Below are 64,689 nucleotides of genomic sequence, written 5' to 3'. Positions count from 1 at the left end.
ACATGCGTTTTTCAGGTGTTGTTTTCTTAGAGTTAATAGGTTCCTCCTCTTCCCTCCAGATGACCCTCAGTCCCACATCCATATCTCTACTTTACTAACCACCCTGACCCAGAGGAACCTGGTGGGAGGACAGATAGGAGGATGGGATCATTGTAATGGCTGGATTGGAATTAATGGAACAGATTCAAAAGTGTGGTTTCCATATGTTTGATACCGTTCCATATATTCCATTCCAGCCATTACAATTAGTCCATCCTCCTATGACGCATCCCACCAGCCTCCTCTGCCCTCCTGACCTGCCACACCCTGTTCTTCCCCTTTACGGGCACCAGGTAGCCTTGTGGTTAAGTGAGTTGGGCCAGTAACCAAAAAGTTTCTGGTTTGAATCCTTGCGCTGACTAAATTCAAAACCTGTTGATGTGCCCTTGAGCAAGGCACTTAACCCTAGTCGCTCTGTATAAGAGCGTCTAATAAATGACACATTTTTATTTAAATGTATTTAATTCACAGGAGGGCGTCAGACTCCACCTGAAGAATCACTACAACAGGTGCATAAACCTGGGCCAAACATAAATAAAGCTTATGTGTGATTATGCCAAAGCAGCATGTGCATTCTACATAATAAACTGCTATCTGAAAGAGGCTGGTCAAGCAAATGTTAATTGTCAACAACAACAAAAATACTGTCAGTAAAATATTGGTTGAAATGACTGTCTTTCACACATTAAGGTACTTCGGAATGACACCATCACCACAGCAAGGTGTTATTATGTGTTATTACACTACAGTCCACCTGTTGGATGTTTCATCTACAGAACTTGGCTTCCTCCTCTCTCCATTCCATTTCCACAATAAAAGTTCTAAACCTATTTCAATGTTTGGTCCTTGCTTCGCAAACAGGCACATAAGCATGCCTCTCTTCATGTGAAACCTATTGGAATAGTTACAATATATTAGAAATGACATTAGAAGATGTATTCAATTAAATCTAGTGAATATCGTTATATTTAATGGCATTGCAAGACTGAGGTCATGACTAACATTACCATTTCAGACTAGTGCCATGATTATTAATAGGCGCAAGGTTCTCAGATCAGTCTTGTTTGCTTTTCATTTCACATAGGTTGGAAGAGCTGTCAATGGTTAAAAAAAAATGTGCTGTGAGCTGCACCTCTGTGGCGCATAGTGTCTGTCAATGAGCTGATTGTTTAGGAATTGAATGAGTGTGCATTAACCCATTGAGACATGACATCATATCTAACCATGCAAATGATCAGAGGATTGAATAATAATTGCAGGATTTGAACCCGTTCCTCACATGTAGGAGATACCTGTGTTAGCCTTTGTCCTGTTCTTTCTGATTCTCTAATACCCCTGTTTGTCTTCACCTTTGCTAATAGCCCCTCCTTTCCTCCCCACTATCCCCAAGGGAGCCAGTGCCCCCATCTACCCCTCCCCTATGGGGTATCCCTACCAGTGCACCATCCTGGGCAACCCCAGCCCACTTACCTCATCCTGGATCCAGCAACACCTCCTCCCACTTCACCGTGAAGGAGAGACAGACTGAGTGGGGCTCAAACCCACATTGCAAGGAATAACTCATGAGCCACTCCTGAGATCTGACCAGTGCTCATTCGTGATATTTAACCAGACAAGTCTAGAAAACTTAAATACAAACATCTTGGGAAAAGCTAGCATTCAAACCCATGTCGGAGTTGGCTTGATCTCCAGCACTAACCTGTTGAGCTATTGAGGAACTCAGGGGTTCAGAGATTCAAATGAGTATTCATCACTATGTTCTCTTCACTTGTATTCTCCACCAGATGGCCACCAGCATGATCCTGTGCGTTTTAAATGAGAGGCCACTGAAGGCTCTAGTGTATTAGTAAGTGAAAAAGATCCCGTTCATGGCCAAGTTTCATTTTTTAAATTGATATCACTGTAACATCTGCTTCCAACTCACACCCTCAAACACGTACATCCCCTGAACGTAGCTCACTTTCCAGCCCACATTCCAGCTCACACTCTCAAACACCTAGATCCCCTGAACGCAGCTCACTCTCCAGATCCCAATCACCTGAATTCTGATCACCTGTTCACTCACCTGTATGTCATTATCACACACTCTTTAGTTCAGTTCTTTGCAACCCATCACTGTGAGGTATTGTTTGTTTTGTGACACGTCTTTCAGAGCGCTGGTGGTTTCCACGTGAGTTACGCATCCAGTGTAGGATAGTTTTTGCCTGCCTCACTAACGACGCCTTTTGCCTACTCTCTGCCTGTACCTCAGCCTATTGGATTTCCTGTTATCTACCTATTGCCTGATCTCCCGGACTACGTTACTAGCCTTTTCCCTGTCTGTACTGTTGCCCTTTTGCCCTGTGTATGACCTTCTGCCTCCTCCTGTTGTCCTTTGCAATAAACACCTGCTGAGCCCTGTGCTTGAAACCAGCTCTCTGTCTCCCATTTTGTTCATTACAATCCCAAGATGTTTTCTATTTTTGATCTTGCTGAAGACTTAAGCATATTCTGTTGGTTAGCTTACTGCTTGGGGTCGAGTGTTGGTTTGTGAAGATGGCCCCGTAATGTAGGAAGTAGGTTAGAATGTTCATTCACGGCATCACAACTCAGGCGAAGGACGGTATAGCTAATTAGACTGCTGCTCAGGTTAGAGGTTACAGGAGCAGCCTAGAGAGTCACTGTCCAGCAGGTCTCAGCTCCTGTTTCACCATCCGCTCAATGTCCTTGTACACATCTGGGTCCTCAACGGTAGGAGTGATCTGTGGAGACAAAGGCTTCCACAGCAGCCTTTTTGATATATTAAATCAGCTTAAATTTAATTACATTTTATATTTGATATGATCCTCAAACTTTTATCCAATTTGTTTGTATGAATTCAATTTATCCAACAACCGGCTCACCAGAAAACTGAATTGGCAGCTGTACAGGAATCTTACTGAATAATTCCACCTTTGTTGTCCTGAAACAACCATTATTAATTTCTATGCAACCATTCCTCAAAGGGTGCCTGAATGTCTCACTTTTTTTATATGATTCAATGGGCTTGTTGAATTCATCCTAAATTTAGTTTAGGTGAATGGCTGGTGAAGGGAGTTACAGTATGCCTTCCCGTTGACGAGGTTGGCACGAGGATCTTCCCAGAGCCGGTCTTGGGGAGTCGTCTGACAATCAGCACCTTCCTGAAAGCAGCCACTGGTCCGATGGTCTCTCTGACCAGGCTCACCTTCTCCTTCACCACATCTTTCTGGCTTTTCTGTAAGACAGACAGACCACATGTGGAGAACCACCTCCAACTGGGCACGGACATTCGAGAATGAAGAAAATATCACCAAGAACAGATTAGTTGAAAAATGGGTGCTGGCGCTTTCCATTAGCCAAGCTGTAACGCTGTATGGAGCTTTCACATAACACGTTATAATTCTGTATCTACCTCCTCTACTCTCCTCAGCACCTGGCCTGTATCTGTGGTCACGAAGGGAAATCTGTTCATAGGAAACCATTAAAATAGCAGGGGTCACCACCATTATTTTGCATGTACTCCTAAACATCCCCATTTGAAAGTAAAATGTTATGTAAAAGGCATGCTGGAAATGTTCCCTGCATGCCTGGCTGGAAAGAAATGGAATGGTATCAAATGTGTATTACATTCACTCCATTCCTGCCGTTGTTATGAGTCATCCTCCCCTCAGCAGTCTCCTGTGATGCAGACTATTCACATGGTATCTCTATCAGAAGGTGGAGATGGTGGTCTGTCCATGGAGATCAGTCTTTTCTCTATAAAACCACCAGGTGGCAGAAATGCAACTACAACTCAGGTGTTGCATCTCCTTTTGATATTGTTTATTCTGGGAATTAAAAACCTTTTAATTCATTATATTTGTACTGTAACTTGTAAATTAACTTTTGGGGTGGCTATTAGAATCACAGAATAAGGTCGTGGAATAAGAAATCACGTATCCTATAACAACCCCCATGGCTTGATGATGAAAATATATTATAACACCCTAGTAGCCTAATAATCTGCCGGAACTGTATGCTATATCTCTTGAGGTCTCTCTTGGGGGTGAATAGCGTGTTTGCCTTGGTTTAGCTATATCGGTGTCAGAAGTGGGATGGCCCAAGTGTACCCTATAATATTTTCTACACAGACAAGAAAACAGTAAAGTACAGTACATTGTTTTCTCATGTGATATCAAATGTCACTTACAGTATTAGGCATTTCCAAAGACCACAATATATTAACTCAAAGGTCAGTCTGGTATGTTGACAGAAAAAAATGAATCAGGAAGTATTCGTGTAGCCAGCTGGTGGTAATTGTGGTTGAATGAGCAGAGCGCACTGTGGCAGTGAAAGACAGACGCGCTGAGACAGAGAGCAATTCGCCCTGGAACTGTTTTCATTTGAAACTATTTATGCCACGACGAGAGAAATAGCTTACACTGACTGGAAGCATAGGAATATAGTGGACTGGAGAAGAACACTCCTGGTCCTATAAAACATTTTTTAAATAAAAGTATAAATCCAAGCGAGCTGATAGCTTTCACACAAGGGCGTGTGTGGGTCTCGGGGAGCACTGGCTCGCTTTTTAAACCTTGCATGTTGTTACTGTATATTTTTGCATCACTTGGGTCCGGAGGATTTGCTTGAGGATGGGGTGTACCCTGAGCACGGACGATAAGGCGGCGGTGGAGCGCAGTAAAATGATCGACAGGAATCTGCGGGACGACGGGGAGAAAGCAGCAAGAGAGGTCAAGCTACTGCTCCTCGGTAAGGGACGTGGTTGTCCTTGCTTCGTCCCGCAACGTGATACATTGTGGGACGAAACAATGGTTATCCGTGAACTTCACTAACTAATATTATCTGCGATTGCGACATTGTAACTAAATGTCAAACGCACTATTTAGAGTGATATAGAATTGGTCTGCATACATATAATGGCAACAATTTGAATTGAGAATTCCTGCACGATTTCATACAATTCCGCATAGCATACAAGCTGTCGTCATCACATTTAAAACATTGTCAACTTTTGCATAGACTACCTTGATATCACAAAGCACATTGGCTACAGTGGATTCTCTAATTAACAAAAGTTTAAGAATGATTTCCGATTTAGCCTATAGGCAGAACAAAGGTCGTTGTCCACGCTGGCTCATCAGTTCCAGCCTTCGGTGTGTAACCACCCATGCAGGCAGTTGCAACAAAGTAGCCCCCTTTTGTTACGCTTGTCCAGCAACACAAATGGTTTCTATGGGCCATATTCATTGGCTTAATCCTCCCAGCATTTGACACCTTGTCGCCTGTCTGCAGCATTGTGTTTGAATGCTATGTCCAGCTGAGTGCATATGATGTTTCCAAATTGGTAATTGGCCCAGAAACTGTTTGAATAACGAATTGCAATAACTATACTACTATGTTCAAAACATTTTTGTTTGAGACTTCATCACCTTTTTTGCTACTTCAGGCATAGATGTAGGCTGTTTATGATTCCGCCATTGCTTAGATAAACATAGGTCGAAATTAAACTTGAGGCTCTTTCTTACCGCTACCCTCATTGGTTGGTGCAATAGTGGATGGATTTATCCCTGTAGCCTACTGCACAATATGTTTTACCTAAAATCAATTGAAACCGTGGAAATTCAATTGACAAACAAACGAGCCCATTCCCTGGACAGAAACAAGTGATTTGTTTTTGAAATACTGCTCTACCATCCATTCCATTGGTGAAGAGATCTCTAGAGTTGACACGCATGTCATATATAATATTTTCATGTTGAATATGGGTCACAAGGACTGGATGTGTCTTCTCTATTAATAAGGGTATTCTTCACTGATGCCATGAGCAGGAACGGCTGTCCTGAAATGCCTGTAAAACTGTAGGCCTGTCAGTAGATGGCTATGATTGTCCCTGTTTTGTTTTTCTGCTATTTTCTTCTGGTTTTACATGTTGATATTTACCATTTATAAACTGGGTGGTTAGAGCACTGAATGCTGATTGGCTGACCACGGGTATGACAAAACATTTTTTACTGTTCTAATTACCTTGGAAATCAGTTTATAATAGCAGTAAGGCACTTCTGAGGTTTGTATGGTTATATGGTATAAACCTCTTCCTTGTTGTTGAGAGCCTAGGCTACATTCATCTGTCTTGCTATGAATGATGAAACTGATTCGAAGCAAGTCGGGTCAAGTACTATGCCTGCAGGCTGCAACTTCGGTCTCCAACTATTCCTCTGAGTGAAATTCTAAAGTTTGTGTGAAGTCAATACCAGACCTGTGACGTCCAATATTTTGAACTCTTTTGAAAATGGTCTTTCCCAATATCATATACAGAACAAAAATATAAACGCAACATGTAAAGGGAAATTTTCCTTACGCACAAAAAGCTTTTCTCTAAAATGTTGTACACACATTTGCTTACATCGCTGTCAGTGAGCATTTCTCCTTTACCAAGATAATCCATCCATCTGACAGGTGTGGCATATCAATAAGCTGTATTAAACAACATGATCACTACACAGGTACACCTTGTGCAGGGGACAATAAAAGGACACTCTTAAAATGTACAGTTTTGTCACACAACACAATGTCACAGATGTCTCAACTTTTGAGGGAGTGTGCAATTGGCATGTTTGACTGCAGGAATGTCCACCAGACCTGTTGCCAGATAATTTAATGTTAATTTCTCTACCATAAGCTGCCTCCAACATAGTTTCAGATCATTTGGCAGTACATCCAACCGGCCTCACAACCGCAGGCCATGTGTAACCATGGCAGCCCAGGCCCTCCACATCCAGCTTCTTCACCTGGGGGATCGTCTGAGACCAGCCACCTGGACAGCTGATGAAACTGGGTTTGTACAACACAAGAATTTCTGCCCAAACTGTCAGAAACCATCTCAGGGAAGCTCCTCTGCATGCTTGTCATCCTCACCACTTGACCTGACTGCAGTTTGGCGTCGTAACTGTCTTCAGTGGGCAAATGCTCACCTTTCATGGCCACTGGCATGCTGGAGAAGTGTGCTCTTCATGGATGAATCCCAGTTTCAACTGTTCCGGGCAGATGGCAGACATCGTGTATAGCATTGTGTGGGTGAACTGTTTGCTGATGGCAATGTTGTGAACAGAGGGTCCCATGGTGGGGTTATGGTTTGGGCAGGCATAAGCTTACGGACAACGAATACAACCTTTTATCAACGACAATTTGAATGCACAGAGAAACTGAGATGAGATACTGAGGCCCATTGTCGTGTCATTCATCTGCCACCATCACCTCATGTTTGAACATGATAATACACAGACCCATGTCGCAAGGATCTGTACACAATTCCTGGAAGCTGAAAATGTCCCAGTTTTACCATGGACTGCATACTCACCAGACATATCACCCATTGAGCATGTTTTGGATGCACTAGATCGACGTGTACGGACGACTGCGTGTTCCAGTTCCGACAATATCCAGCAACTTCGCACAGCCATTGAAGAGGTGTGGGACAACATTCCACAGGCTACAATCAACAGCCTGATCAACTCTATGCGAAGGAGATGTGTCACGCTGCATGAGGCAAATGGTGGTCACACCAGCTACTGACTGGTTTTCTGATCCACTCCCTACTTTTCTTTTTAAGGTATCAGTGACCAACAGATGCATATCTGTATTCCCAGTCATGTGAAATTCATAGATTAGGGCCTAATGTATTTATTTCAATTGACTGATTTCCTCATATTAACTGTAACTCAGTAAAATCTTAGAAATTGTTGCATTTCTATTTTTGTTCAATGTATTAATAAGAAAATAAATGCTCTCCCAATATCATACATACCTATACAAATAGGTGGTATGTTACATGCTGTTGCTTCGTTGATGATCATGCTCTCCGAGACCGACGTGCGTAAGGTCTTTAATCAGGTAAACGGACGCAAGGCCGCGGGTCCGGAGAGTATTCCAGGGCTCGTTTTCAGGGAATGTGCAGATCAGCTGGCAGACATAGTCACATATTCAGCTGGCAGGCATCATTTTCAACTTCTCATTGTCCCAGTCTGTAATCCCCACATTTTCAGATGACTTCCATCATTCTATAATCATGAAGTGCTTTGAAAGGCTGGTTATGGCACACATCAACTCCATCATTCCAGACACCCTAGACCCACTCCAATTTGCATACCACTCAAATAGATATGTAGATGACACAATCTCAATTGCACTCCATACTACCCTCACCCACCTAGATAAGAGGAATGCCTATGTAAGAATGCTGTTCATTGACTACAGATCAGCGCTCAACACCATTGTCCCCTCAAAGCTCATCACTAAGCTTAACACCTCCCTCTGTAACTGGATCCTGGACTTCCTGACGGACTGACCCCAGGCTGCCACACTCACTTTCAACACGTGGGCCCCACAGGGGTCTGTGTTTAGTCCCCTCTTGTACTACCTGTTCACCCACAACTGCGTGGCCACGCACAACTCCAACACCAAGTTTGCCGATGACATGACCGTGGTAGGCCTGATCACCGGCGATGAGGAGACAGCCTACAGGTAGGAGGTCAGTGACCTGGCAGTGTGGTGCCAGGACAACAACCTCTCCCTCAACGTCAGGAAGTTAAAGGTTTGGTATAGGCCCTCAAATCCTCAAAGTTCTACAGCTGCACCATGACTGGCTGCGCCACTGCTTGGTATGGCAATAGCACCGCCCTCGATTGCATGGCGCCACAGAGGGTGGTGCGGACAGCCCAGTACATCACAGGGGCCGAGCTCCCTGCCATCCAGAATTTCTATATCAAGCGGTGTGAATGGAATGCTCAGAAAATCATTAGACTCCAGGAAGGAATGTTCTAGATCAGGTCTAAACCCTAACACTCATTATGAATTGAGAAGGTGTACTCATGGCGAGGAACAAGATGTTTGGTTGCTGTTTGTTAACCTATTAGTCTTTTCAGTTACTATACTTCTATCACAAAAGTCTCAAGTCCTCTCATCTGCCTCCTATCCGCCCCACTAAACATACTTTGTTTAATTACATCTTGGTCAAGAGGTCACAAACATATCAGTGACGCTGATGGTGCGTACATCGGCACAGGCAGCACCTCAGAAATGGTGGTGAATATTGACCACTAAATCACTTCAAGGACACCAACCGTCAAACATCCGTGTTTTACATTGGGTGGCGTTGATGGGCTGACCCTGTCCATGTCTGTACTGTGGACTTCATGTGTGCGTGCGTCCTACAGTATGCCACCCCCATAAAACAATTGTTGCATTGTCCAGAGGTCCAGATGCATGTAAGCATTTCATTGGCCAGTGTATACCATGTGTATCCTGTACATACGACTAATAAAACACACACACACACACAGCATAATGAGCAGTCTGTCAGCAGAGTATACCGGCATCCTGCTGTCAGAGGAACAATCATTTGTACGAGGAGTGCTATGAGTGTTTGGGTGTATGCTGTCAAGTCTGTACAAGCAACATCTTGTCTATATTAGGCCGACTAGACGACCCAACCACGTTGGTGTCGAGAGGATTCTGTAGGTGTTCTATGTAACATTTTATGTAAAGCATTATGGGTAGTACTTTATTTTACAGTACTAATGCTTCCACTTGTATTTCCTGGATGTTTGATAGGAAATTGTCTTTCTTGAACTTCAAATAGTTCAACACATGGTAATAACCTGTTACCAAATTTGTAGCAATAACTGTCAAATAACCTAGGAGTTGCTTGTTTGTTTATCACTGTATCTGCTATTTTACCATGTCATTCATCACATCTGGTGATTTTATGTAGGTCTACTGTATCCTGCTTATGAGGAATTCAATAGCTTCCACTTCTCCAGCACTGTCCCGTTACTGGTCTCTTCCAGTAAAGTATCGGCCTGCATGGAGTTTGAGGAAACATTCTATTAACCATTGATCTGGATGTGGGCAGATGAATCCAGCTGATTTAGCTACATGACTCCCTGATTGGTTAATTAATGCAACTGTAACTTCCTGGGTTCCCTTGTGAGTCACTCACAGGCTCAACAGCTCCCGATGGTAACGAGGAAAAGAGATAGGGATGGTGCCAGCTCATTTCGCTAATGTGGCGCCACTAATGTGGTTCCTGGAGAGTGAGCCAGGCCCAGCTGTAAGCCCGTTCAGCTCTGTCCCTCTGTCCCCTGTCCCTCAGCCGTGTCCCTCGCTCTCTCTCAGCCGGGTCCCTCGCTCCCTCTCAGCCGTGTCCCTCGCTCCCTCTCAGCCGGGTCCCTCGCTCCCTCTCAGCCGTGTCCCTCGCTCCCTCTCAGCCGTGTCCCTCGCTCCCTCTCAGCCGTGTCCCTCGCTCCCTGTTTACCAGGACAGCCTGGCCAGAGGACTGTATGCCCTGGCCAGTCTAACTGAAACCCAGGCAGGACAGGCTCTGGTTTCTTCTAGTGACCCAGACGGATAACTCCGTGACAGGCAGAGGGAGCGAGGGGGAGAGAGAGAGTGGGAGGAACTCCAAAAGCTGTTCTCCCCACCCTAGTATTATATAAAAGCTCCAACTAAATTATTTAAGATTAAAATACAACAGAGCTGTCATTTGGAATGAAGACCTGATTGTAGCCAATCCTACCACAGCACTTTGTAAAACGTTCCTCCATTGTTGACATGCATTCCATTCATGTCCTCTTTTTACTCTGTGGAAAACCACCTTGGGGGAAGTTCCAGGAGAGATGGGTTGGGTGGTTGGTGGGCTTTAGAAGTACTGTTCTATAAACGTCCATTTTGTTTGCAGGCCTCAACAATTTTTCTTAAAATACAGTCGTTTCCCAACCGCCAGAAAGCAGCTGCCTCACTGTGGTTTTGGTCTGGCTCTTTGATGGATGAATCGAATTGTGGGTGGGTAACGTGACTCTGTCTATCCCAGCCCATGAGGTCCACTTTTCTGCCTTGCTTTCTCTAATGGCCCATGTGGCTCAAATCAGGGCCAAATCAGGGCCATTAGACTTTACAGTTACTGTGGTGGGGCCACACCCCTATGACATCGCTAGAGTTGAAGGATAGGGCAAGGTCAGTTAGGCAAACAAACGCTTCAGTCTGGACTGACTTAAAGAAATGTCATAAGGGAACAGTACCGTGGCGATATCATCCAATAATTATTCCTGTGACTTGCTAGCATACATTTTGTTGACCCTATGCAGGGTTTTGTGTTCCATATTGAGAAATCAAGTGTGTGTCGGTCAGACAGTAAAACATATCTAGAGGGAGGGTTCAGTGAACACAACGGCCTGTAAACAGGGTATGTTTATTCTAGATTGAGAGGCAGGCAGCCAGCCAGTGTGTTGTAGGGAGTGGAATGCTGTGTTGTCGCTGCCTTGGCACTGAGGCCCTTAGCAGAAGGAGGGAGGTGACTTTACCTGCTGCCAATGCTTTTTGTCTGTGTGCGCGCTCGTGTGTTTTTATGTATGTTAGTGCACGTGTGTCTGCTTTCTCATAGTCCCTCTGGGGTTCTTAGTGTTTGGCTCCGGAGCAATGAGACATGTTAGTCCACTCCTCTCTGGGGCCAGGGCCACAGCAGTGACATGTAATTAAAATAATTAGTCCTCTGGTGAAAGCCATTCCAATTAGGCTGAACAGTAGGAGGTACGTGCCTGGCTTGCACACTGTTAAAACACTCACATTCTCACACACGCACTCTGTATCAGCATGCTCTAAGGCTCTGGAGAAAGGCTTGTCCACAGGAATTCACTTCTACATGTTGGTTTCAGGTTCTCTTCTGCGTTTAGGGAAAGTTCCAGGCCCCTACGTTTCACTTGCCACAACGAGAAGCTCTGACGTAGTGTGTGGTGTGCATGTGCTCATTGTCTTGCTGTAATGCAATACATGCTGGGTCTTGTAAGATGGGAAGATTGGGTGTTACAGAACTAGCTTCCTCCTGGCAACTCAGATGGGTGTTAGTACAGCCTGGACCATTCTGAATAAACAGTAAAGAACTTTAATCACACTAGTAACAACAACATTGTATTAAAATGTAATATACTTCTTTGGTAATTGCATTTTATTGCATAGCAATGGCATTTGTAATTACACAACATGAGTTGGGATTTTCTTATTCCACTACTGAACTTAGTAATACTAATGAGTAAAGTTTAGACTGACATGGCTACAGTTCCCCTTTTCTCTGACTGTGTTTGTGTCCGAGCTGAGCAACCCCTATGGGAAGGGACTTAGCAAGCCCACCAAACACGTGAAAACATCATGAGTTTGTTTACAGGGTCAACCCATATTTCCCAGTGGTCTGACTTTCCCTGAGTGGAAACGTCCACCGGTGGGTTTTATGTCAAGGGGGAGGGGCCTGCCTTAGTCAATCTCCATGACACATCCTCTACTTATGCGTTATGGGGACATGGCATGCATTTTGGGGACATTTGCCTGTCAATAATACATGCCCTGGCTATGGAGATGAGCCATCGCTACACAACTGCCACCAACTCTCCTCAGGTGACCGTGTGGCGAGCGCTTTGGTAACGGACCCGGTTGCCATGGCAGTGTGACGTAGGCACGGAGCCCCTAGCAGCAGCCAGGCCCAAGCAACGCTTATTCTGTGTTTCCTGCCTCTCTCATAGGAGTATTGCCATGTCAATCACTTTTCCGCCTCACACTCATTGGCTGCTAGCTTAGTGTCCACCCTCCCGGCTCTTGTCCTCGTGTGAGTGGTTTACACAGCCTGTCAGTAATGTGTAATTCAATATAGAAGGCTTGTACCATCTTGAAGTAACACTGTGCTCGCAGGCCCTTTAAGGCAGGCCCTTTAAGGCAGGTCCTTTAACCTCTTACATCTAGACGTTCTGCTAGCGGAACACCTGCTCCAATATCCAATGATAGGCGTGGCGCGAATTACAAATTCCTCAAAAATACAAAAACTTCAATTTTTCAAACATATGACTATTTCACAGCATTTTAAAGACAAGACTCTCCTTTATCTAACCACACTGTCCGATTTCAAAAAGGCTTTACAGCGAAAGCAAAACATTAGATTATGTCAGCAGAATACCAAGCCAGAAATAATCAGACACCCATTTTTCAAGCCAGCATATAATGTCACCAAAACCCAGAAGACAGCTAAATGCAGCACTCACCTTTGATGATCTTCATCAGATGACAACCCTAGGACATTATGTTATACAATACATGCATGTTTTGTTCAATCAAGTTCATATTTATATCAAAAACCAGCTTTTTACATTAGCATGTGACGTTCAGAACTAGCATACCTCCCGCAAACATCCGGTGAATTTACTAAATTACTCACGATAAACGTTCACAAAAAACATAACAATTATTTTAAGAATTATAGATACAGAACTCCTCTATGCACTCGATATGTCCGATTTTAAAATAGCTTTTCGATGAAAGCACATTTTGCAATATTCTCAGTAGATAGCCCAGCCATCACGGCTAGCCATTTAGACACCGACCAAGTTTAGCCCTGATCAAACTCCGATTTACTATTACAAAAGTTTCATTACCTTTGTTGTCTTCGTCAGAATGCACTCCCAGGACTGCTACTTCATTAACAAATGTTGGTTTGGTCCAAAATAATCCATCGTTATATCCGAATAGCGGCGTTTTGTTCGTGCGTTCCAGACACTATCCGAAATGGTAAAGAAGGGTCGTGCGCATGGCGCAATTCGTGACAAAAAAATTCTAAATATTCCATTACCGTACTTCGAAGCATGTCAACCGCTGTTTAAAATCAATTTTTATGCAATTTTTCTCGTAGAAAAGCGATAATATTCCGACCGGGAATCTCCTTTTCGGCAAACAGAGGAAAAAATCACAAAGACGGGGGCGGCCAGGTCACGCGCCTAAGCCCAGAGTCCCTTGATCGGCCACTTGAGAAAGGCGATAATGTGTTTCAGCCTGGGGCTGGGATGACGACATTCAGGTTTTTCCCGGGCTCTGAGCGCCTATGGACGACGTAGGAAGTGTCACGTTAGAGCAGAGATCCTTAGTAAAAGATAGAGATGGCAAAGAAGTTCCAGAAATGGTCAGACAGGCCACTTCCTGTAAAGGAATCTCTCAGGTTTTGACCTGCCATTTGAGTTCTGTTATACTCACAGACACCATTCAAACAGTTTTAGAAAATTTAGGGTGTTTTCTATCCATATATAATAAGTATATGCATATTCTAGTTACTGGGTAGGATTAGTAACCAGATGAAATCGGGTACGTTTTTTATCCAGCCGTGAAAATACTGCCCCCTAGCCATAAGAGGTTAAGGCAGGCCCTAGTTACAACTGGTGATCGTTGTCTTTCTGGTGGTAGATCAGAGCTCACAACTAACTCATTTAATGTACAAAGACCCAATGACCCGATATGAACTGGGGGATAGCAGCCTTGTGTTGATGGTGTGTTAGTGGTTGCTGGGAACTACTGCAGGCTGCATGCTTCACTGCTGGTAATGTAGATGAGGACTGTACTGCCTGTGATTTGGCCTTTGCAATAATACTGAGGAGACTGTATTCACCTCTGTCCCTTCAGTGTACTCCCATCCCAACGCACTCACACACACACACACACACACACACACACACACACACACACACACAAACACTCTGAATGTTACGGTGTTTTGCTATGGTGCTGTTCATTCAGTGAGTCTTGCGATGCTGCCTGAGATGGGTCGTTGGTTCCTGCTGCAGTAGGTAGTTCCATAATGCTGTGTTAGTGCTGCTGTCGAAATGTGCTCATAAAGGGAGCGGTGGGGAGGGTCTGTATCAACAGGACGGCTGCAGAGCGACGCTGTGGGTCAGAGACATCAATACAGAAACACAGGAAGGGAAATGATCAGTGTGTTTGACCACCTCGGGGTTCTCCACTACGCTCCAATTAAAATGGGGTTGTATAATGGCCTGTAATGAGTAGGTCTATACAATTAGATGTTTCTTTCTCAGTATGTTAGTCAGTGTAATCCCATACCAGGCAATCAACATTATGGTCAGTGTTGGATTATTGCATAATTGCAATTAGCTAAATATAGGCTTTGACTGGTTTGATAAATGTGTTCTCTCTCGCTCTCTCAGGTGCTGGTGAGTCGGGGAAGAGCACAATAGTCAAGCAGATGAAGTGAGTATGTTTCTTCCAAATGCCGTATCTGCCACACAATCAAAACAAAGCATTGTTTTTGCCCTTCTGTGGGGACAGTTCTCAGAAATGAGCCATTGTTATTGTCCTAGTGCCCCATTCAATTCAGATGCTGTAAACATTGTTACCTGGATAGTGTTATCAGTGTTCGCTTTTCCCCTGTCATTTTATGATGGAAAGGTTGCCATGGGGTTGGGGGTTATAACATGTTCTCAGAAACAGAAAGTGTTGTTCCATGTTCCTCATGGTGACTGACTGTGTCGTGTTGCTCCTTGTTCCTCATGGTGACTGACTGTGTCGTGTTGCTCCATGTTTCTCATGGTGACTGACTGTGTCGTGTTGCTCCTTGTTCCTCATGGTGACTGACTGTGTCGTGTTGCTCCTTGTTCCTCATGGTGACTGACTGTGTCGTGTTGCTCCATGTTTCTCATGGTGACTGACTGTGTCGTGTTGCTCCATGTTCCTCATGGTGACTGACTGACTGTCGTGTTGCTCCATGTTCCTCATGGTGACTGACTGACTGTGTCGTGTTGCTCCAAGTTCCTCATGGTGACTGACTGACTGTGTCGTGTTGCTCCATGTTCCTCATGGTGACTGACTGACTGTGTCGTGTTGCTCCATGTTCCTCATGGTGACTGACTGACTGTGTCGTGTTGCTCCATGTTCCTCATGGTGACTGACTGACTGTGTCGTGTTGCTCCATGTTCCTCATGGTGACTGACTGACTGTGTCGTGTTGCTCCATGTTCCTCATGGTGACTGACTGACTGTGTCGTGTTGCTCCATGTTCCTCATGGTGACTGACTGACTGTGTCGTGTTGCTCCATGTTCCTCATGGTGACTGACTGACTGTGTCGTGTTGCTCCATGTTCCTCATGGTCACTGACTGACTGTGTCGTGTTGCTCCATGTTCCTCATGGTCACTGACTGACTGTGTCGTGTTGCTCCATGTTCCTCATGGTGACTGACTGACTGTGTCGTGTTGCTCCTTGTTCCTCATGGTGACTGACTGACTGTGTCGTGTTGCTCCATGTTCCTCATGGTGACTGACTGTGTCGTGTTGCTCCATGTTCCTCATGGTCACTGACTGACTGTGTCGTGTTGCTCCATGTTCCTCATGGTGCTGACTGACTGTGTCGTGTTGCTCCATGTTCCTCATGGTGACTGACTGACTGTGTCGTGTTGCTCCATGTTCCTCATGGTGACTGACTGTGTCGTGTTGCTCCATGTTCCTCATGGTGACTGACTGTGTCGTGTTGCTCCATGTTCCTCATGGTGACTGACTGTGTCGTGTTGCTCCATGTTCCTCATGGTGACTGACTGTGTCGTGTTGCTCCATGTTCCTCATGGTGACTGACTGTGTCGTGTTGCTCCATGTTCCTCATGGTGACTGACTGTGTCGTGTTGCTCCATGTTCCTCATGGTGACTGACTGACTGTGTCGTGTTGCTCCATGTTTCTCATGGTGACTGACTGACTGTGTCGTGTTGCTCCATGTTCCTCATGGTGACTGACTGACTGTGTCGTGTTGCTCCATGTTCCTCATGGTGACTGACTGACTGTGTCGTGTTGCTCCTTGTTCCTCATGGTGACTGACTGACTGTGTCGTGTTGCTCCATGTTCCTCATGGTGACTGACTGACTGTGTCGTGTTGCTCCATGTTCCTCATGGTGACTGACTGACTGTGTCGTGTTGCTCCATGTTCCTCATGGTGACTGACTGACTGTGTCGTGTTGCTCCATGTTCCTCATGGTGACTGACTGACTGTGTCGTGTTGCTCCATGTTCCTCATGGTGACTAAAGGTCGACCGATTATGATTTTTCAACGCCGATACCGATTATTGGAGGACCAAAAAAATCCAATACCGATTTAATCAGCCGTTTTTTTTTTTACTTGTTATTTATTTATTTGTAATAATGACAATTACAACAATACTGAATGAACACTTATTTTAACTTAATATAATACATCAATAAAATCAATTTAGCCTCAAATAAATAATGAAACATGTTCAATTTGGTTTAAATAATGCAAAAACAAAGTGTTGGCGAAGAAAGTAAAAGTGCAATATGTGCCATGTAAAAAAAGTTAACGTTTAAGTGCCTTGCTCAGAACATGGGAACATATGAAAGCTGGTGGTTCCTTTTAACATGAGTCTTCAATATTCTCAGGTAAGATGTTTTAGGTTGTAGTTATTATAGGAATTATTTCTCTCTCTACGATTTGTATTTCATATACCTTTGACTATTGGATGTTCTTATAGGCACTTTAATATTGCCAGTGTAACAGTATAGCTTCCGTCCCTCTCCTCGCTCCTACCTGGGCTCAAACCAGGAACCCATCGATAACAGCCACCCTCGAAGCAGCGTTACCCATGTAGAGCAAGGGAAACAACTACTCCAAGTCTCAGAGCGAGTGACGTTTGAAACGCTATTAGCGCGCACCTGGCTAACTAGCTAGCCATTTCATATCGGTTACACCAGCCTAATCTTGGGAGTTGACAGGCTTGAAGTCATAAACAGCGCAATGCATTGCGAAGGGCTGTTTGAATGAATGCTTACCAGCCTGCTGCTGCCTACCATTGCTCAGACTGCTCTATTAAATCATAGACTTAATTAGAACATAACACACAAAAATACGAGCCTTAGGTCATTAATATGATCGAATCCGGAAACTATCATCTCAAACAAAACGTTATTCCTGTTACATTGCACAACCTTCAATGTTTTGTCATAATTACGTAAAATTCTGGCAAATTAGTTCGCAACGAGCCAGGCGGCCCAAACTGCTGCATATACCCTGACTCTGTTTGCAAGAGAAGTGACACATTTTCCCTAGTTAAAAGAAATTAATGTTAGCAGGCAATATTAACTAAATATGCAGGTTTAAAAATATATACTTGTGTATTGATTTTAAGAAAGGCATTGATGTTTATGGTTGGAGCAATGTGTACCTAAGCGATTATTTACAACGCAGGACAGGCTAGATAAACTAGTAATATCATCAACCATGTGTAGTTAACTACTGATTATGATTGATTGATTGTTTTTTATAAGATAAGTTTAATGCTAGCTAGCAACTTACCTTGGCTTCTTACTGCATTTGCGTAACAGGCAGGCTCCTCGTGGAGTGCAATGTAAAGCAGATGGTTAGAGCGTTGGACTAGTTAACCGTAAGGTTGCAGGATTGAATCCCTGAGCTGACAAGGTACAAATCTGTCATTCTGCCCCTGAACACAGCAGTTAACCCACCGTTCCTAGGCCGTCATTGAAAATAAGAATGTGCTAACTGACTTGCCTAGTTAAATAAGGTCAAAAAAATAAAAATCGGCCAAATCGGCGTCCAAAAATACAGATTTCCAATTGTTATGAAAACTTGAAATCGGCCCTAATTAATCGGCCATTCCGATGAATCGGTCGACCTCTAATGGTGACTGACTGTGTCGTGTTGCTCCATGTTCCTCATGGTGACTGACTGTGTCGTGTTGCTCCATGTTTCTCATGGTGACTGACTGTGTCGTGTTGCTCCATGTTCCTCATGGTGACTGACTGACTGTGTCGTGTTGCTCCTTGTTCCTCATGGTGACTGACTGACTGTGTCGTGTTGCTCCTTGTTCCTCATGGTGACTGACTGACTGTGTCGTGTTGCTCCATGTTCCTCATGGTGACTGACTGACTGTGTCGTGTCGCTCCATGTTCCTCATGGTGACTGACTGACTGTGTCGTGTTGCTCCATGTTTCTCATGGTGACTGACTGACTGTGTCGTGTTGCTCCATGTTTCTCATGGTGACTGACTGACTGTGTCGTGTTGCTCCATGTTCCTCATGGTGACTGACTGACTGTGTCGTGTTGCTCCATGTTTCTCATGGTGACTGACTGACTGTGTCGTGTTGCTCCATCTTTCTCATGGTGACTGACTGACTGTGTCGTGTTGCTCCTTGTTCCTCATGGTGACTGACTGACTGTGTCGTGTTGCTCCATGTTCCTCATGGTGACTGACTGACTGTGTCGTGTTGCTCCATGTTCCTCATGGTGACTGACTGACTGTGTCGTGTTGCTCCATGTTCCTCATGGTGACTGACTGACTGTGTCGTGTTGCTCCATGTTTCTCATGGTGACTGACTGACTGTGTCGTGTTGCTCCATGTTCCTCATGGTGACTGACTGACTGTGTCGTGTTGCTCCTTGTTCCTCATGGTGACTGACTGACTGTGTCGTGTTGCTCCATGTTCCTCATGGTGACTGACTGACTGTGTCGTGTCGCTCCATGTTCCTCATGGTGACTGACTGACTGTGTCGTGTTGCTCCATGTTTCTCATGGTGACTGACTGACTGTGTCGTGTTGCTCCATGTTTCTCATGGTGACTGACTGACTGTGTCGTGTTGCTCCATGTTCCTCATGGTGACTGACTGACTGTGTCGTGTTGCTCCATGTTTCTCATGGTGACTGACTGACTGTGTCGTGTTGCTCCATCTTTCTCATGGTGACTGACTGACTGTGTCGTGTTGCTCCTTGTTCCTCATGGTGACTGACTGACTGTGTCGTGTTGCTCCATGTTCCTCATGGTGACTGACTGACTGTGTCGTGTTGCTCCATGTTCCTCATGGTGACTGACTGACTGTGTCGTGTTGCTCCATGTTCCTCATGGTGACTGACTGACTGTGTCGTGTTGCTCCATGTTTCTCATGGTGACTGACTGACTGTGTCGTGTTGCTCCATGTTCCTCATGGTCACTGACTGACTGTGTCGTGTTGCTCCATGTTCCTCATGGTGACTGACTGACTGTCGTGTTGCTCCTTGTTCCTCATGGTGACTGACTGACTGTGTCGTGTTGCTCCTTGTTCCTCATGGTGACTGACTGACTGTGTCGTGTTGCTCCTTGTTCCTCATGGTGACTGACTGACTGTGTCGTGTTGCTCCATGTTCCTCATGGTGACTGACTGACTCGTGTTGCTCCTTGTTCCTCATGGTGACTGACTGTCGTGTTGCTCCTTGTTCCTCATGGTGACTGACTGACTGACTGACTGTGTCGTGTTGCTCCATGTTCCTCATGGTGACTGACTGATTGTTGTGTTGCTCCATGTTCCTCAATGTTTCTCATGGTGACTGACTGTTGTGTTGCTCCATGTTCCTCATGGTGACTGACTGACTGTGTCGTGTTGCTCCATGTTCCTTATGGTGACTGACTGACTGTGTCGTGTTGCTCCATGTTCCTCATGGTGACTGACTGATTGACTGTCGTGTTGCTCCATGTTCCTCATGGTGATTTACTGTGTCGTGTTGCTCCATGTTTCTCATGGTGACTGACTGACTGTGTCGTGTTGCTCCATGTTCCTCATGGTGACTGACTGTGTCGTGTTGCTCCATGTTTCTCATGGTGACTGACTGACTGTGTCGTGTTGCTCCATGTTTCTCATGGTGACTGACTGACTGTGTCGTGTTGCTCCATGTTTCTCATGGTGGCTGACTGACTGTGTCGTGTTGCTCCATGTTTCTCATGGTGGCTGACTGACTGTGTCGTGTTGCTCCATGTTTCTCATGGTGGCTGACTGACTGTGTCGTGTTGCTCCATGTTCCTCATGGTGGCTGACTGACTGTGTCGTGTTGCTCCATGTTTCTCATGGTGGCTGACTGTAGTTGTGTTGCTACATGTTTCTCATGGTGGCTGACTGTAGTTGTGTTGCTCCATGTTTCTCATGGTGGCTGACTGACTGTGTCGTGTTGCTCCATGTTTCTCATGGTGGCTGACTGTAGTTGTGTTGCTCCATGTTCCTCATGGTAACTGACTGACTGTGTCGTGTTGCTCCATGTTCCTCATGGTGACTGACTGACTGACTGTGTCGTGTTGCTCCATGTTCCTCATGGTGACTGACTGTGTCGTGTTGCTCCATGTTCCTCATGGTGACTGACTGTAATTGTGTCCTCTGTCCCGCATGTCAGGATCATCCACGAGGCAGGCTACTCGGAGGAGGAGTGTAAACAGTACAGGGCTGTGGTCTACAGCAATACCATCCAGTCCATCATCGCCGTCATCAGAGCCATGGGACGACTCAAGATCGACTTTGGAGACGCCGCCAGAGCCGTGAGTGGGCTAGACATGATGATGATGATGGATTGCATTTATCAAAGCCTTCTGACTAAAACTATTATCATCTAACACACCCAATCACATGCCCAACACTGTTGATGCCATGGCAGTATTATTAATGCTATTGATGGTTATGATGGTAGGGATGATTTTCACAGTGGAGCTGATGATGACGATTGATGGTAATAGTGATGGTTGTGCTGACAGACTGCTCTCTCCCAGGATGATGCGAGACAGCTGTTTGTGCTGGCGGGGTCGGCAGAGGAAGGCTTCATGACGGCGGAGCAGGCCGGGGTCATCAAACGCCTGTGGAAGGACGGAGGGGTACAGGCCTGCTTCAGCCGCTCACGAGAGTACCAGCTCAACGACTCTGCAGCATAGTGGGTCACACACCACCTTGTCCTGCTCATACTGTCTTCTCAGAATGGTCTGACACACACACACACACACACACACACACACACACACACACGCGCGCGCGCACACAGCTCCTGCAGTTCCTCTTCCTTCCAAATTCTCTTCTGCTGGAAGTAAATAAATTCTCATTCTTCTGCAATAACCAAAGGCCTTGAGCAGTCCATTTATTACAGATGCCCGCCCACTCTCTGGCAGACGTATCTCTACTGCCTACAGTCCAGTCTGCTTGGTGTTTCAACCTTGAGTGAGACTGTCAATATTTGTTTTGTGTGGGGGTGTCACCCCTGTAGCAGGACTGTAACATGCAGGCTGCTGTGTGTCTGCTGATTCCTTGACCTTAGTATTTAGCACATGTAGCTGTCTAACAGCAGATTGCCCAGGGCTGCTGTGTTTACCAAACCCTGGTAGCAAAACACCACAGACAGAAGAGCTAGAAAACATGTCCAAATCCCTTTCAGTCAGTGGGCAGCGTTTGAGCTCAACTCTCTCGGTTCAGTTGTTTTTTTTCCTGAAGTGGTTGTTCTTTTTTCATACGCATTGTGCAAGAGCCTTTCCATTAGCCACTGAAGTCACCAGAGGGGCAGCCCCTGCGGTGTGTCATGAGAAACCCCTCCACCTTGTTTTGGAATGGAACAGACGTCACCGATTGGCTCTCTGGCCTTGGGTGCTGCAGCTGCTGGCCATTTCCAAATCAATACCCAGAATATTTTTGGCCAGGGCTACCACACACACACACACACACACACACACACACACACACACACACACACAGACCAGCGTCACGTAGCCTGCCGACCGTCCTCTACAGCGAGGCTGCTGACCCCGATCTCTGCTGTTTGTTTGGGTTGAGTCTTGTGTAATTACTGCTTCCGTAATCTTTTGGAAGAGTAATACAGGGTAGGCTGTTTGCGCTGGGGGGGGTTCTACTGTAGATTTACTGTTGAGGAGGGGGCAGGTGTGTGCGACAAGTCCAGAACTGAGCCCTATGTGGACTATTTGTGGAAAGATTTGCTTAGAGGGACCATTCTGAGACCATTCTGAGGGGCACTGATGGTGTGGAAGAGAGTGGGAAAAAATGTCACTTGTTTTTCCCAGTTCAAGATATAGAAGCAGACATGGTTCATGGCCAAACAAGATCTGTTTATTATTTGAATAGCTTATTGTCCTATTGTTCCATTGAAGTATGTGTATTGGATGCATTGACTCCCATCTAAACATTCTCTCTCTCCCCTTCCCCCCATTCTCCAGTTACTTAAATGATTTGGACAGGATATCCCAAGCCACCTATATCCCAACCCAGCAGGATGTCCTGAGGACCAGAGTGAAAACCACAGGCATTGTGGAGACACATTTCACCTTCAAGGACCTCCACTTTAAGTGAGCACTTCCTCCAAATCCCTTTTTAAGTGTCGTCATATTCCATACTTTAAATAGGTTAACTCAATCTACTTCCCTACTGTGCATAGAAATGTCCTTAGTCCAGTGGTTTCATTGTGACTGGATGACAGAGCTGACCATACAACATCAGCAGTGAATCATATGTTCTAGTGTTCCATTGGCTGATGCCAGAGAGGAAAGGGGAACGGTTGGCTCACTGGTCAATACCCATATTTCCAGTGTTGGGGATTAGTGAAGTACATGTAGTTCAACTAGTAATTGAACTGCATTTTACAGTAGCTTGGTGGTAGTTCAACTAAATTCAAATCTAGGTTGTGTTTTCAGTAGTTAACTGTTTTACTATGTAGTGGTGTAGCTAACTACTGGAACTACACAATACTTCTTTACCATGTAGTGGTGTAGCTAACTACTGGAACTACACACTACTTCTTTACCGTGTAGCTAACTACTGGAACTACACACTACTTTTTTACCATGTAGCGGTGTAGCTAACTACTGGAACTACACACTACTTCTTTACCATGTAGCGGTGTAGCTAACTACTGGAACTACACACTACTTCTTTACCATGTAGTGGTGTAGCTAACTACTGGAACTACACACTACTTCTTTACCATGTAGTGATGTAGCTAACTACTGGAACTACACACTACTTCTTTACCATGTAGTGGCGTAGCTAACTACTGGAACTACACACTACTTCTTTACCATGTAGTGGTGTAGCTAACTACTGGAACTACACACTACTTCTTTACCGTGTAGCTAACTACTGGAACTACACACTACTTCTTTACCATGTAGTGGCATAGCTAACTACTGGAACTACACACTACTTCTTTACCATGTAGTGGCGTAGCTAACTACTGGAACTACACACTACTTCTTTACCATGTAGTGGCGTAGCTAATTACTGGAACTACACACTACTTCTTTACCATGTAGTGGCGTAGCTAACTACTGGAACTACACACTACTTCTTTACCATGTAGTGGCGTAGCTAACTACTGGAACTACACACTACTTCTTTACCATGTAGTGGCGTAGCTAACTACTGGAACTACACACTACTTCTTTACCATGTAGTGGCGTAGCTAACTACTGGAACTACACACTACTTCTTTACCGTGTAGCTAAGTACTGGAACTACACACTACTTCTTTTGCAAAAATAAAAAATAATACCTGCCTAATTGTCACTTGAAACAGTTTTTTGTGTTAAATAGGCTAAATTACACATTAAAAGTAACTTTACTTAAGAAAATTATATTTTCCTTAATGGTAGCATTAGTGTAGCTTTACTACTTCCAGTGTGAAGTAATTGGTAGCTTGGTAAACTATATTTTCAAAGTAGCTTCCCCAACACTGCATATTTAGTTGTTTTATCACGTCTGGCCCCTACTCCACGTCCAATCGGATATCAAGCCCTTTAAAAATGCTCTTTCTCAGCAGTTTGTTCAGCCAAGCCACTCAGTGCAACTCAGCAGAGAGAACTATGTGGAGCCATTCCTGCGCAAACCATATCTAAGTACATTAGAGCCCCACAGCCCTCTGTGCCAATGGGTGGAAACTGGCTCACAAAGCGGGTGACATTATTAGAGCTTGTTCCCTTGGGTTGCGTTAATGTGTTATACAGCTCAAAGTGCAAATTTGTTAGGGTATAAACAAGAATATGTTTTTTAAAATACAAAAACATTACATTTAACAAAGTTTATACATTTATACCCCACAATTATTTTATTTTTTAATTATACCCTCCCTTCTAAATATTTTATTCTGTGTTGAGCATTTCTACTGTATACCATCTCTCCACTGTATACCATCTCTCCACAACACAGAAAAGAAAAATGCACATGGTGGCCTGTTTAACCAACTAACACTTAAACCAATGTTTTCCCTAGTGGCCAATGGCCAATAAAGTTGTTTGTCTTGTGTGCGACGTGCCTGGAAACATGCTCCGTTTACATTGTGTGGTGCATTATCCACCACTTCCTCCTCAGGATGTTTGATGTTGGAGGTCAGAGGTCAGAGAGGAAGAAGTGGATCCACTGCTTCGAGGGTGTCACTGCCATCATCTTCTGTGTGGCGCTCAGCGACTATGACCTGGTGCTGGCTGAGGATGAGGAGATGGTGAGTTCCTGTCCAACCATGGACATTAAATAAGAGTACATGTACAGTACCAGTCAAATGTTTGGAGACACCTACTCATTCAAGGGTTTCTTTATTTTTACTATTTTCTACATTGTAGAATACCAGTGAAGACATCAAAACTCTGGAATCATGTAGTAACCAAAAAAGTGTTAAACAAATCTAAATATATTTTAGATTCTTCAATGTAGCCACCCTTTGCCTTGATGACAGCTTTGTACACTCTTGGCATTCTTTCAACCAGCTTCACTTGGAATGCTTTTCCAACAGTCTTTAAGTAGGTCCCACATATGTTGTGCACTTGTTGGCTGATTTTCGTTCACTCTGCGGTCCAACTCATCCCAAACCATCTCAATTGGGTTGAGGTCGTGTGATCTGATGCAGCATTCCATCACTCTCCTTCTTAGTCAAATAGCCCTTTCACAGCTTGGAGGTGTTGGGTCATTGTCCTGTTGAAAAACAAATGATAGTCCCACTAAGCCCAAACCAGATGGGATGGCGTAACGCTGCAGAATGCTGTGGTAGCCATGCTGGTTAAGTGTGCCTTGAATTCTAAATAAATCACTGACAGTGTCGCCAGCAAAGCACCCCCACACATCACATCTCTTCCTCCATGCTTCACAGTGGGAACCACACATGTGGAGATCATCTGTTCACCGACTCTACGTCTCACAAAGACACGGCTGTTGGAACCAAACATTTCAAATTTGGACTCGTCAGACCAACGGACAGATTTCTACCGGTCTAATGTCCATTTCTCGTGTCTCTTGGCCCAAGCAAGTCTCTTCTTATCGGTGTCCTTTAGTAGTGGTTTCTTTGCAGCAATTTGACCATGAAGGCCTGATTTCACACAGTCTCCTCTGAACAGTTGATGTTGAGATGTCTGTTACTTGAACTCTGTGAAGCATTTATTTGGACTGCAATTTCTGAGGCTGATAACTCTAATGAATTTATCCTCTTCAGCAGAGGTAACTCTAGGTCTTCCTTCCTGTGGCAGTTTCATCATAGCGTTTGATGGTTTTTGCGACTGCACTTGAAGAAACTTTCGAAGTTCTTGAACATTTACGGATTTACATGCCTTCATGTCTTAAAGTAATGATGGACTATTGTTTCTCCTTGCTTATTTGAGCTGTTCTTGCCATAGCCCTATTTAGTAAAAGACCAAATCCATACTATCTTCTGTATACCACCCCTACCTTGTCACAACACAACTGATTGGCTCAAGCACAACTTCTTATGGGCAGGTGGGTTTCGCCTGCCATATCAGTTCTGTAATACTGTAATACTCACAGACATCATTTTAACAGTTTTAGAAACTTTAGAGTGCATATCCTAGCTTCTGGGCCTGAGAAGCAGGCAGTTTACTTTGGGCACGCTTTTCATCCGGATGTGAAAATACTGCCCCCTACCCAAGAGGTTAAGAAGGAAAGAAAATACACAAATTAACTTTTAACAAGCCACACCTGTTAATTGAAATGCATTCCAGGTGAATACCTCATGAAGCTGGTTGAGAGAATGCCAAGAATGTGCAAAGCTATCAAAGCAAAGGGTGGCTACTTTGAAGAATCTGAAATATAAAATATATTTTGCTTACTACATGATTCCATATGTGTTATTTCATAGTTTTGATGTCTTTATTATTTTATAAAGAAAACTCTGGAATGAGTAGGTGTGTCCAAACTTTTGACTGGTACTGTATATCTGTATGAAACCAGCCAAGTCCTGAACAAAAAATCGTTCTCAATATAATATTTACGTTAAACATGCATTTTCGTTCTGGCTAAGCTTCATTCTGGGTCTGTGAAGCTGTCTCTACGAGTCCAAACATGTTTCTGAGTATATCTCGATAGTCTAAAGAGGCTTTCTCTCCTCAACTCCTTTCCTTCATCTGCACTGATCTGAAAACATAGGATAAAGCTATATGGTGGACGTCCTAGCAGGTGTTTGCTTTCACCTGTCCCTTTTTTCCACATCAGTGCAGATGAAGGCCTGTAGCTCGAAGCCCCACAAAAACCATTGTCCAATGTTGTCGTTTTCTCTCCATAGAACCGGATGCATGAGAGCATGAAGCTGTTTGACTCTATATGCAACAACAAGTGGTTCACAGACACCTCCATCATCCTCTTCCTTAACAAGAAAGACCTGTTTGAGGAGAAGATCAAGAAGAGTCCTCTAACTATCTGTTACCCAGAATACGCAGGTACAGTAACACAGCCAACCAGCCATGGTAGTCTATTGAATTTTTTTTTTTTTTTTTTTTTTCACCTTTATTTAACCAGGTAGGCAAGTTGAGAACAAGTTCTCATTTACAATTGATTGGTGATAAGTGTGTGACTTATCACTGGAGTTGTCTGTACATTTTCTATGATTTCTTTGTCATTTGCACAACTGAACAAATATAACTGAATATCTACATGAGTGGAAAGAGGATCTCATATAAACATATAACGCTGGTTATATACTGTAGTTACTGAACATATGCAGATGGTATGTTCCACCCCATCAGTGTTGTGACAGGAGACGTTCAACAGACATTAGTCACTTCTACCTTTTTAAAGAAACCAACGAGAACAAAACAAATAGCGGAAAGCCAGGAGGCAGGACATAGTGTTTCTCTATCACCTGTTCCCCCATAACACAACAGGGAGGATATCCCATTTCAACACAATTCCCATGAGGTCACTTCCTGTGGAATTGTGTTGTCTAAACTGGGGAGTATAAGAAATGTTGATCTTTTTGTTTCATGGTTGGTTTATTATTTTATTTTGTATGGATGACATGCTTGTTGAAGTCGGATGTTTACATACACCTTAGCCAAATTCCTGACATTTAATCCTAATAAAAATTCCCGGTTTTAGGTCAGTTAGGATCACCACTTTATTTTAAGAATGTGAAATGTCAGAATAATAGTAGAGAGAGTGATTTTATTTTAGCTTTTATTTCTTTCATCACATTCCCAGTGGGTCAGAAGTTTACATACACTCAATTAGTATTTGGCAGCATTGCCTTTAAATTGTTTAACTTGGATCAAACGTTTCGGTAGCCTTCAATAAGCTTCCCACAATAAGTTGGGTGAATTTTGGCACATTCCTCCTGACAGAGCTGGTGTAACTGAGTCAGGTTTTAGGCCTCCTTGCTCGCACATGCTTTTTCAGTTCTGCCCACAAATGTTCTATGGGATTGAGGTCAGGGCTTTGTGATGGCCACTCCAATACCTTGACTTTGTTGTCCTTAAGCCATTTTGCCACATCTCTGGAAGTATGCTTGGGGTCTTTGTCCATTTGGAAGGCCCATTTGCGACCAAGCTTTAACTTCCTGACTGATGTCTTGAGATGTTGCTTCAATATATCCACATAATTTTCCTCCCTCATGATGCCATCTATTTTGTGAAGTGCACTAGTCCCTCCTGCAGCAAAGCACCCCCACAACATGATGCTGCCACCCTCATGCTTCACGTTGGGATGGTGTTCTTTGGCTTGCAAGCCTCCCCCTTTTCCTCCAACATAACAATGGTCATTATGGCCAAAAAGTTATATTTCTGTTTCATCAGACCAGAGGACATTTCTCCAAAAAGTACGATCTTTGTCCCCATGTGCAGTTTCAAACCGTAGTCTGGCTTTTTTTATGGCAGTTTTGGAGCAGTGGCTTCTTCCTTGCTGAGCAGCCTTTTAGGTTATGTCGATATAGGACTCGTTTTACTGTGGATGTAGATACTTTTGTACCCGCTTCTTCCAGCATCTTCACAAGGTCCTTTGCTGTTGTTCTGGGAGTGATTTGCACTTTTCGCACCAACGTACATTCATCTCTAGGAGACAGAACTCCTGCCTGAGCGGTATGATGGCTGCATGGTCCCATGGTGTTTATACTTGCGTACTATTGTTTGTACAGATGAACGTGGTACCTTCAGGCGTTTGGAAATTGCTCCCAAGGATGAACCAGACTTGTGGAGGTCTACAAATTTTTTCTGTGGTCTTGGCTGATTTCTTTAGATTTTCCCATCATGTCAAGCAAAGAGGCACTGAGTTTGACGGTAGGCCTTGAAATGCATCCACAGGTACACCTCCAATTGACTCAAATAATGTCAATTATCCTATCAGAAGCTTCTAAAGCCATGACATAATTTTCTGGAATTTTCCAAGCTGTTTAAAGGCACAGTCAACTGTATGTAAACGTCTGACCCACTGGAATTGTGATACGGGGAAATAATCTGTCTGTAAACAATTTTTGGAAAAAGTACTTGTGTCATGTACAAAGTAGATGTCCTAACCGACTTGCCAAAACTGTAGTTTGTTAACAAGAATTTTGTGGAGTGGTTGAAAAACGAGTTTTAATGACTCCAACCTAAGTGTATGTAAACTTCCGACTTCAACTGTATATACTGTCTTAACTATGGGATGAATTCTAACTTGCTCTTCAATTCTCACTTAGTCTCCTATTGACATCAATTCATGACATAGTGAGAATGACTGAAGTAGAGGTTGGGATTCCCCCTTATGAGGAAAGCCATTAGAAGTGTGGGGGTTTTCTTGTTGTCTTGCGGCCAGGCTCCAACACGTACGAGGAGGCGGCGGCCTACATCCAGTGTCAGTTTGAGGACCTGAACAAGAGGAAGGACACCAAGGAGATCTACACCCACTTCACCTGCGCCACCGACACCAAGAACGTGCAGTTTGTCTTCGACGCCGTCACTGACGTCATCATCAAGAACAACCTGAAGGACTGTGGACTCTTCTAAGACCTGGATTTGATCGATGGAAGTTTTCTAGTGAGCCCGCCTTTTTTTTCATTCCCTTTCTCCATCAGTCTTTCCCTCTGTCTCTCCATTCTCATCGCTTCTCCTTGTGCGACATAGCCCTGCCCACGCAATGCAGACTTGTGAACTTGTGTCCGTATGTGTAAAGTGCTGGGGGATTGATGGGGGCTACATGGTTGAGGACACATGTCTGACTGGTGGCTGCCATGAGTGCTCACAGTGCCAGTGTTGAGGACTAACAAACATACCGTATGCTCACTCTACAGCAAGCTTGAAATGTCACAGCCACCAGTTCGATAGCTCAAACGGTTGGTACGCTGTCAATGTGGGAGGTCACGTGTGAAGCGAAGCAGAGAATCACTGGTTCAAGCTCAGTATGGGGACAGGGAGAGTGGAGGAAGCGAAACTGTTAGCAGCACACTGACGTCCGTTACAAGAGCGTGCTGCAGTCATAGCCAGGGGCGGTTTCAGGCAGGCTGCACCGTATTGTCCACATTGCCAATGTGCTAAACTAGTATGCTAGCTTTCCCAGATGGTGAGAGTTATCCTCAGGAGCTCTTGTTGTCGTGTGTATCTCTACCTCCTGACGACTGGCATCCAACTTCAAACGTTTTAAAATCAGTTGACGTGTTTGAATTGCACTGCTTCCAGGCTGCATTGGAGATGCAGTTTAGTTAAACCCTTTCATTATTAACTGCTTGTTAAATCTAATCATCTGAAATCAAGGCCCTCTTTATTCGGAAGTCTAATGAAATGTTCTGCTCCATTAATATGTTTGGGGGATGATCATGGCATGGTCAAACAATATTTTCAGGATATTTGAATGGAACGACCTTTTGTACCGCCAAGCATTCAATAAAATCTAATGGCGTCTCTTTCTCTATTTCTCTCTCTAGGCGGTGAAAAGCCAGCATAATGTGCATTTTCGGGGGGGAAGATCAGAAGAATGGGGAGAATCAATTATGGACCATTGCTGTACTATATGCCACTTTTAATGGATTTATTTATGTTTTTGTCTTGGAACATTTTGAATTTGTGTTTAAAACATTTGTGTTTGATGTTTATCATTTGTCAAATCATTTTCACACTTTTCTTTTTTGGAAGAAGAAGCTTGTTTTATTTAGTTTGTTCCTTTTTTATGCCCTCTGGAAAAGGAAGCTTGCCTTTTGGTCAAAATATTCCTTTTCTCCCTCCCCAATTGTTAGGGGAAAAGGATTTGCTTTGAGCTCAGTTTGTTGGTATTTGTGCCTTTGCATGTCCTTTTCTCTGCAGCCACTGACCAAATTGCTATTTTTTTTGCCTGCTAAAATTTGTTCCGACATAAAAGGTGAAACGTTTTCTGAGGGATATTAACAATCTTTTGTGCACATTCCCAACCAATTTAGTGGTGGGATTCCCTGTGGTCCGAAGGTGTGTGTCTCGATGGTGACCAACACAGCCCCGCCCACAGGCTGTCCCATACTGACAAAGGGATGTGGTTTTTAACAGTACACCATATCCAATGTGTATCCAATAGGAACCCTAGCTAGGTCAAGGAGCTTACGTTATGCTGTGGAATTACAGAACAGCTAAACCAGAGTCATATTTTACTGTATATTTTAAGATTTATTTAAGGAGATTTCGGGGACTTGGTCTCTGCGATCACTGCAGAATCACAATTGTAAAGCAAAGTAAAAATGGATGGGGAACAGACACATGGTTAAGGTCTGTCACCAGCCTCAGCTGTTTGTGTTCTCCAACAGACAGGGAGCCTTTGTACACTCATTCCCTTATTTTGCTAATAAAACCCTTTACAAACCATCCAGTGAACCTGGCGTCTTCAGTGCTCTCCTGAGTTACAGTTGGTGAAAAGAGGGAGGGAGTCAACTTACTGCAGGTGAGTTTGAGCATTTCCTCTAGTCACCTTCATCTATTCATCCTTATGTCATGTAGTCACCCTCATCCATTCATCCTTATGTCATGTAGTCACCCTCATCTATTCATCCTTATGTCATGTAGTCACCCTCATCTATTCATCCTTATGTCATGTAGTCACCCTCATCTATTCATCCTTATGTAGTCATCATTTTTGTTTTACCATCCTGTTTCTTTATGCCATGTTGATGTTACAATGATGTCACATGCTGACTGGCTGCCATGTCCAGTTGGCTGGGGAAAACCCCAAAATGAATCCTTCTGTTTAACTTTTGTTTTACTTCACACGGTGTGACACACTTCACTGTGAAACAGTGGTATAATGGGAGTGATTTTCCCACCATGCTAATTCCCAGTGTCTTTGATCCTTAACTTTTTTTTACTTTAACGTAGCGTAACATTTTTGAAATTCATGTGTTTCTTGAGTGTTTGGCACAAACGCATCCAAAACACATCACATCATAGTGTGTTTGATCAAGGAAACTGGCAAACTGGAGACAATTCTCCTTGTCTCTAGATTATTCTCCTCTGGTGGCATTTCCCTCTGTTTGAATATACAGCTGTATGGAGTGTGGCACTGCTGTTTATTGGGTGTTGAGTGATTGACAGCCTGTCATTGGGTTGTGGGTGACTTGAGGAGAGGCAGAGTCTGGTCAGTGGCCATGGTGACATGTTTGGTCATAATGACATAAAAAAATCACTTCCATTATCTCGATTCTCTAATCTCATTAGCCAGATTACCCTGCAGAGCTATTGTTGGTTTGGGTTTTCGGGGGCAACAAAACACTTTCATTTAGTTTACAGGTTCTTTATAACCTTTCATGTAGTTTACAGGTTCTTTATAACCTTTCATGTAGTTTACAGGTTCTTTATAACCTTACAACTCAGAACAGCCTGTCATGAGAGACAAGGTTCTCAGCAACCTCCCACACGGCACACTGGTGGAATCAATGTTTCTATCGTCACTTCAATGAAATTACGATGAACCAACATGGAATAGACGTTGAATTGACGTGCGTGAGAGAGACCTACTCAGTTTCCATATCTAGTGAGCTTGTTCAGATTATCTGATACATATTTGTATTGGTCATAGATGTTATCCCAGATACACTGTTTGCAATGTAAATGAGTTGGCACTTTCCATAGGCAGAGACCACTACTGTCCACTTCTGTGACACACACTTGTGAGTTCCCATATCCCAAGTCAGATCTGGGCTACCTCAGGGGAGCGGTCGGAGGTATTGAACTGGCACAGATGCCCCTTAGCAGCCACACAACCCTTCAACGCTGTGGAGCGTTCACCTCTTCCTCCGTCCTTCCATCCCTGGCCAGATTGTCTTCAACCCGGGGATCTCTATTCTCTAAGGACTTTCTAAGGACTGGGTTGGGCACCATATTTTGCATATTGTGTGCACATGATAGACACGCTGATTTGCATCTATAGATGCGTGCACATCCCTGTGGCAGCGTGTCTGTGCAGGAAAGCTACATTTGCACAGTTTAGCTGTCATTACAATATGACGGAGAAGGAGGGAGAGACAGATGTGTGACGGACGGAGGGAGGGAGGAAGATGTATTTATGTGAAGCGGGGCTCAGGGATTTGGCTCCCGTGGGCGCCACGGTTGGGGGAGGTATATTTTTAGCACCCCGAAAATATGAGAACAAAAACAAACTCGGTGGCGGTGGGCTTCGGCTGCGGCAGTGTGAAACACTGAAAAACAAAAGTGACACTGTTAATGAATGGGTAACGCTGAAGGACAGAGGGAGGTTGTGGTTTGTGTGTGTGTGATAGAGAACAATGGACGTATTATAACTGTACAGCGTTTACTCTTTGTTTACTGTGTCTGGTATCTCTGTATGAAGGAGCTGGCCGTTGGAGGGAGAAGACAGGCTTATCGGTGTGATCTGGTCCCGGTGGTGGCTGTGTTGGACCGGCCACATGGTTAAATTAGCCACACTTTGTCGGTCTGGCTGCCACCTCCAAGTCATCATGGGGTGTGTATTCACTCACTCGCACGTACGCACACAATCTGCAATGTTTGCTTTCAGTCTACCGGTATAGACACATTCACCTTCATGGAAGGACTCACCCCACACACACACACACAGACACCACACACACACACAGTTTGTATTACAACCCCAGGGAGCACCAACACAAACTTCTGCATGCAATAAGGGGCACAGCTGATTGGAGACTATAGTCAGTGCACAGCATCAGTGTTGGTATTAGCAATTCTATATGATACACCAGTGAAGCTGTGACATGAGAAGGTGAAATTGATCAATGTCACTTTCCAACGCCTGGAAACTGTCCACAGCTGACCAACCCTGGTCTTATCAGTTCTCCTGTTATTACCAGTCAGAGGACCTGTTGATATTGTGTATGGATGTTCTCTCTTTCTCTGACGTGCTGTGTGTGTGCGTGAGACAATGTTTCCCTGAAGGATTTTTGTTTTTCAACAGCTGTGGCATAGTTATAGCGTGAAAGTCAATAAATTTGCCATGTCAGCGAAATGAATGTTGATTGGGAAGTTAGTCTAGCCAGCTATCTATTTTTGTAGTAATCATGGCCGAATACCGTCCAGGCACGCAGGGCACGTGCCCAGGGGCCCTGACCTCCATATTTTGTTAGTCACTCTCATTCGGATATCATTAACATGGCATTAGTCATGGCATAATGTGTAGAATTGCAGTGAATTAGCTTTAAAACTGAAAGCATTTCTCCACCCCACAAAAAGGAATTTGAAAGGGAATCAATTGTTTGGTCCCCACAAGGATGGTTAAACAAACGTGTGTGTGTGTGTGTGTGTGTGTGATTTCAATCTACTACTGTATTTGTGTGTAACTATACAGCCTGTGGTTACGCTCCTTGCTTCTATTTTTTTCTCCCCAGCCCCCCCTCAACCCCACAACACGTCACCTGATCTTTGTTGCTCTTGTTCAGTCCCCGTGACTCGCTTTCATCTTCGTCCTCTCCCCGTGATGTCATCGGTGCTGGGCTCCATGGCAACAGGCAGAGATATTCCTTTAGACAGGCATTACCTTCAGCTCAGTGGAGAAGAGAAGTGTTATAAATAGCTCCTGATGTTTCTATGTGTTAGACAATGATGGGACGTAAAACGCAATCGTTCATCACCAAGCTGTTTTCTGCCTATGGAACATTGGGTCTTTGTGACGAGGCGGTCACGTGACTCTACGGGGCCAATTGAAGAATGACGCCCACCCAAGATTTAGTAAAAAAATGTTAAATTAATTGTTTTATTATCAATGACAACACGTCTTCTCAAGTAGAGTGCATGCATTGAGCCAAGAAAAGCACTTAACGTAATCGTCACAACTGCATTGAGCAATGTTATCATTTACAGCTTTTTAATTCTGCTTTTCTTTTCCAGTTCTTTTTCCAGTTCTTTTTATAGTTCTCTCGTTCATTCTTTCCTGTCCTTGACTGCTCTGTGATGATGCTTAATTTAGTTTGACGCAGACACACCAACAGATTCACTGATCACTTCTCTACTGCAGTGTGACTACATCTAGTAACACGTGTATACTACACTATGCCGCCGCCACCACCACCCACATCAAATCCATAGCACGTGTGTTGGGGGGGATGAAGAAGCCATCTTCTCCACAGGCCTCGGTGCAGGGAGAACCCCGGCATCCAGATGTGTTAGGAACAGTTACAGCTCGAACACCTCATCCACTCCTTTTTGCAGTCTGAATAATATTCCAGGGAGAGTTAGCTCTCTCTGTGCCTTGATGTGAAATGCCTGGGATTAAACAGCCTTTGCAGACTCTTAACATTCCTGTGTGCCCACTGCCTGGGCCCAGTCACATGAGCTGCCTGGCTGGCTGGGGTAGGGTGGTGGTCATGGAGGGTTGAAGGGTTACCCATTTCCGGACAGGAGTTTGTGCCCACGGGGCTGCTGCAAAGGCTTATGGGAGATGAAGTACGGAGCCAGGCGGTGTAGGTAGGCCTACCACTATGGCTGCTCACTGGGCCACTGCTGAGGAGCTCTCAAGCTCCCTCTGTCTGTCTGTGGGCGGGCCTCTGCTGCTTTCCTGTGAATGAATCATTCATTATGCAAAAGATTATGGCTTATGTACTTGTTTTGTCCTACTTTGGGAAAATGGGGGCAGTAGTGATGTCATGTATTTGTTTGGTTTCTATGAGGATAGTACACAAACTGTCTACTTTGTAAGGAGGCTTGAGTCCTGGCTGGTGTAACCATACCTCTCAGGCTGTAGGCTACTGGAACCCCTTTGGACTCAGGTTTCTCCTTCCAGACAGAGAGATGGGTTGTACTCAGACCAGAGCACCTACTTCAGCCAAGCTAAGTAGCCTAATAGTCCACTGTACATATATGGAATGCCTTCTCGGAACATTGTTTCTGAAACTGCCTCTTCCAGTTACTGATAATGTTCTGCCTTTCATATCATTAAAGGTGAAGACTGTTATTTTTATCAAATCAATTCTCTGTAATTATTATAACATGATTAAACTAGTCATGTAAATTTAATTAACCAGGTAGTCGGCACCATGGAAAATCTTCAGATTACAAAGTTATAATTTTCAGAATATAACTCTTCAGATATTTTAATATCTGATCAATTAGTTTTCTATTAATGAATTATTCTTTACCTTACGTCAGTCTCATTTCAAACGTTGTAGAATTCTTGGTTATCTGACCGAACCCAGCCTAAACCATGAATCATCCATTCACCAATTTTCTTAATCATTTATTTACTAACTAAATAATCACAGAAATGCATAACAAACAAACAGTAGATATTGGTTACTAACAATGATGGGGAAGATTCCCTAGTGGGCTAAACCGATATGACTGCTTGGTATACAAAGAAAAGGGGGTGTGGACTGATAAAGGAGTGGGAAAGACAAAATGGATGACTACACACAGTGGATAATTATATTAATTGAAATGCTAAACCTTTGCACATGAACGCTCACTCATTCGGGAATAACTGCAATCAATATATTTACGCACATATATCGTTGTCTTCTCTGTTGGAATCGTCGGTCCGTCTGCTGGAGAGTCAGTTCACCAGAGAGTGTCTGGTTACTTCCCCAGAAGTCACAATGTCTTTCATGGTTGTAGATCTATCGGCGGCTCCCGGTTAGTGTCTCTTGTAATCGTCAGGTTTTCAAATTTTCTTAGAATAGATGTTTCGACTGTTGTTGGTATTCCATCCTAGGTTTACATAATTTCTAGCTGCAGTCTAGTAATTACTATCTAAGATTTGCTCATATTCTGTCGAGATCGATAGTCTCAGAGTATAACCATTTCCAGCCGTGTAGCCAATGCTCCACGTGGTATGGTTAGGAATTCAACAACCATTGCAACCTTAGCTTACACCGGAGTTTGTGTGGTCTGATGTGAATTTCCTCAGGAGTGGGTTTTATTCGTAACAATAGAAAAGGGCGGTTCCATGACGCCAGATCATGTCTGTGCTCACGGGGGCGTGGCCGCTGAGTACTTAAGCTTTACAGGGAATACAATTCTCTCAAATTAAAGGTTAACATCATTTCACAAATAGTTTCACCTTTACTCATTCATTTTATACAAGAATTAGATGCAAACCCCATAATTGAGAAATGTACACATTGAGATATAGTTGAGGTCCATGAGGTCACCAAATGAAACACACTCGTCATTCCCATCCCTTAAGTGTCCACGGACCCTTACCACATTCTCAAAAGTGGACATTGTTTAATTCTCCCATTTTGGGGATTTAGGAGTTCGGCCAAGTGAAAACCTTTGTTCACTCTGTGGTGTCTCTGCATGACCAGGGTGAGAGAGTCTCCGCCAGGAATTTATGGCCTGAGATAACAGAACCTGTGTGTGTGTGTGAGAGAGAGAGAGAGAGAAGCCACGATCTACACCCAGAAAGGGACACGTCATGACAATAGTCATGCACCCATCAAGAAACGCACTGTTAGAACTGCCAAATCCCAATGAATAGATGATGAATTGAAAAACTCCATGGCTGCGAGGGATGAGGCAAAGGGAATAGCAAATAAGTCTGGCAAAACAGCAGATTGGCAAACATACTATAAATTGAGAAATCACGTAACTATACAAAAATAAGAAGAAACTATACTATGGAACAAAGATGAATGGCAGTAAAAAGCTCTAGAGTACCTTAAATACATTTCTAGGCAAAAAAGCTAACTAAAGCTTGCTCCACCCTTCATTGAGCAGATGGCTTGTTCATAACAAAACCCTTTGATATTGCAACCACTTATTTTCTTGTTGACAAGATTAGCAAACTTATGCATGACAAGCAAACAAATGCTGAGCCTAAATATTAATGTATTCCACTACCAACCTCAGTTATTTACCATTCAGGTTGTAGGCACTAGGTGGCTTGTCCTTATTGATAGAAATAATGTTATCACCTCTCCCACACTAACTTTGCGGAATTTAAAACTACAGTGCTTGTTTTTCATTATTTGGTCAGTTATACATTGCGACTCCTATTTGCCACATCTTCAATTTAAGCCTAGAAGACGGAGTGTGCCCTCAAGCCTGGAGGGAGGCATAGGTCATTCCGCTGCCCAAGAATAGCAAAGTATACTTTACATGGTTCAAACATTTGACCAATCAGCCTGTTACCGTTGCTTAGCAAACTTTAGAAAAAATCATGTTTGACCAAATACAATGATATTTTACAGAAAAAAACGTACGACTTTCAGCATGCTTATAGGGAAGGGCACTGAAACAAATGACTGATGATTGGCTGAAAGAAATGCATAAGATTGTGGGAGCTGTTTTGTTAGACTTCGGTGCTGCTTTTGATATCATTGATCATAACCTACTGCTGGAAAAACTTAGGTGTTATGGGTTTCCATCCTGTCTCATCATGGATGAGTTGCCTATCAAATAGAACAGTGTTTTATTTTATGGAAGCCTCAAATCAAATTGTATTTGTCACATGTGCCGAATGCAACAGGTGCATGTGCCGAATGCAACTTATAGTGAAATGCTTACTTACAAGCACTTAACTAACAATGCAGTTCAAGAAATGGTTAGTAAAATATTTACTAAATAAACGAAAGAAATCAAATCAATCAAAAAGTAACACAATAAATGTACATAACAATAACGAGGCTATATACAGGGGGTACCAGTACCGAGTCAATGTGTGGGGGTACAGGTTAGTTGAGGTAATTTGTAAAGTGAATATGCATAGATAATAAACAGCGAGTAGCAGCAGTGTAAAAACAAAGGGGTTGGGGGGAGGGGGTGCATTCTTGTTTTTACTAATGACCTTCCACTGACCTTGAATAAAGCCAGTGTGTCTATGTACTCTGACAACTTAACAGTATACAGCTACAACAGTAAAATAAATAACCTACACCTTTAACTTAGAGCTACAGTTAGTTTTAAAATGTGTAACTAGCAATAGTGTTGTGACTTTACTTTCATTAATCTGATGACTGTTATTTATTTAATCAACTATGTTTAATTGTTACCCGATTTAAAATGAATCATGTAACAATTAACTTATTAGGATTTGGGGCACCACGAGAGCATTTGTTTAAAGCATTGCCATCTCCTGAATTAAACTCTAAAGGTCTTTTCCTATCACATCCATAAAACAGTCAACCTATTAGTCATTACCTCTTATCATATCATTCTGAACAGTCGTAACCTCATGCATCTGCAAAAACCCCAGCCTCACTCATGATTCAGTACTACACAAATTGGTTGAATTATTTATTTACTAACTTCATACATGAGAAATAGGTCCCTAACTGACCGACAACATATGGCGGCTTGTTACACAGAATGAAGCGGTGGCAAAAGAGAGAGAAAAAGGGATGCTTATGATTGATACATTTTAGAACTATTCTCACAGTAATCATATACTTTGCACACAATCCGCCGCCCATTTGGAGTAAGAAATCATTCATGCATTTACGTGTGAATGCCTTATCTCTGTCAGAACCAGCCCTGCGTAGGAAGGGTGATGGGTTGGCCTTTCAGCGTCACGCTTGTAAAGCTCTGATTGTCCGGAAGGGTCCAGACCCGTCTCTTCTACTGTTCACTGGAAGATGCTCCTGGTTCCCCCTGGGTGATGAGAGTAGCGTACTAAGGTGATTTGAGAAGAGTAGTAAAGTAGGATGATTTGAAGAGTAGTAGGATGGTCCCACTTAGATTCTCTTTTCTAGATATTTGACTCATGACAGATAATCAGCCGTACCAGTGATTGTCCGAGTGGGGAGTTTTCTCCTCTCTCCACCTCGTGTTGATAGTGTTTGCACCACTTTACACTCGCAGCTGCAGCGTGGCAATGTTCTGGCCTAGTCTGGGAGGCGAGTTTATTTCCTTCACATTCAATGCTTTTCTGGTCAAATGTTAATTTCTGTTACCAATCCTTTTATGCATCCTGGCCGAAGGGGATGGTTCCATCAGTCTGACTCTCTTTCTGACATCACTTGGGGCGTAGCTACTTACTATGCACAGTTTATAGGAGATCGATTATACCTCCTAAAATCACATTCCTATCTTAACAAAAATACTTTCATAATGTGTCCTATTTCATAGACAATGTTAAGGATGGAAACTTGTTAGATAAAGGGGTTATACTTTCCAAATTATAGTATTTCCTTTATAACCTTTTTACTGACATCACAAAATAAAAACCAATATGACATTAGTTTTCTATAGATCATCTCTGACCATTCCCCACATTCTTATGTTAGAAATATTGTTCCAGTATTCGCTTTAGAACATGTTAGAGTTTCGGTGGGAAGACTCTGTTAACAAAGACATTCCTTTGGTTAATACTGGCTGGGAAAAACCTAGATCCCCTCTCCTTTAATTTACGACAGGGTGTGAGCTGTGGAACCAGCAGCAGTTCCCTCCTCCCCTCTTCTGTGGGTGAGAGAGGTTTGGTTATTGTCATCCATTGCTGAGCTGATCTGACCCATTCAGATCCTCACAGGACAGTCATGGCAATAGGCTGGTGCTAAATAGCTCAAACTAAAAACCTAATATTTTGGACAAATCAAACCTAAACCTCATCTAGATCTATTATTGAATAATGTGGCCATTGAGCAAGTTGAGGAGACTAAACTGCTGGGTGTAACCTTAGATGGCAAGCTGTCATGGTCAAAATGTATGGACTCCATGGTTGCTAAAATAGGAAGAGGAATGTCCATGATAAGGCGTTGCTCTGCTTTCTTGACATCTCAATCAACCAGACAGGTCCCACAGGCCCTAGTTTTGTCACACCTAGACTACTGCCCAGTTGTGTGGCAAAGAAGGACATATGCAAATTGCAGTTGGTCCACAACAGAGCAGCACGTATGGACTTAGATGTACACGGAGGGCGAATGTCAACATGCATGTCAAAGTTGGCTCAAAGTTGAGGAGAAATTGACTGCATCACTATTGGCCTTTGTGCGAGGTGTTGATCGTACAGAACTGTCTGTTCAAGCAATTGGCACACCGTTCAGACACTCATTGGTACCACACAAGACATGCAACCAGAGGTCTCTTTTACAGTCCCCAGGTCAAGAACAGAGGCTGGGAAATGCACTGTATTAAATAGAGCCATGACTACATGGAACTCTCTGCCACCCCAGGTCACTCAAGCTGGCAATAAAACCAGATTCAAAAACATGACGGGCACTGTGTACTTTGTATTGTATTATGTAGTGATACGACTGTGATATGTGGTTGTCTCGCCTGGTTGTCTTGAGATTAATGCACTAGCTGTGGGTCACTTTGGATGGGAGCTGTGGGTCACTCTGGATGGGAGCATCTGCTAAATGACTCAATTGTAATGTAAATGTAGTGCTATGTATTTTATTTGTTGTTTTGATTCCTGTTTGGACCCCAGGAAGATTAGCCACTGCCTCGGCAGCTGCTAATTGGTGATCCTAATAAATACTACTGCCTGAAGGCGCCTTTAAAACGGGCATAAAGACCTTTTCTCTTTAGGACGGCTTTCTGTTGATAGTTGTGCTCCTTGGTGTACTTGTCCCTTGTATCGTCAGCTGTCTTTGCGTTGGTTACCCTGTCTAGTTGTTTCCATTTTGTTTCTGTTTCGTTTACATTTTATACACTTTGAGACTATTCTCTATAATGAAAAGAGCTTTACAAATGTAGTAAATTATTCAAAACATCCAATACAGTAAAGGAGGATAATGGAATTGCTAATGCAGCCAGATGTGTTCCAACACATAGATCCTTAATTAATATTCATCCTCTATACATCATGAATAGATAAAGGGCCTAATGGCTGCATGGAGCCAGAGAGGAGCCCATCTATATTTCAGAAGATAATTGGCCATTTAGAGCCACTGGAACCTGATGCCTAATTACAAAAAAGGAAAAATCCCCCCAAGGCAAAGCAGAAATCAATAGGCTACCGTTACATAACACAGAGCCAGTAATTATCAACCTCTCTGTCCAGCTCCCACGTCTATTTTAATGTCCTATAGCAATTTACTTTCATTATTCATGGCATTGCATGATTGTTTACGGGCCTCGTTGGTGGTTATTCCGGAAAGTGTTGTCTGTCAACCTGGTGTCAGAGCATTTCGTATTATTCTGTGCGTAAATCCAAGACACTGCTTTTAGTAAGATATGTTACATTGCTTATGGTCTGTATTAATTTGTGGATGTCCATCATCCATTTCGTATGATATATGAATTACAATTACATTTACATTTTAGTCATTTAGCAGACGCTCTTATCCAGAGCGACTTACAGTAGTGAATGCATACATTTCATTTCATGCATTTTATTTTTGTACTGGCCCCCCGTGGGGATCGAACCCACAACCCTGGCATTGCAAACACCATGCTCTACCAACTGAGCCACAGGGGAGACCAATTCATCTGATACGTTATGAAATTTGCTAAAGGTACAATGTATTACGAATTTGAAAACGTATGATATGTTACACATTCCACTTGGTTGCTGGCTAATGTTAGCTAGTCTAAGGGTTAGGGTTAATTAACTATAGGAGTTGGGTTAGGGGAAGGGTTACCGATCATGATAAGTAGCTAAAAAGTATTAAGTTGAAGTTACTAATTAGCTAAAATGCTAAAGGTGTTCGTGATGAGATTTGAACACGGAACATTTGGTTTGCCAGACATTCACATTATACACCCGACCAACCACCCACCTTTTGTTTTTCCATAATTTTTTGTCTAAGATGTTGCGCGGGGGGGGTGCTAAGCTGAAATACGGAGTTGTTTTAAGATGGTCATACTATGGATAATTTAGCTATTTGATTTTGAATTTTAGGACCCGCTTTAGGAGTAAAAAAAAAATCGTAACCTATTTTTTTTTTATTAAATATTGATTGTGGCCTTCACAACAAAAGCCCATATAAACGCATTGAATAACATTCAAAAATGCCGGAAAGGAGAGTCAAAAAATGTATCATAAGAAACAAGGTTTTTAATTGTCTGTCCTAAATCTCAGGAAATATATATATATATTTTTTTTTTTACATAAATATGACCCCTTTTTTTGGGTAGGCACAAAACTACCTTCATACTTCCATACTTCCATTCGGTTTTTAAAACTGATCCGGTTACCTTCAGATGAGTCCCGTGACACTTGTGAAGGTTGTAGAGCACCTCATGAGATCCTCCTCTTTCCATAGAGGGGTCATGGTAGTTTCTAGGTCAAACTGTTCAGACGCTACAGACATTTACTTGAGAAGACTGATCGGTTGCATTACCGCCTGGTATGGCAACTGCTCGGCATCTGACCGGAAGGCGCCTCCGAGGGTAGTGAGTACGGCCCAGTACATCACTGGGGCCAAGCTTCCTGCCATCCAGGACCATATACTAGGCGGTGTCAGAGAAAGGGCCAAAAAATGGTCAGACTACAGTCACCCAAGTCATAGACTGTTCTCTCTGCTACCGCATGGCAAGCGATACCGGAGCTCCAAGTCTAGGACCGAAAGGCTCCTTACCAGCTTCTACCCCCAAGCCATAAGACTGCTGAACAACTAAACTAATCAAATGGCCACCCGGACTATTTACATTGAACACCCCCATAGTCACTTTACAAATGATCTCGATTAACCTGTACCCCCGCACTTTGACTCGGTAGCCATTGTATATAGCCTCGTAATTGTTATGTAATCATTGATTCAAATTTATTTTTTACTTTTAGTTTATTTAATAAATATTTGATTAACTCTTTCATGAACTGCATTGTTGGTTAAGGACTTGTAAGTAAGCATTTCACGGTAAGGTCTACACCTGTTGTATTCGGTGCATGTGACAAATAACATTTGATTTGAAGACCAATTTTCAGGATGTCTCATTGTCTGAAAAACACAGCTCTAGCTCTGCCACCTTTCACCACAGATACAGAAGCGCGACACTGGCAGATGAGGTGGATTGAGGCGCATGCAATGCAAAACAACTGATATCTCAAGCTTCAACTGACTAATTTTGATGGGGATTTTTTTTGTTATGCAACTTAGATTGATGCACCAGTGCGTCGGTCGACTCTAGGGGGTTGCAACCTTCTGTCTTCGGTTACGTTTGGTATAGTTACATATCATACTAATTTGAGTGATCCGTTTTACATTTACTATGGTACGTTTAGGCTATGAGACCAGGCTGTGTCTGTAGAACTGAGCAGAGGTCAGAGGGAGTGAAGGAGAGAGAGGTTTGGGGTGTTATTGTAAACCATTCACTGAGTGCTCAGGGTTTCTAGCACTTAGGCTGCTGATAATGGTGGGTTTGGGTCCTTTCCAAGGTAAAACTACAGTAATCATACTGTTCTGAGTCTGATAACGAGGTGCAATGATTGCTAAGTATTTAGCCTGAAATCAGGCTTTGAGATGGATTGAAATAGATTGGCACTTTCACACTTGTTGTGAAACAGTTTTACGGTTTTAGACGGGCTTGAACAGTGGCTGTGGACTCGACAGCAGACCACCTGACTCATAGGCTATAGCACCCCCTGGAGTCAGACTACTATAGCACCCCCTGGAGTCGAGAGATGGAACCTCTCACTGTATGCAATTAAAGGCACGGCTATGCTATCGTCATCAGCATGACAGCATTGATTTCACTCAGGAAAGGATTGGCCTATAAATGCTGCCGTAAACATAACAAATCTGCAGCATTATCACTGGAGCATTCAACCAATCCCAAGAATGAAGTGCCAATAATTCATCCCGCTCAAAATATGTATTTTTACAGTGCATTTTTATAATCTTCATTCAATGGACAAGACGGATATTTCAAGAACAACAGAAATTATTTTGTAAACCCAACTGGTCTGTGAAGTAGTGTTGAATGTTTATTAATAGCTCCCGTGTCTTTTCAATAGTTTTATAAAGTGCTCTGACTAATGAGCGTGGTGATTTGAGACTGCACTGCCGTCTCCTCCAATCACAATTCACATCAGAACTGTGAACTCTTATTAAATGACTCTCACCCTTCTGTAACCACCTTGGTATAATAGTTTTCTGTTTTTCAGAGATGCTTCCTGCTATTCATAGGACCTATTCATGTGTTTAAGTAAGCCATCTTTCTGTCTTCAACATTTCTTGATGAGTCGGCTGTTTTTCAGCGTGAGGGTTGAAGAAAAGGGCTTGTGTGAGATTAGATTAATAACAACTTCAAAGGAAGATGATGGTTCAGATCCAAGTTTAGATTCGCCGTCCAAATAGGATTTCATTGTAAACGTTTGTCATCCTGAACACAAAAATAACCTTCAAACAACATAACAGCCTTTTAGGGGGAGTTGAGAAGATGCTAATGCAGGGTAAGGACCTACTAATGGTCCACCCAGTGTGTTTTCTAACCATTAATTCGTCTCTAGGGCTGCAGTGTGGTGAGTGGAAAGGACTCAATGCAATTAATGGAAACGACTAAAACGCTTGTTTTAAAAATAGCTTTAGGATGTAAATCGAAACCAAGCCAATGTCAGTCAGACAAGCTATGGTGGCCTGTTGCAAATAGAACTGCAGTTAGTCGGAACTATGATCTAGGCCTTCATAATAATAATTCTGATATAGGACTCATAATATGATATTATCTCATCAGAATAAAACCAGGTTAACAGGCAATAAAGCAAGAAAAACACATTCAGCCCGTTCTGCTAAACAGACCATCATGCTACTGGAATGTGTGTACCATTCTGGTCCTACCTGGACATCAATGAGACGGCAAGAGGTGTGTAAGTCAGGGTTATTTCAGGGAGTTATTTAGGCCAGACAGGGCAGGGATATTTGCTTGGAGGGTGCTCACATCGCCCTAGGCAGGTAACCCTTGTCTTGGCTAGCCAGAGCGGAGTAGTAATCTACAGACAGCTATTTAAAGCCCCCTATCTGAGCTCGCACTGGCTGTATGGCATAGCAGCCCTCTCCATGTCATAAGGGCCCTGTTGCCAGTGGAAACGGCACATCAACCAAGGATGTTCATGGGAGCCAACAAACGGACTGTCCTCCACTGGACACCACAGCCTCTCTGTGAGAACAGGTGTCTATTTACTACGAACCAAACCTATGTAAATGGGCCGAAACAGGGTGGGACCGAACTTCATTCACCAATAGAAACTTGGTTTTGTTTCTAAACGCTTTACTACGGTTTGCTACATTGTGCATTAATGCATACACCCATTTGCCATAGTATCATTTCAATTCCTCACCATATGTGTTCCAGCTGAAGGTCTGAAGTGGCATTCTTCACAAGGTTGTTTATTGTGGTGGAAAGTGGTTGAGAAAATGAACAGATGTCCTTTCACTTGGTAAGGAGCACCGTTTCAGTGGTTGTCATGTACACCAGTTTACACTTCATGTTTACACTTCACGCTTCATGTCAGACCCTTAGGAAAAAAACCTGAGAAAGATCTGTTTATCTCTGCAGGGCAAAATGTTATGGCAACTATAGACTTGGATTTGATGGATTGTGTGGTAGCCTACAATTCCAACCAACAGAAGCTTTGCTTGCTCCAGTGTGCATCAGCAGCACCAAACGCTCAATGATTTCAAATCCATTATTCATCAGTGGTTCTCATCTTACCTGTGGTTTCAACAAGTGACTATTGTTTGTGTACTGTTGATCCCTGTGTGTGTGTGTGTGTGTGTGTGTGAGTGAGCCAGCCAGCCAGCCGCACGTGGAGTGTTGTATTTGTCTCACACAGCCCTCCTCATCGATTACAGCTCCACAATACCCCCACAAAAGGGATCATGTCTTGCTGTTTATCAATCAACATATATTCCCCTATTATATTCTGTTCACAGGATTACATGCACAGCATAGAGGATCTACACAGTGTACAAAACATTAGGAAGACCTGCTCTTTCCATGACCAGGTGAAAGCTATGATTCCTTACTGATGTCATCTGTTAAATCCACTTCAATGAGAGTAGGTGAAGGGGAGGAGACAGGTTAAAGAAGGATGTGTAAGCCTTGACACATGGACGGCGTATATGTGCCATTCAGAGGGTGAATGGTCAATACAAAATATTTGATGGCCTTTGAATGGGGTATAGTAGTAGGTGCCAGGAGCACCAGTTTGTGTCAAGAACTGCAACGCTGCTGGATTTTTTGGCACTCAACAGTTTCCAGTGTGTATCAGAAATGGTCCACCTTCCCAGTGGCACAGTGGTCTAAGGCCCTGCATCACAGTGTTGCGGCATCACTACAGCCTGGGGTTCAATCCCATAGGGCAGCGCACAATTGGCCCAGCGTTGTCTGGGTTAGGGAAGTGTTTGGCCAGAGGGGGGGCTTTACTTGGCTCGTCGTGCTCTAGCGACTCCTTGTGGCGGGGCGGGCGCTTGCAGGCTGACTCCGGTCGTCAAGTGAACTGTTTTCTCCAACACATTGGTGCAGCTGGCTTCCTGGTTAAGCGGGCAGGTGTTAAGAAGCGCGGTTTGGTGAGTCATGTTTTGGAGGACTCATGACTCGACCTTTGCCTCTCCCGAGCCCGTTGTGGAGTTGCAGCGATGAGACAAGATCGTGATCACGAAATTGGGGAGAAAAAGGGGTTACATCTAAAAAACATAACAATGGTCCACCACCCAAAGGACATCCACCCAACTTGACACAACTGTGGGAAGCATTGGAGTCAACATGGACCAGCATCCCTATGGAACGCTTTCGACACCTTGTAGAGTCCATGCCCTGACAAGTTGAGGCTGTTCTGAGGGCATAAGGGGGTGAAACTCAATATTAGGAAGGTGTTCTTAATGTTTGTACTCTGTGTATTTCATGGACTTTCTGCTTATATCTTAGCCACTAGATGGCAGTATGGGCTCTTCACTCCCTCAGCCAAGTCTATTTGAATTTCCATTTTAGAAATCGATGACATATCCCTTGAAAAGTGCTCTGATTTGCCTTGCTTCTAATATTTCCTGTGTGCCAGTCTGAGAGAGACTAAATGTGGAAGGTGATGCTTGGGCTTGTAATAGATGCCCTCCTTTACATCATCAAATATACATGATGAGATTACTGTACCTGTTGAGCAGTAGATAAATGTTCATGGCTCATAAATATATGTAAACAAACGAACAGGAAGAATTGGTTGAATATGATCCAGATTACCCAATTGATAGCCTATATTAGCTTTATATTTTGAATTTAACTATCTGAGCCCGCTCTGGCTTTCTGGCATAGCAACCCTCTCTCCATGTGATAAGGACCCTGGTTGCCCGTGGAAACGGCACATCAACCAAGGACGTGCATGGGAGACTCACCAACAGCCAACAAACAGACTGTCCTCCACTCTAGGGTTTACCAAATTTTGTCAAATCAATAATTTATCACTGGTTCTCATCTTACCTGTAGTTTCAACAAGTGACTAGTGTTTGTGTACTGTTGATCCCATCAAGTATGTGCGCATGTGTCTTTCTGCGTGTGTGTGTGTGTGTGCGTGCGTGCGGTCGGTGTAAACAGCCATTGATCCGTATGTGGAATGTTGTATATTGTCTCACACAGCCCTCCTTATCGATCTGATTACAGCTCCAGAATACCCACTTGTTTCCCGCAAAGGGGATCATGTCTTACTGTTTAACAATCAGTCCACAACAGCATCCCATTTCTGAGAAATCGTCCTTGGTCTGTCAGATGCTCATTGAAAACCCTGTCACAGGTGCAACACAGGGCTGAGAATGAGATGGACGATGTGTTGTTTTGGTGTGCAGGGCACATCTCCAAAAAGGAATATGTGTGCATTCCAAATGGTACCCTATTCCCTGTATACTGCACTACTTTGGACCAAGACCCATAGGGATATATCGTAGGGTGCTATTTGGGACAGCCTGTGAGTTGTTTCAGTGCGCTGGCCACATTTTGAAAATAAATAGCATTCTGATGCAATCTGTTCTCTGCCCGCATTTTAGTAATTAGGAAAGCATATGTAATGGATTAAACAGTGGCTGGCTCTAGGCAGTGATAATATCTTATTATGGCTATGAAATGTATCTGTAATCACATGGTCATAGGCCAGTCACATGGCTGGGGCTGTACAGGGGACACAGATCAATAGGAGACGTTCTAGTCTGTTTTGGTAATGGTGGTGTGGAGATGCTGCTGAATCGATGATACACTCATACACTGCCTCGGGGAGTACGGGGGGAGTACGGGGAACACTCAGCGTCATACCGTGTTTACAAGTGTGTGTTTTGTTTTGCGTGTGCACGTGGGTGTGTCACAATGTTACATAGATGTGTTCTTCAGGATTACACACACAGTATTTCAGAGCCTACCTGCTTATTTCAGCCACCAGATGGCAGTTTGGGCTCTTCACTCCCTCAGCCAAGTCTATTTGAATTTCCATTGACATTTTAGAAGTTGAAAACATAATCCCTTGAAAATTGCTCTGATTTGCTTTGCTACTACCATTTCCTGTGTGACAGCCTGAGAGAGACTGAATGTGGAAGGTGATGCTTGGGCATCAGTCAACACCAAGTGTGCGGTTGGCCTCTTACTGCGATGGCTTGTAATAGATGCCCTCCTTCACATCCCCAAATATACATGATGAGACTACTGTACCTGTTGAACAGTAGATAAATACAGGTTATGAGCCATAAACATTTTTGACAGACATAGCAGGCGTTGGTTGGATATGATCCAGATGTCCCAGCTGATAGCCTACCTTTGCTCTATGTTTTGAATGTTACAGTGCAGCCTTCCTTTATGAATCGCTGCTCCACCCACCCATTCAGAGAGATTTCACCACAGACCAAGGTCCTTCAGAGGAGGAGAGAATGGACTTTGGTTTGAGTTTTCAGTTCTCATAGGTTGTCTCTGAGAAGGAAAAGGTTAAACGCTCTGCCTGCGCAGAGAGAGCGAGAGAGAGCTGCATCTGTTGATTTAACCAGGAGTCTGGCTGCTAGTGGCCAATGTGTTTCATGGATCAGTGGAGCGCGAGGGGAACATGCGTTGTTCAGTAGTGAACACACACACACACACACACACACAGAGAGAGGATAAGAGCAGTAGAGCCCACACCATGCCTGACACACTTACAGGGACAAGGGCAGGCTTGTTGATATCGATGTGGTTGTGTGTATGCACTTTGTCTGTATGTGGCTGACTGTTACTTCCTGTGTGTATGCACTTTGTCTGTATGTGGCTGACTGTTACTTCCTGTGTGTATGCACTTTGTCTGTATGTGGCTGACTGTTACTTCCTGTGTGTATGCACTTTGTCTGTATGTGGCTGACTGTTACTTCCTGTGTGTATGCACTTTGTCTGTATGTGGCTGACTGTTACTTCCTGTGTGTATGCACTTTGTCTGTATGTGGCTGACTGTTACTTCCGTGTAATGCTTCATTTTCTAAACATCTCCCTCGGGCTGTAATGACATGGTGTTAAATATGAGCAGCTTGTATTAACAGTATGGATTACTCCATGAAAGCAATTTGCATAGTATGCAGCAGTGAACCGGCCTTTGTACCTCCAAATATACAATAAGACCTAATGGTGTGTCTCTTCCTCTCTCTGCTCTCTCTTGCTCTCTCTTCCTCTCTCTCTGCTCTCTCTTCCTCTCTCTCTGCTCTCTCTGCTCTCTCTGCTCTCTTCCTCTCTCTGCTCTCTTCCTCTCTCTGCTCTCTTCCTCTCTCTCTGCTCTCTTCCTCTCTCTCTGCTCTCTTCCTCTCTCTCTCTCTGCTCTCTTCCTCTCTCTCTCTCTGCTCTCTTCCTCGCTCTCTCTCTGCTCTCTTCCTCGCTCTCTCTCTGCTCTCTTCCTCGCTCTCTCTCTGCTCTCTTCCTCGCTCTCTCTCTGCTCTCTTCCTCGCTCTCTCTCTGCTCTCTTCCTCGCTCTCTCTCTGCTCTCTTCCTCGCTCTCTCTCTGCTCTCTTCCTCGCTCTCTCTCTGCTCTCTTCCTCGCTCTCTCTGCTCTCTTCCTCGCTCTCTCTCTGCTCTCTTCCTCGCTCTCTCTCTGCTCTCTTCCTCGCTCTCTTCCTCGCTCTCTCTCTGCTCTCTTCCTCGCTGCTCTCTCTCTGCTCTCTTCCTCGCTGCTCTCTCTCTGCTCTCTTCCTCGCTGCTCTCTCTCTGCTCTCTTCTCGCTGCTCTCTCTGCTCTCTTTCTCGCTGCTCTCTCTGCTCTCTTTCTCGCTGCTCTCTCTGCTCTCTTTCTCTGCTCTCTGCTCTCTGCTCTCTTTCTCTGCTCTCTGCTCTCTGCTCTCTTTCTCTCTCTCTGCTCTCTTTCTCTCTCTGCTCTCTTTCTCTCTCTGCTCTATTTCTCTCTTTGCTCTCTTCCTCTATCTCTGCTCTCTTCCTCTATCTCTGCTCTCTTCCTCTCTCTCAGCTCTCTTCCTCTCTCTCTGCTCTCTTCCTCTCTCTCTGCTCTCTTCCTCTCTCTCTCTGCTCTCTTTGCTCTTTCTCTCTCTCTCTCTGCTCTCTTTCTCTCTCTGCTCTCTTGCTCTCTCTGCTCTCTTGCTCTCTCTGCTCTCTTGCTCTCTCTCTGCTCTCTTGCTCTCTCTCTCTCTGCTCTCCCTCTCTCTGCTCTCTTTCGCACTCTGCTCTCTTCCTCGCGCTCTCTTCCCCGCTCTCTTCCTCGCTCTCTTCCCCGCACTCTCTCTGCTCTCTTCCTCGCTCTCTCTGCTCTCTTCCTCGCTCTCTTCCTCGCTCTCTCTCTGCTCTCTTCCTCCCTCTATCTCTGCTCCCTTCCTCCCTCTATCTCTGCTCCCTTCCTCCCTCTATCTCTGCTCTCTTCCTCCCTCTATCTCTGCTCTCTTCCTCCCTCTATCTCTGGTCCCTTCCTCCCTCTATCTCTGCTCTCTTCCTCCCTCTATCTCTGCTCTCTTCCTCCCTCTATCTCTGGTCCCTTCCTCCCTCTATCTCTGCTCTCTTCCTCTCTCTCTCTGCTCTCTTCCTCTCTCTCTCTGCTCTCTTCCTCTCTCTCTCTGCTCTCTTCCTCTCTCTCTCTGCTCTCTTCTGCTCTCTTTGCTCTCTTTCTCTCTCTCTCTCTGCTCTCTTTCTCTCTCTGCTCTCGCTCTCTTGCTCTCTCTCTCTGCTCTCTTTTGCTCTCTCTCTCTCTGCTCTCCCTCTCTCTGCTCTCTTTCGCTCTCTGCTCTCTTTCGCTCTCTGCTCTCTTCCTCGCTCTCTCTCTGCTCTCTTCCTCGCTCTCTCTCTGCTCTCTTCCTCCCTCTATCTCTGCTCTCTTCCTCCCTCTATCTCTGCTCTCTTCCTCCCTCTATCTCTGCTCTCTTCCTCTCTCTCTGCTCTCTTCCTCTCTCTCTCTGCTCTCTTCCTCTCTCTCTCTGCTCTCTTCTGCTCTCTTTCTCTCTCTCTGCTCTCTTTCTCTGTCTCTGCTCTTTCTCTCTCTCTCTGCTCTCTTTCTCTCTCTCTCTCTGCTCTCTTCCTCGCTCTCTCTCTGCTCTCTTCCTCGCTCTCTCTCTGCTCTCTTCCTTGCTCTCTCTCTGCTCTCTTCCTCGCTCTCTCTCTGCTCTCTGCTCTCTTCCGCTCTCTCTCTGCTCTCTTTCTCTCTCTCTCTCTCTGCTCTCTTCCTCTCTCTCTGCTCTCTTCCTCTCTCTTTGCTCTCTTCCTCTCTCTCTGCTCTTTCGCTCTCTTTGCTCTTTCGCTCTCTTTGCTCTTTGCTCTTTCGCTCTCTTTGCTCTTTCGCTCTCTCTCTGCTCTCTTTCTCTCTCTCTGCTCTTTCGCTCTCTTTGCTCTTTCTGCTCTCTCTGCTCTCTTTCTCTCTCTCTGCTCTCTTTCTCTCTCTCTGCTCTCTGCTCTCTCTCTCTCTGCTCTCTGCTCTCTTTCTCTGCTCTCTCTGCTCTCGCTCTCTTGCTCTCTCTCTCTGCTCTCTTGCTCTCGCTCTCTTGCTCTCTTGCTCTCGCTCTCTTGCTCTCTTGCTCTCTCTCTGCTCTCTTGCTCTCGCTCTCTCTGCTCTCTCTGCTCTCTTTCGCTCTCTGCTCTCTTCCTCGCGCTCTCTCTGCTCTCTTCCTCGTGCTCTCTCTGCTCTCTTCCTCGCGCTCTCTGCTCTCTTCCTCGCTCTCTCTCTGCTCGCTTCCTCGCTCTCTCTCTGCTCTCTTCCTCGCTCTCTCTCTGCTCTCTTCCTCGCTCTCTCTCTGCTCTCTTCCTCGCTCTCTCTCTGCTCTCTTCCTCGCTCTCTCTCTGCTCTCTTCCTCGCTCTCTCTCTGCTCTCTTCCTCGCTCTCTCTCTGCTCTCTTCCTAGCTCTCTCTCTGCTCTCTTCTCGCCTCTCTCTGCTCTCTTCCTCGCTCTCTCTCTGCTCTCTTCCTCGCTCTCTCTCTGCTCTCTTCCTCGCTCTCTCTCTGCTCTGCTTTCTCTCGCTCTCTCTCTGCTCTCTTCCTCGCTCTCTCTCTGGTCTCTTCCTCGCTCTCTCTCTGCTCTCTTCCTCGCTCTCTCTTCTGCTCTCTTCCTCGCTCTCTCTCTCTGCTCTCTTCCTCGCTCTCTCTCTCTGCTCTCTTCCTCGCTCTCTCTCTCTGCTCTCTTCCTCGCTCTCTCTCTGCTCTCTTTCTCTCTCTGCTCTCTTCCTCTCTCTCTGCTCTCTTTCTCTCTCTCTGCTCTCTTCCGCTCTCTCTCTGCTCTCTTTCTCTCTCTCTGCTCTCTTCCGCTCTCTCTCTGCTCTTTCTCTCTTTGCTCTCTCTCTTTCTCTCTATTTGCTCTCTTTCTCTCTCTTTGCTCTTTTTCTCTCTTTGCTCTCTTTCTCTCTATCTACTCTTTCTCTCTCTCTGCTCTTCATCTCTCTCTCTGCTCTCTTCTCTCTCTCTGCTCTCTTCATCTCTCTCTCTGCTCTCTTCATCTCTCTCTCTGCTCTTTCTCTCTCTTTGCTCTTTCTCTCTTTGCTCTTTCTCTCTTTGCTCTCTCTCTTTGCTCTCTCTCTTTCTCTCACTTTGCTCTCTTCCTCTCTCTCTGCTCTCTTCCTCGCTCTCTGCTCTCTTCCTCGCTCTCTGCTCTCTTCCTCTCTCTCTGCTCTCTTCCTCTCTCTCTGCTCTCTTCCTCTCTCTCTGCTCTCTTCCTCTCTCTCTGCTCTCTTCCTCTCTCTCTGCTCTCTTCCTCTCTCTCTGCTCTCTTCCTCTCTCTCTGCTCTCTTCCTCTCTCTCTGCTCTCTTCCTCTCTCTTTGCTCTCTTCTGCTCTCTTTGCTCTCTTTCTCTCTCTCTGCTCTTTCTCTCTCTCTCTGCTCTCTTGCTCTCTCTCTCTGCTCTCTTGCTCTGTCTCTCTGCTCTCTTGCTCTGTCTCTCTGCTCTCTTGCTCTCTCTCTCTGCTCTCTTGCTCTCTCTCTCTGCTCTCTTGCTCGCTCTCTCTGCTCTCTTGCTCTCTCTCTCTGCTCTCTTGCTCTCTCTGCTCTCTTTCTCTCTCTGCTCTCTTTCTCTCTCTGCTCTCTTTCTCTCTCTGCTCTCTCTTTTTGCTCTCTCTCTCTTTCTCTCTCTGCTCTCTCTCTCTGCTCTCTCTGCTCTCTCTGCTCTCTCTTTCTTCCTCTCTTCCTCTCTCTTTGCGCTTTCTCTCTCTCTTCCTCTCTCTCTGCTCTCTCTCTCTCTGCCCTTCTTTTTTTGCCTCTTTCGCTCACTCTCTTCCACACACTCAATTCTTCTCTCTGTCCCAGCCTCCCTCTTTTCTCCTCTGTCTCTCCCTCGATCGATTGGTCACTTTAGATGTGCAGACTAGAATTATCCCGGTGCACCAACCATCTCTCAACCAATCAGGTCTAGATTGACCTGTCCACCATACCCCCACATACACCTCAGCTGTACCCCTCACAGCTCCCTGACAGAGACGGCAGTGTGTGGGTCTGGGAGAGAGAGTCTTTAGAGCCTGTCAGTGCAGAACTCAGTGGAGTGAGAATCCGTTAGTTGGCAGCGGCACAGACAAGGCAGATGCAGATCTGTAATGAGAGTTCTGGAGGAGAGCCAGAGATTTAACAGGGAGGAAGGTGAAAGGAAAAATAAAATGGATGCCAGTGAAAAACTCTGGCACCGTTTCGTCCTGTTGGTGTGGGTTATAATGGAGCTGTTCTGGGGGTCAGTGTTCTGGGGGTCAGTGTTCTGGGGGTCAGTGTATGGCTGTACTGTTAATGATCCCCTATGTCACTCCTAATCTCAATGGATTAGTGCATGTTTCTCTTTCTCGCTCTCTCACTCGCTCACACTCACTCTCTCTCTCACACACACACACACACACACTGGAGGAAAGTCAAGGATCGAGGTAGACAGGCACTTGAATAACACATCACTATGCAAAGCCAGTGGCAAGTGGGCACATGCATGCATACATACATACATACACACACACCTTTGAGACAGCTCTGCCTCTCTGCACCTCATGTTGTTATGGATGCATGTCATGGACCCTGTCTATCTACCTCTGTGAGTGAGGCTACACAGGGGAGAGAAGCAGACAGACATCCCTGAGAGGGAACAACCTTGACAGGGCTCTCTCTGAATTCAGACGTTGACTGAAGGTACTGTCTTTTCCCCACTACTGAGCCTCAGGGCTTTTTGGCCCAGAGATCCCCACTCCTGCACTTGAATAAAGCCATGTCACAGCTAAGGGCCTTGTACAGTCCAAACAGGGCCCTGGCTGTCAGAGTCCATGCTTAGCAAGAGACACTGTGTTATTTAGGATATAGTGGCGCTGATGAGGACAAGTTGAATATCCAAGGACAGAGCAGCAATGTAAAGTGTTTTTCATTCTGTAACCATTTACAATTTATATGTGTTTTCCACACTGTTTGATCTCCCTATACTGTAGAACTTGATAAACCATCAATTTCAGGTCATTATGTCTGTTTTTGCATCAAGGAGATAACACACACTCTTATCTGCCTCTCTCATTCTGTGAAGATCTACAGGATGAAGTATTCCAGACATAACAAATGGGAAGCAACTGCTGATTTATTTTTCTGGATAATGAAAAGGGGAAAATGGAGCTTGGAGCCTCGGACAGCAGGTCTGTAAGGATGCATCTCAATTCAGTCATCACTAGGTACACCACCGTTCAAAGGTTTGGGGTCACTTAGAAATGTCCTTGTTTTTGAAAGAAAATCACATTATTTGTCCATTAAAATAACATCAAATTGATCAGAAATACAGTGTAGACATTGTTAATGTTGTAAATGACTATTGTAGCTGGAAACAGCGGATGTTTTATGGAATATCTACATAGGCGTACAGAGGCCCATTATCAGCAACCGTCACTCCTGTGTTCCAATGGCACGTTGTGTTAGCTAGTCCAAGTTCATCATTTTAAAAAGCTAATTGATCATTCGAACCCTTTTGAAATGATGTTAGCACAGCTGAAAACTGTTGTCCTGATTTAAAGAAGCAATAAAACTGTCCTTCTTTAGACTAGTTGAGTATCTGGAGCATCAGCATTTGTGGGTTCAATTACAGGCTTGTGGGAGGCCCAGTGCACAACTGAGCAAGAGAACAAGTACATTCAATGGTCTAGTTTGAGAAACAGACACCTCACAAGTCCTCAACTGACAGCTTCATTAAATAGTACCTGCAAAACACCAGTCTCAACGTCAACAGAGAAGAGGCGACTCCGGGATGCTGGCCTTCTAGGCAGAGTTCCTCTGTCCAGTGTCTGTGTTCTTTTGCCCATCTTAATCTTTTCTGTTTAATGGCCAGTCTGAGATATGGCTTTTTCTTTGCAACCCTGCCCAGAAAGTCAGCATACCAGAGTCACCTCTTTACTGTTGATGTTGAGACTGGTGTTTTGCGGGTACTATTTAATGAAGCTGCCAGTTAAGGACTTGTAGATTTTTGTAGCTGCCTATGTAGATATTACATTAAAAATCAGCCGTTTCCAGCTACAGTAGTCATTTACAACATTAACAATATCTACACTGTGTTTCTGATCATTTTGATGTATACTTCTGTATACTTTTTTCTGTATTTTCTGTATTCTGTATACTTCTGGCCCCTCTTTGGACACTGTGTTAACTAACCTCCAGACGAACTTCAATGCCATACAACTCTCCTTCCGTGGCCTCCAACTGCTCTTAAACGCAGGTAAAACTAAATGCATGCTATTCAATCGATCACTGCCCGTACCTGCTCGCCCGTCCAGCATCACTACTCTGGACGGCTCTGACTTAGAATACGTGGACAACTACAAATATCTGGGTGTCTGGTTAGACTGTAAACTCTCCTTCCAGACTCACATTAAGCATCTCCAATCCAAAATTAAATCTAGAATCAGCTTCCTATATCGCAACAAAGCATCCTTCACTCATGCTGCCAAACACACCCTCGTAAAACTGACCATCCTACCGATCCTCGACTTCGGTGAAGTCATCTATAAAATAGCCTCCAACACTCTACTCAGCAAACTGCATGCAGTCTATCACAGTGCCATCCGTTTTGTCACCATTGCGACCTGTACGCTCTCGTTGGTTGGCCCTCGCTTCATACTCGTCGCCAAACCCACTGGCTACAGGTTATCTACAAGTCTCTGCGAGGTAAAGCCCCGCCTTATCTCAGCTCACTGGTCACCATAGCAGCACCCACTCGTAGCATGTGCTCCAGCAGGTATATCTCACTGGTCACCCCCAAAGCCAATTCCTCCTTTGGGTGCCTTTCCTTCCAGTTCTCTGCTGCCAATGACTGGAACGAACTGCAAAACTCTCTGAAGCTGGAGACTCATATCTCCCTCACTAGCTTTAAGCACCAGCTGTCAGAGCAGCTCACAGATCACTGCACCTGTACATAGCCCATCTGTAAACAGCCCATCTATCTACCTACCTCATCCCCATACTGTATTTATTTATCTTGCTCCTTTGCACCCCAGTATCTGTACTTGCACATTCATCTTCTGCACATCTACCATTCCAGTGTTTAATTGATATATTGTAATTACTTTGCCACCATGGCCTATTTATTGCCTTAACTTACCTCATTTGCACTCACTGTATATAGACTTTTTGTTTTCTTTTGTTCTACTGTATTATTGACTGTATGTTTGTTTTACTCCATGTGTAACTCTGTGTTGTTGTATGTGTCGAATTGCTATGCTTTATCTTGGCCAGGTCGCAGTTGTAAATGAGAACTTGTTCTCAACTTGCCTACCTGGTTAAATAAAGGTAAAATAAAAAAATGTGCTTTTCTTTCAAAAACAAGGACATTTCTAAGTGACCCCAAACTTTTGAATGGTGGTGTATGTAATGGTGAAGATTCACTGCTAGACGAGTGGGAAGAGGAGGAGGAGAGGCTGAGCCGACACAATCACACAGAAGGATCAAACTGACACAGCATAGCAACCAAGCAGCCTTGGTAAATAACAAGTGTAGCCTCAAATGTATTCACACTTTGAAGCTATACATTACTGGGCTTTCTTCTCTGGATGAAGAGAGAATTCTGCCCCTGTGAAGCACTATCCTTGTGAAAAATAGATAGTAAATTTATATGGCTCCTATCGGCTTGTTCTATTGATAAATGACAGGATTTAACAGAGAAATGTCACCGCAGCACCTGTCCATTTTGGGGACATAGGCTGCCAGTTGCAGAGGGGAGGAGTGGGGTGACTTTGTCTTGAGAGGCAACTGCAGCGTGTGTGAGGCTCTCCCATTACTGAAGGCCTCTGTGACTGTTATGCATGTTTGTGCTGGACGATGTATGTGGCGGTGGGTAATTAATTAGCCCGGCGTGTGTTATCTGCACACACACAGGGACCAGGGCCCTGACACTCAAGGGGAGAGAGATCTGTCATCCCTCCCTCCCTCTCTCTCTCCCCCCTCCTGTGTGGGCCTGAGAGATGGGATTGTGGCCGGGCGGGGAATGCATAATCATTCACGCGTGCGCATACACATACACATAGTCATCCTTGTGTGTGTGAGTGCCTTCGGTCCCACATTCTGCAGTTTACTACAACACTCACCAGTCCATGCTGTCCTCTCTTCTCTGTCAGACACAAAGTTGAGGCAATCTCTATTTTGAAGTAGTAAATGTTCTTCTTCACAATTGGCTGATCCCTCCTGATGACCTGGTTGGACATGACTCCAACAGGGTCAGCAGGAGGGATCAGCCAATGAAGTTGAAAGTCCCACCCAGTTGACTACATTGAAATGGTGGAAGCCCTCAATGGCACTGCTCATATTGATGCTGCCTTCTGGCCACTAGATGCCTCTATCATTCTCTATGTTACACACACATTGTTTCATAGCTCATCTTTTATGCATGGCGCTAGGCTAGTCTCGACCATCACTCTCGCCCCTTGGTGTTTATGAGCATGAAATGGCTCTGAATGAGGGCGGAAGAGGGAGAAGTTATGGCGATGGCACACTGTGCTCTAAGAGAGCTCTTAGAAGAGGACTGAAGTGGCGACAGGCACTCAGGCAGACGGCCTATAGACCAACCTCTCCTCTTCTCTCTCTGTGTTTCCCAGCTGTGTTTTAGAGTCACAGATCCTAGTGACCTTTGCAGGCTGTGTGGATAATATCATGACATTTCCACCCATCGAGCTGAAATTGTTAGTCTGACCTTCTGCCGGGGCTAGATCATCATCATCAGCAGCCACCTCACGAGGGGGCCCGTTTGAAAGAACCACTTCTGATAGAAAGAGACTGATAGCCGTGGCTCTTTTTGAGCAATTTGGAGCTATCACTTTCACTGAGGTTAGGTATATTGATATAAAGCACATCCATAGCAGCTGAGGTGAGAGAGATCGAGAGTTAATCACTGATTGAAACATCAATACTATTCTGAAAGCGCGGACAACAACCCAGAACACTCATTCTGCTCTGCTCTTACCCCACTTCATGGAGAAACAGAGGAGGAGGAGAGACGTGATCAATGGTGGGGATAAACACAACAAGCTCTGAAGAGAGAGAAATAGAGAGAGAGATTGAGGCATGGAAGCAGGTGGGCGAGAGGTGGCACTCCGAGAGGAGCCCGTGAAAGGCCACTCAAGTGAGAGGCAGGTGAGGTGAGTGCACTGCTCAGAACCCCTTTACATGCTCTTAATCTCCCTGTCTCTCTCTCCCTCTCTCTTCCTGTCAATAGTTCAGGGGGATAAGCTCAGATGATGATGAGGGAGTTCATCAGGGACTGAAACATCAACCGTATTTTGAGAGCATACCTCAGGACCGACAACAACCCTAAACATTCATGCTGGTCAGTTCTTATCTTAGCCTCTCTCTGATAAACACAATGAATAGGAGGAAGAAACAGAAGAAGAGAGACGTGAGAAATGGTGGGGACAAACACAGCAAGCTAGAGAGAGGGAGAGAAAGAGAGAGAACATGTGAGGCGTGAACTCAGGTGGGAGAGAGGTGGTACTTAGAGAGGGGGCCCTGAAACTCCACTCAAGTAAGAAGCAGCCAGTTGAGTGCTCACTGCTCAGGACCCCATACCCTGCTTTCCCTCTCCTCCTCTCGCTCTCCCTCTCTCTGTCTCCATCACGCTCTCTCTTTATCCTTCTGAAATGCCAGTTACGCCCTGTCTGAGTGCTGTTCGTCTGGAGCAGGAGCTAACACATATTCACTGGCTCGACTGGACACACCTGCAAAGTCCTGCTGTTCTCCACGTTAAAACAACCTCCTAACATGTCTGGCTTTGTGACAGGCAACACACCACAACATAATGCTTATGTAACAAAGAAGGGAAAATAACAGAGGATTCAGGGGCTGTGAATGAGACACTACCCTCCACAGGGTGGGAAGACTCACTGCAGCTGGGGTCACCTGCATCATACACACCATCTTTTCAACGAGGCCCCTTGGCAGTATGACTCGTGTGGATTACAAGATGACAGGGAACTTGCACGGTTAGTTTAATGCATTGGAACACTGATCTTGATATTGGATGTCCTGTGTTTTGTCCTACCCTACTGCAGCAGCCAGACTCTATCATCTGGATTTACAACAAGTGACGTACACATTTACAGCATCTTCCCTTTGATCCCAGAGTAATGTGTACTTAACCCTCACATCCAGACGTATATGGTAAAAAAACAGAGGAGTCTTCATTGAAAATGAATACCACATAGCTCGACACTTAATCCTGGCTGCTTATATACAACACAGAGAGAGAGGTCTTCAGAACCCATTTTGACAACAACACTTTGAGAGCTCTTTTTTTGGCAGCATTCCTAGTTATGAATTTCTCATTGATATTCCTGCTCTGCAGTTGTTGTTGTTGACTGAAGAGAAAACCACTTCACCACTGAGTGCCTGCCTCTCCTGTATTCTTGCAAGCAAACAGTGGGGGGCTCTCCCTATTACCTCAAGCCACTGCTATGTTATTTATACTTAAATTCACTTTGTAGCTCAAATGAGGACGGTCTCTTGGAAGCCTCTCCTGTTCAGAGCTGGGTTCAAATAGTATTTGAAATCATTTAAAAAACAGCAGCTCTCGTTGATTGAGCTTGCCTGGTCGAAATGGAACCACGAAAATCTTGTCTCATAAGTGTAAACCACGCCCATCTGGCGCTCCACACAGGCTAAAGTAAATGCAAAGTATTTCAAACGGTATTTGAACCCAGGTCTGCTGCTGTTTGCCTCCAATTACATGTCCATCTCCTCATTACTTTGTGTGTGTTGATTAGTGTTTACCTCTTTGTTAACGTTATCACAGCGTGTTAGTAATTAAAGATTGTAGAGTTTGTTGGAAGCTATTTAAATGATCCACTGTATTTGCTTTTCAACGTGTCTAATAGTTTGTTTATTATTTAAGATGCCTGCAAACTGGACGATGGGGTGGAATTGTCTGTAGATCTGTTTGCCTACTAGACCACATGATGAAATATTACAAATCAAATCCAAATATTGGTCGCGTACACAGATTTGCAGATGTTATCACAGGTGCAGCGAAATGTTTGTGTTTATAGCAGTAATGCAGTAATACCTAGCAGTACAAACGTAATACCAAAAACATAAAGAAAGAAATTAAGAAATATCAGAACGAGCAATGTATATATATATATACACTGAGTGTACAAAACATGCTCTTCCATGATATAGACTGATCAGATTAATCAAATCACATCAAAATCAAATACAGTTTTATTTGTCACATGCGTCGAATACAACCGGTGTAGACCTTACAGTGAAATGCTTACTTACAAGCCCTTGTTGTGCCCTCTTCACGACTGTCTTGGTGTGCTTGGACCATGTTAGTTTGTTGGTGATGTGGACGCCAATGAACTTGAAGCTCTCAACCTGCTCCACTACAGCCCCGTCGATGAGAATGGGGGCGTGCTCTGTCCTCCTTTTCCTTTGTCTTGATCACGTTGAGGGAGGGGTTGTTGTCCTTGCACCACATGGCCAGCTCTCTGACCTCCTCCCTATAGGCTGTCTCATCGCTGTCGGTGATCAGGCATACCACTGTTGTGTCATCAGCAAACTTAATGATGGTGTTGGAGTCATGCCTGGCCGTGCAGTCATGAGTGAACAAGGAGTACAGGAGGGGACTGAGCACGCACCCCTGAGGGGCCCCCATGTTGAGGATCAGTGTGGCGGATGTGTCGTTACCTACCCTTACCACCTGTGGGCGGCCCGTCAGGAAGTCCAGGATCCAGTTGTAGAGGGAGCTGTTTAGTCCCAAGGTCCTTAGCTTACTGATGAGCTTTGAGGGCACTATGGTGTTGAACGCTGAGCTTTAGTCAATGAATAGCATTCTTACATAGGTGTTCCTTTTGTCCAGGTGGGAAAGAGCAGTGTGGAGCGCAATGGAGATGGCATCATCTGTGGATCTGTTGGTGAGGTATGCAAATTGGAGTGGGTCCAGGGTTTCTGGGATAATTGTGTTGATGTGAGCTATGACCAGCCTTTCAAAGCATTTCATGGCTACAGACGTGAGTGCTACGGGTCAGTAGTCATTTAGGCAGGTTACCTTGGTGTTCTTGGGTACAGGGACTACGTTGGTTTGCTTCAAACATGTTGGTATTACAGACCCGGACAGGGAGAGGTTGAAAATGTCAGTGAAGACACTTGCCAGTTTGTCAGCGCATGCTTGGAGTACACGTCCTGGTAATCCGTCTGGCCCAGCGGCCTTATGAATGTTGACCTGTTTAAAGGTCTTACTCACATCGGCTGCAGAGAGTGTGATCACACAGTCATCTGGAACAGCTGATGATCTCATGCATGTTTCAGTGTTACTTGCCTCGAAGCGGGCATAGAAGTTATTTAGCTCATCTGGTAGGCTTGTGTCACTGGGCAGCTCCCGGCTGTGCTTCCCTTTATAGTCTGTAATAGTTTGCAAGCCCTGCCACATCCGACGAGTGTCGGAGCTGATGTAGTACGATTCGATCTTAGTCCTGTATTGATGCTTTGCCTGTTTGATGGTTCGTCGGAGGGCATAGCGTGATTTCTTATAAGCATCTCGGTTAGAGTCCCGCTCCTTGAAAGCGGCAGCTCTAATCTTTAGCTCAGTGCGAATGTTGCCTGTAATCCATGGCCTCTGGTTGGGGTTTGTACGTACAGTCACTGTGGGGACGACGTCCTCAATGCACTTATTGATAAAGCCAGTGACTAATGTGGTGTACTCCTCAATACCATCGGAAGAATCCCAGAACATATTCCAGTCTTTGCTAGCAAAACAGTCCTGTAGTTTAGCATCTGCTTCATCTGACCACTTTTTTATAGACCGAGTCACTGGTGCCTCCTGCTTTAATTTTAGCTTGTAAGCAAGAATCAAGAGGATGGTCAGATTTGCCAAATGGAGGGCAAGGGAGAGCTTTGTACGCGTCTCTAAATCCAGGTGAAAGCTATGATCCCTTTATGATGTCACTTGTTACTTGTGTCACTTGTCCACCAGTTTGGGTGTGTCAGAAACTGCAACGTTGCTGGGTTTTTCACACAAGAGTTTCCCGTGTCAAGAATGGTCCACCACCCAAAGGACATACAGCAAAACTGATATCACATCACATAAATATTCAGACCCTTTACTCAGTACTTTGTTGAAGCACCTTTGGCAGCGATTACAACCTTGAGTCTTCTTGGATATGACGCTGCAAACTTGGCACACTGGTATTTGGGGAATTTTTCCCATTCTTCTCCGCAGATCCTCTCAAGCTATTTTCAGGTCTCTCCAGAGATGTTCGATTGGGTTCAAGTCTGGGCTCTGGCTGGACCACTCAAGGACATTCAGAGACTTGTCTCAAAGCCACTCCTGCATTGTCTTGGCTGTGTGCTTAGGGTTGTTGTCCTGTTGGAAGGTGAACCTTTGCCCCAGTCTGAGGTCCTGAGCGCTCAGGAGCAGGTTTTCAACAAGGATCTCTCTGTACTTTGCTCCATTCATCTTTCCCTCAAGCCTGACTAGTTTCCCAGTCCCTGCTGCTGAAAAACATCCCCACAGCATGATGCTGCCACCACCATGCTTCACCGTCTGTATGGTGCCAGGTTTCCTTCAGACGTGACGCTTGGCATTCAGGCCAAAGAGTTCAATCTTGGTTTCATCAGACCAGAGAATCTTGTTTCTCAT

At 44.5% G+C, this 64,689-nt stretch overlaps 1 protein-coding gene across 1 annotated transcript; it reads left to right on the top strand.

Annotated features, from left to right (window-relative positions):
* The first annotated feature begins 4,337 nt into the window (after positions 1-4,337).
* On the top strand, positions 4,338-31,725 carry LOC106576428 (guanine nucleotide-binding protein G(i) subunit alpha-1). The gene is made up of 9 exons (XM_014153608.2): positions 4,338-4,788; positions 15,066-15,108; positions 21,066-21,207; positions 21,436-21,593; positions 22,879-23,007; positions 25,025-25,154; positions 27,219-27,372; positions 29,717-29,937; positions 30,822-31,725. Exons 1-8 carry the CDS (start codon positions 4,671-4,673, stop codon positions 29,905-29,907), a joined length of 1,065 nt encoding a protein of 354 aa, XP_014009083.1. The 5' UTR covers positions 4,338-4,670; the 3' UTR covers positions 29,908-29,937; positions 30,822-31,725.
* Positions 31,726-64,689: the final 32,964 nt, after the last annotated feature.

Source organism: Salmo salar, chromosome ssa17, assembly GCF_905237065.1.
Source record: "Salmo salar chromosome ssa17, Ssal_v3.1, whole genome shotgun sequence".
NCBI classification, from domain to species: Eukaryota; Metazoa; Chordata; class Actinopteri; order Salmoniformes; family Salmonidae; genus Salmo; species Salmo salar.
This window is presented reverse-complemented; position numbering and strand designations above follow the sequence as displayed.

Excerpts from the sequence above, each read along its gene's own strand:
- LOC106576428 (XM_014153608.2), top strand. The coding sequence starts at position 4,671 with ATGGGGTGTACCCTGAGCACGGACGATAAGGCGGCGGTGGAGCGCAGT. Across the intron at positions 4,789-15,065 it reads GGTCAAGCTACTGCTCCTCG|GTGCTGGTGAGTCGGGGAAG; the intron begins GTAAGGGACGTG and ends TCGCTCTCTCAG. Across the intron at positions 21,594-22,878 it reads CTCAACGACTCTGCAGCATA|TTACTTAAATGATTTGGACA; the intron begins GTGGGTCACACA and ends CCCATTCTCCAG.